At 36.4% G+C, this 52,904-nt stretch overlaps 1 protein-coding gene across 1 annotated transcript; it reads right to left on the bottom strand.

Moving 5' to 3' along the window:
* Window positions 1-5,556: 5,556 nt before the first annotated feature.
* CALB1 (calbindin 1) lies at window positions 5,557-28,632 on the bottom strand. Its single transcript, XM_027064263.2, has 11 exons — window positions 28,322-28,632; window positions 27,714-27,790; window positions 23,452-23,526; window positions 14,526-14,609; window positions 14,355-14,411; window positions 11,092-11,169; window positions 8,800-8,855; window positions 8,677-8,716; window positions 8,495-8,548; window positions 7,576-7,647; window positions 5,557-7,245 (listed from the first exon to the last, which is right to left on the bottom strand). Exons 1-11 carry the CDS (start codon window positions 28,398-28,400, stop codon window positions 7,132-7,134), a joined length of 786 nt encoding a protein of 261 aa, XP_026920064.1. The 5' UTR covers window positions 28,401-28,632; the 3' UTR covers window positions 5,557-7,131.
* Between the last annotated feature and the right edge of the window lie 24,272 nt (window positions 28,633-52,904).

Here is a 52,904-nt window from a genome sequence, read left to right as displayed (position 1 = left end):
ACACGGACACTCTTACTACGTTCACAGTTAATTGTGCATATAAATTATATTAAATTGTGTACATAAATGGGTAATGTTATAGTTTTGGAATAAGTGGCCTTGACATTCTCATTTATACTGGGCCTTTTAGGATGTCACATGTCTTCACGCTCTCACAATGCAGGTACCCAGTTTGCGTTTTACCTTTAATGCTAACCCTCATTTTCCTCTTGTCTGCCTACATCTTTGTTTTCAAATTATCAGTACCTCTTATGGTGTAGGAAAAAATAAAAAGGTGCCAGTAGTTATATAAATGAACTTGTATAAGTTTCATCACTTCTTCTTTTCCTTGTTATAAAGTTCAGGATTATAATACCTGTTTGGCGGGGTTCTTATGAGGATCAAGTGAAAGAAAATACTGTAAAACGTAAAATAAACAAATGAATGGTGGGCCCTCCTGTCATTTGACCCTTTCATTTTTAAGACTTGTTTATCGTAGAAAACATGAGAATACAAACGAATAGGAAGCATTAAAAACTAACTTTCTAGGGGCGCCTGAGTGGCTCAGTCGGTTAAGCGTCAGACTTTGGCTCGGGTCATGATCTCACGGTTTGTGAGTTCCGGCCCCTGTCGGGCTCTGGGCTGACATCTCAGAGCCTGGAGTCCGCCTCAGATTATGTGTCTCTCTTTGTCCGCCCCTCCACTGCTTGCAATCTGTCTCTTGCATTGTCTCAAAAATGAATAAACATTAAAAAAAAAAATTAAAAAAAAACTAACTTTCTAAAGAAAATACCTGTTAATACTTTGGTATATTTGTTTTTGGTCTTTTGCCTTTTAATTTAATTTTATATTTTATGGAAGTAATTTGTTTATATAATTTGCACAGAAAGAGAACTACCACAGTCCATAGTAAGCTCCTCAGCTTTTTAAACTTTTTTTCCTGTAATATACACTCTTTCCCTCCACTAAATCTACCAAGAAAACCATATTTCTAATTTTGCTTAAATTAGTATTCAGTGTTTACATTTTGTATAACTTCATAACTATCGTTTTTTTCCAGTGTTTTTTCAACTTTCCTCTTTTTTTTTTAATAGTTGAGAGTGTATGATAAATCAGGTACTGTTTTTTTAGACAAATCTGATTTTTTTGTATTTCATGGTTTATATATATCATACTTGATTTGATTCTTTATTCTCAGAATTGGTTATTTTTATTTCCAGTATAGTATAGAAAACTATGATGAGCATCTTTGTGCATGAAAAACCTTTCAGAATTTGGAATTTTTTCCTCCTGACAGATTTCTGGAAGTCATATTATTAATCAAAGGTTATGGAGCTTTTAAAGACCCTGGACACACATTTTAAAATTGTTATTCCTAAGATTTGTATGGGTTAAGAGCACCCTGAGCTGTGTGTGATTGTGCCAGTTTCCACAAGTACCTGCCAACATGCGGTGGTCTGATTTTCAAACTATTTCCTCATTTCATAAGTAAAGGATAAAGCTTCTCTTCAAGTATGTGTTTATTTGTTAGTGATATTGAATACTTTTCTACACAATTGAATGTCCCGTTTGTGTTTTTTACCTGTTGGTATCTTCACTGGGTATCATAAAAACTTTGTTTTGTCCAAGTTTTTAGACACATTTGTTTTCTATTAATCATCTCTTAGAGTTTGCTTCTTTATTATATTCTATTGCAAATGATGAGTGAGGAAGAAGAGCTTGCAGGCATGGAAGAGAAGGCCAGAAAAGAGAGATTACGAGGGTATCAATTCATTGAAATTTCTTGCTAGGAAAGAAACGTTTTCAGGAAGCCTGCAAGACACATTATTGATGAGTAGTCACTGTATGTAATGACATACCACCTTGGGGCTGTAACCACATCAATGTTTCATCTTAAGAATTATTAGTTTGTCACTCTACTTAGTACCTTTTCAAAGGGTCCTGCTTCCAACACACTAACGGAAGAGTTAATACTCAGTACATTAAAATAAGGATTGTTGGTAATAATATCACCGATCTTATCATTAATATATGAAAACACCTTCAGGAAACGTGTCATGTATGGAATAACAGTTGTCATATTGTTTATGGAAAAAACTAAAGCAGCAAGAATTTAAGTGACTTTGAACAATAGAATTTTAGAGCCGGAAAACCTTAGAAGATACTTCTTAACCCCTTCATTTTATATCTGAGGGAACTGAGAACTCAGGGAAGTTATGATATGCCTAAGGTCACTCCATCAGTCAAGGTCGTTTTCTTCCCAATTAGACCATTTCTTGGGATCCTAATTTAAAACCAAGAGGCAATAACAGGGTCTTTATGACTTACAGTTCTATTGCAAAAGCCTTCAAGGGGAAAAAGCTTATAAAATTTTTTCTTCTTGATCAATTTTATTATTTTGTTCATTGAACATAAAACTATTAGGCTTTCGTGAATTCATTCTCAACTTCAATCCCTTTAACTTGAATTTTCTTCTAAAGTCTTCTTTTTTTTAATGTTTGTTTATTTTTGAGAGAGAGGGAGAGAGAGACAGAGCAGGTGAGGGGTAGATAGAGAGGGAGACACAGAATCCGAAGCAGGCTCCAGGCTCTGAGCTGTCAGCACAGAACCATACGCGGGGCTCAAACTCATGAACTGTGAGATCGTGATCTGAGCCGAAGTCAGGCGCTTAACCGACTGAGCTACCCGGGCGCCCCTCTTCTAAAGTCTTCTATTTCTCAACTGTGAGGTAAAATAATCCTTGTGTTTGGAGACAGGATAAATGGCACTTAGCATAAAATCAACTAATTCTGGCAGAGGAGATCTTGCCTGCTCTGCCTCACACTCTGCCCTCTACCCAGGCTCTGCCACAGCAGCTTTCCTTCTGTTCCTAGGGGTTCTTCGACCTATAACCTTTGCACTAGCTGCTCCTTTGTCCTAGGAATGTGCTTCTCTAAATCCCTGCTCACGCACCATTAATTTCTTGAACCTTTTTGTTTGATGTATGATTTCTTAAGGTACACAAACCGAATTATCGCAAAATGAATACACGTGTGTCAACACAACCCAGGTGAAAAACAACATCATCAGGAGTCCGGAAGCCTTGCTTGTGTCTCTCATCATGACTTAACCTGCTGTAAAACGGGTCACTCTCTTGACTTCTACCACCATAGCTAAGCTACTTTTGAAGCTTATATAAAGTAGAATCCTATGCCTTGTATTACCCTGTTTCTGGTTTTTATCTGTGTCTCAATTCTTTATGCATTCTCATTGCTACATAACAATGTGGTATGAATACACCACAATTCATATGTTAGTCCTGCTATTGGTGGGCATTGGGGTTTCTAGTTTGGGGTTAGGCCAAATACGACGCAACTGTAAGCATTCTTTTGGTGACAATGCAGACCTTTCTCTGTTAGATTGATAAAACCTAGCAGTGAAATTGCTGGGATATAAGGCGTGTATACATTCACACTTACTAGACACTGCCACAGTGATTTCCAAAATATCCCAGTTTAACCTCCCACCCGGCAGTAAGATTTTCCACTGTGCCATGCCCTCACCAATACTTAGCATTTAAGATCTCTTTATTTTTTTTTTTAAGTTTATTTCTTTATTTTGAGAGACAAAAAGAGTGCGATCGGGGGAGGGGCAGAGAGAGAGAATCCCAAGCAGCCTCCGCAGAGTCAGAGCAGACCCCGACATGGGGCTCGACCTCACAAACCCCAAAATCATGCCCTGAACCGGAACCGAGAGCTGGACGCTCAACCGACGGAGCCAGCAAAGCGCCCCTCAGCATCCCTTTAATTTTAACCTTTCTGATAAGTGTGTGGCAGTATCTCATTTGTTTTAATTTGCATTTCTCATTACTAATAAAGTTGGATCCTTTTATTTATTTTGGCTGTTTAGAGAGCTTTTTTATTTGTAAAGCCTGTTCAACTTTCTTACACATTTTTTCTATCGGGTTATGCTTTTAAAATTAATTTTTGGAGTAACGTTTATATATCTCTGGATAAGTACCTTTGTCAATTATATGTGCTACAAATTGTTGGAGGAGGTCATCGGGAGGACGTGACCGCTGGTTGACCCGAGAGCTGCACCTGGGCAGTCAGAGGGTTCTCATCCCCTTGGAATGTTGGTTCCACGTACCCACTGTTTCCTGGCTCGAGTGGTTTTCAAGCATGAAGCCTCGAGTCAGCAACGTGTTGTTGAAACTACCTGGACTCTCTGTTCGTGCTCTTTCTCCCTCAAAAATGAATAAACGTTAAAAAAAAAAAAAAGATTCCGGTGGGTGAGTATGAAGATTTATCCGTCCTGGGGTTATTCAAGACAAGCCTCCTGAGTAAGTTCCCTTGTTTATTACTCTGCCACCTATAATTTGGAATCCTGTTTCTTTCTTCAGTCTCTCCCTGCCCTCCGTGTATGGGGAGGAATTTCAGATTTCACCTGGAAAGCTCCCAAGGTTTTGAGCCAACCCAAATATCTTCTCACACTCTGATGTTGGATTTTTTTACTTTCTTAACAGTGACTTTTTTTTTGAGGGGGGGGGGCAAACCTTAAGGTTAATAGGATCCAATTACTCAATGTTTTTTCATAATTGGTTGTTAAGGAATCTTTGCATGCATGAGGGATGGAAGGTACTCTAACACATCGTCGTCTGTATACCTTTTGCACATGGGTTGATAATGTACCTGGAATGAATTTTGTTTGTAATCTGAGGGAGGTGTGCATAAGCTACCTTACATCTGCCCTGTCAGATTCCTTTACTCTCTTCTGTTTTCTGCTCCAGGAGGCAGGCCCATCACTTAGAAGGAAGTGTGACTGATTTAGCTGAGCTATAAGAATTTCTTTCCCTGATAGAGCTCAGGAGTTCAAGTTCACCATGATAGGCCAAGTGCTAGATTCATGACCACTATTCCTATGGGCTTTCTAGGAAGTGACCCCAGATATCAGACTTTTATCGCTGTTGTTTTCCTTTTAAAAAAATTATATGTATTTATTTTTGAGAGAGAGGAAGAGAGAGAGTGTGAGTAGGGGAGGGGCAGAGAGAGAGGGGGACACAGAATCCAAAGCAGGCTCCAGGCTCTGAGCTGTCAGCACAGAGCCTGATGTGGGTCTCGAACTCACAAACAGTGAGATCATGACCTGAGCTGAAGTCTGACGCTTAACCGATTGAGCCACCCAGGCACCCCTTATTTTCTTTTTCAATACTACAATGGTAAAAGTGCCAAGCCTGCCCTCATTTTGGTATATACTTTGTAATTAACAGCTATTTTCATCTGTCATGAACAGATGAATGTAAGAAATTCTGTATATTCCTATTCCTTTGGAAAAAATCTTTCACAAAGAACTATTTGATTATGTCAGTTGGGCAAAAAACTTCAAATATTTGGATTTTTTGGGATTTCTTTGTTTGTAAATCTTATTGTTGGAGGCTTCTCTTCATAAGACATACAATGATTCACTGACGCAGGCAGATCTACATTTATTTAGATTTCTTAGGCCATAATAACTTGAGCATCCTACATTTCCACCTGGATTGATTACCAGTTACATGTCCACTGACTTTTTGAGGAAGAAGCAAAAATACAAGCAGTGAGTTATTTTCCTCTTTATTCTTAGTCGTTAAATTCAACCTAAGGTCAGTGCTTCCATTTACACACTAGAAGCAAAGCCAATCTAATACATCATTTTGATAAATTTTATTTTTTGACATCTATTTTCTGTTCATCCTTGAGGGAAAGAGATACCTCACTTTTATTTTGTCGTGATTTCTATGAATTGAGAAAAGTAGTGCTGAATTTATAGAATTGGGGACATTTAAACTGATCTAGAACCATTAATTCTTTGGCGGTAACTTTGTAAATTTCATAAAGACACATAACTCTTAGCTCTCTGCTTCACAATCAAAGAATCCGAAGTCACCAACCATTACATGTCAGGTGTAACCAGTATAGGATATTCTAGCTACAAATATATGAAACTGACTTGGATGTAGGTCAAAAGAACGTTTTAGAATCTCCCTTGCTAAGTATGATAAATGATTACATTAGTATTTCTCTTCAGATGTTATTTTTAACTCATTTGAAACTATTTGCAGATAGAAATAGAACTATTTTGAATGCTGATCTCAATATGAAATATATAGGATTCACAGAATACACAAAATTTTTGATGATATAACATTCAACAATCAGGGTGCTATGAATTTAACATTAAAAGTTAATTATGTAGTAAAAAATAGAGTTGTTATAGCTAGAAAAAAATATTTTCAGAGGCAGCAGATACCCTTGGTGGAAATGGACAGTCCTACATGGAAAGAAAATCCAGGAAGTATGCAAAGTAGACACCAGGATACTCGGCGTATATAATTTAATCAGAGATCACACAATATGACATAAAAACAGCAGTTGACTAGAATAATTATAATTTGCAACACGTGAAAACAGTTTAGAAAATGGATTAAGGTCATACTCTCTGACAGTAGGCTTGTTGGAAATACAGATGTAGAATCAGACAGATTTATGTTTCATCTGGTGCTACTCTTCCTTGTCATCAAATTAACTTGAACCAATAGCTTGGTATGGATTCAAGCAGTAGACGTGTTGTTGATTAATTAACTAAGTCTTGTCTAGTGAGACTGTTAACCTCATAGAGCCACAAATAACTAACTATTGATTGATATTTTGGTATTTTAGATGCAAAAGCACATTCCTCCTAATAATTGGAAATACAGCTTAAGACTATGTTGTGGGACAGACCTATGATTGTCTGAAGCGGTAACTTGTTAGGTATAATTCTCCTATTCAGTGACAAATGTGCATTTACACATCAGAGACTAGAATTTTAGAGATTAATCCTAGTGGAATTTTTAGGGAAATCATGTCCAACTATATTTGTGACAGCAAGAATGTGTTCAGTTATTTTTTGTTCCCAGTTGGGTGTATTGACTGGCCTGAGCCTAAGACGTTCTTTTCCAATCATGTAGTTACAAAAACTGTACATTACAAACGGTGTAGAAACAAGCTGAAAAGAAAGTGCCACACATCCTGGGTAATTAGCTATATGCAGTTAAATTTACAGATACAAAAGAAAATACAGCCTACTCCCTTATAGTGCACAGTTATTTTTTAGATACAATGTATCGCTAGTAAGTGGTCATGGTCATTAACTCTAGTTGTCTCCAGCACAGAGAATGAGAGCAAGATCCGTTCGGTACAGCTTTCCTCCATCTGATAAAGCCATTATGCTCTTCTTGTATGTTGGAATATTATTAATATCCAGGTCCTGTATAGAACATAGATGGCATTGTTATCCAGTTAAATATGGAAGTTAATTAACCACTGTCAAGTGATAAAACATAGGATGAAAACTGCTTGCTACATCAATCCATTAAGAGCTGGATTGAAATCTTACACTAAAGTGAATAATCACAAGGTTGTTTTAAAATATATTTATCACAGTTACGCTGATTTAGGCCAGTGCCAAACCAGGTTAAGAATTGAATTCTACTGCTGTTGCTGTATAAATCTTTAAAGTAGACTTCCAAAAATGGATGTGTGGTGGATGGATCCTTATAGTCTGCCTAAAAAGTAAGTGGCATGGTAACAAAATTACCTGTTTATTCTTCTCACACAGATCCTTCAGTAGAGCATCCAGTTCATTTTCATCTATGTACCCATTGCCGTCCTGAGGGAGCAGAAAAAAACCAGTTTACAACCAACTGAACAATAATGGGGGATGTAATAAACAGAAACAATCGAAATCCTCAGAAATCTCACTGGCAGATATTCCAATGTCTTCATGTCCGACCCTCAAGATGCTTAATTGCTCCCGAGGTCCAAAATACATGTGAATTGCCTCTCATTCAACACCTTACATTCATAAAACGCTTTGAACTTTTCAAAGCACTTTCAGATTTAATATTTCATCTTATGTTAACAATATCACCTCCTGTTGAAGTAATTAAGTGGTCATAAATACGTTCATGTGAATGAGGACCCTGAGGCCTGGGGAAGCTATGTGACTAGCCTGATGTCACAGCAGGTAGTGGCAGAGCTATGCTAGAGCCCAAGAGGTCAGATTTGGTCCAGAAGTAGAGAAATTAGAAGAAAATAAAGGACGCCAACTATTGACATTACTAACAAACTTTCCTCACGTGCATGATGTTACCATCTATCACATGGTGGGGAGGATTTTGCTGGATGTTTTCAACTAACTTAATCCTCATTCCACCCTGTAAAGTGGGTATTATTATCTCCTGTTTACAAATGAGGAAACTGAGGTTCAGAGGAGTTTGGTGTCTTATTTAAAGCCGCAAAATAGATAAATTACAGCATGAGATTGGAATCAAGATTCGTCTGATTGGGACATACCATAATACATTTCCTGTGACAAGAATGAATTGGCTGAGTAATTTTAATAGCTCCTTTTACTTTTAATATGGACCTTTAGTTTGAGAGATTTTTTTTCACTGAAGTGAGCATTTTCCAAACTCTCCTAAACAATCAAATTATAGATAAAAATGAACTTTTACCTGATCATATAACTCAAAAGCTTTATTGAACTCTTTCCCACACATTTTGACTCCCTGGGTGATAGAGAAGAGAGAAAAGGTTAAAATGCTACTATTGTATTTCATTGTGTTTCCCTTGGCAAATCCCCCACAGTCTAACTTTCCAAGGAAAATAATATTTACAGTAGGGAAAAGAGAAATACCTGAAATTTCAGAAGAAAATTCTCCTGTACTGGTAGTAACCTTTTGAGAGAGAAATATTAATAGATGAGATTTTCCGGACAAGGATCAACTTATTATAATATCCATGTATTTCCTAAACTCACCTGGCCATCTCAGTTAATTCCAGCTTCCCATCATTATTTGAATCAAATAATTTCAGCTGAAAGACAGAATATTATTGTGGTAGCCATTGAAGAATGATTTATTGCAGGAAGGAGAAGAAAATTAAAAGTAAAGCACTGTGAGTTATCAATTACTTATACAGGCAGCAAAATTCTAGAAACTAGCTTTTATTAAGCTTTGAGTGTAAATTTTTAGTTCTGTAAGTTGGGTCAATTGCCAGAGTATCTCAGGACAATGTAGAATAGTCAAACAGAGCAATAGTGATCTTAGCTAGATTCTAGAATACCATCATTTATTTTTCTTGCAAGTATGTGTATGTATCAAGATGTGAGAGAGAATGTGTCTGGCAATATATAGCACACCCTCAAACTCTCCAAAGAATGATATGAGAATAAATATTTGTTTCCTTCTTTTAGAGCATAAACTTACAGAGAGAAGCAATAGACTTCTATTGAAGAAGAATGAATACATTCTTAGAGAATAGAGTTTTTGCATCATTCTCAATTGTTTTATTTACCCTCGGATACTAACTACCTCCTCATTGCACTTACATGTACATCATACACCAAGACACGTCCAGGTATATAAATACACTCCTACCCTTATTCAGGAAACATTCATGTTTTTAGAAAGTAGCAACTACTGCTGTACTATATTACATGGAAGGATTATAGATGAAATGTGTTAAAATATATAAAGTTTGCACATTACACATGTGAAAAAGCAACACTATTTTGTTTTTAAAGAAAGGGATGTTATCAGGGTCATAATGGATATAGGTTTAGTGAAGTCTCTTTAGGGAGAAAAAGAAGAGTCTATGGTTTCAGATGTTCTAACATGCCTTGTAGGAGGCAGATTTTTTTTCAGGGTCTGATACTGACACATTTTACACTCTATTGACCATGAGTCCTAATATTGTCAAACTGTCTACCAAGACATTGGACTTGATCACACAATTTAGTGTCCATAGGGGAATATTTCTCAACATATATATTTAAATTTTAATTAGTTCTTGATTAATTTGCCTCTCAGATTTGAACTGGTTTATGACATTGAATCAGATACGCCAGGCCAATCCAACAGGGGGGAAACTCCCATCTGAGTGGTTTTTAAAAGACTGCTTCAAATTTCCACCTGGAAGGAGTCTTTACTTTAAATAGACATCCCATAAGACTGGCACAAAACAGAAAACTGATAAATGTAGGTTATTGTCCATTTCCACAAGTTATTCAGATCTGTCCACTGTGACACATTTGTATGCTAATGCTATGACAAGTAGATAGAAAAGGATACTTCCTTGCAATGAAAATTTTTAAATTTTAAATTTTGAAATTAAAGATTAGTCTCACTCCATAATCTCACTGTATAGTGAATAAGACAACAGTAAAGTTCTAGTGTTTTTCTTTTCCCTACATCAAAGTAGGTGGATGGGCTGAAAGTAAGCCTCCGTTACATCAAATATAATCAAACCTTTTATAAGATGACTTTCCAGGGTAACTAAAAAGTCTAACCCCTTTATCAACCTAATATAACATAATTTTTATAATATACATGTATATTTTATGGGTTTTTATTTTAAACCTGTAAGAATTTACTGTACATTTACAGTACTTAAAGCACATATATGTACTGATATGGATAATTTAAAATTTTGCCTGAATTTCAAAAACTAATTAAAATGTTTCCAAAATAGTGGTCCATAGTTTAATCAGTTTGGTAAAGAATTTTCTTCATAGTCTTAATTCTGTGAGTCAAAATGAAGAAACTACCCATTTGAAATTAATGACCTTCATGGGCTGGATTATTCTACCTAGAACTTCATAAATGTGTTCATTCCTAAATCATTAAGGGCTTATGTGTTAAGCAAGTTTCTTGGCTCTATTAGCAATATTCTATAAGAGGTCTTGGTTATACTATTTATCATAGCATCAGGCTCAGGGTACATTTGGAATGCCTCACTCAAAGTTTGGTGATATAGTTACACTGGCTTTGTAAGAAAAATGATGTTTTATAGATAAAAATTACCCAGTTCCACAAGAAAAGAAATACTCGTGTTGATTACTTATGTTAAAGCCAATGATAAGAGCTCTCACTCAGCCTCACAAGGTGTAAACATCCTGAAGTATTTCACTTTTCAAGTGAAATGATACCTGTGTGCAAGTGATGCCCATACCATGGTTTATTTCATGTATCCTCCATAGCCTTGGGAATTAACAAGAACATAGTAATATTTCACAGGCCCTGGGCTACAGTCTCTCCAAGATCAGTCTTACCATCAGGTCTGTATACTCAGCTAGTTTTGTATCATCAACAGTCTTGTTTGCTTTTTCCAGCAGGTCCTTTAGAAAGTTCTGTTAAGACAAAGAACGCTCAGATAAATGTCATCAGTAAACTACAGTCTGCTTTCATTTCAGGCTGCCCTGAAACGGAACATCCCAAGAATGCAAAGAAGGCCTCTTTTTGAGGGTAGAACTGGGCGAGGAGAAGACCTTAGAAGGGACATTATTCTACACGGTTCAAGTGGCATTCCAATGATGCCGCTGCCTTTGACAGGTACATCTGCCTTATGTGTTATAGTCTGTGTTGCACTGCTTTTGTGACTTCAGTTAAATGAGTATCTGGGTTGTGCACCGTGTAGGAATCTGAGTACAAGCTTGTACACCAACCAGCCCAATGGATGCATTTCTACATAATGTTATCTTCACAAAGGCGCGTATGAATTTTCTAAGAAACACAAGGGCCCCTCTCTATGCCTTTGTAATGTGAGTCAAAATTCTTAGTGAGCCAGATGGAGAACTACCTCTAATTTCTAGTGGATTTTCTTCCCTTGCAAGCTGTATTTTCACATCAGCTTTTGACTACTAGGAAGCTTGTTTCACTGAAGGGCCAGTCAGTTAACTTTTAGGCTTGATGCTGTCCCAAGCACCTTGGAGAGAATGCTTCAGCTGGCTGTTCAGACTAAAACAGCTGGCCACAGATGATATTATCTAATCCTTGAAGGATATATGAATCATATTAAAATAGAGATTATTGTGGGAAGGATGAAAAAAGATGATTATTAATTTGACAGTTGGATTTTAGGAGTGAGTTTACTTTAAAAAAAAAAAGAAATAAAAAGCTTTATGAAAGCCACATAAAAGTGTTAGCACTCAGGCATATGATAATCATTTTGTCTAGTGCTGTTCATTTGCAACTTCTTTATTATTTTCAGAAAATGAATTAAAGCAGTTATGGAAAACTGAGCAAATACTATGCTTGGATATTATTGAAGGATTGGGTATCTTTGGTTCTGTAGTGGTTTTTCTGTTTCCCAAATGTACCAGTTCTGCTGGGCTGATTTAACTTCATTCTTTCTGAGAAAGGAGACCTTTTTCTTTGTTTGATTAAATTTATTTTCATTTCAAGCATTGCACTTCAAAGCCAAAGTGAAGCATGGAAAATTCAAAGTTATCTATTGGGGGTGAATTTTATTTTTGAGCCTTATGAGCCTTTTGTCAGAGATTAATTGGGTTAAAAAGCCTCATCAGAGACTAAAATGGTGGTCACAAAAATAGCCTGGGAGAAACCTCGGGACGCTGAGATTCAAAGTCGTGTCTGAGAGCAAGTGATGTTTTACTCTATTATGGATCTTAAAATTAGCTTTCTTGAAAGATCCATTAAAAAAGAATGCCAACTTATCTTTAAAATTCCCCAGAGAGGAGGACTTCTATTTAGAATCTCTTTCTGAGAATAAAATGTAGAACAAAGAAGGTCAGTATTGGAAATGAGCTAAGGTTTTCATTATGAACTTAAAAACGATTATTTTTTTGGTCCTGTAGAATAAAAACACAAGTTTAACTGTCACCTTGTGAGCTCTAGGTTGTTGTGTTGGAAGTTTGTGTAAAAGACCTTGTTTTCACATTTAAAATGTTTATATTTCCAAGAAGCTGCTGTTGTGTGTTTTAGCAATTTTACAGTGGTACAAACATCCTAGTTCCATCTCTAAAACTGAATGTGAATGGGGCCTCTGGGTGGCTCAGTCAGTTAAGCGTCTCTTGATTTTGGCTCAGGTCATGGTCTCACGGTTTGTGAGTTCGAGCCCCATGTCGGGCTCTGTGCTGTCCTTGTGGAACCTGCTTGGAATTCTCTCTCTCTGCCCCTCCTCCCATCTCAGAATAAACAAAAATAAAAAACTTAAAAAAAAAGAACTGTATGTGACTTAAACCGTGTTAAACCATGATGAGGAAATGGTATTTGATATTCCTATCTCCACACAGGACGACAGGAGAGGTAGCTCTTGATGCCTGAAGCTTGGAAGTATGTGGTGTTGTGGGGGAGAAAAAACATCATTAACATTGTCAGATCGTCTAGATTCTTTTCATAAGCAGCTAGGTAACTTTGAAAAATTATCCAATCTCTGTAAATTTCACCTTCTCTGCGTGGTGGGAATGATAATACCTGCCTTGCAAGTTTTCTGTGAGGATTAAATGTCAAAATTCATTTCAAGTGCCTAGTACTCTACCAGCCACATAGTACTGAGCACCACATAGGTGCTCAGTAAGTATCAATTTGCCTCCCTTTTAGTTATTCTATTTCCTGCAGATAGACAAAATAGGGTCTTCTGGACTGAGAAGTCTTGGAGACAATTTGAGGAAATGAGAGAAAGATGTTGCCATACTTCTGAAAGACTAGTAAATTACTGAGTTCGTGAATAATGTATTTTATTGTGCCTTGTGAATGTCACAAAATCTTTCATGCACAGAATTTTACTTGAGCTTCACGATAAATCTGAGAGGAAGGTATTATTACCCCCATTTGAAAGATGAAAAATCAGACAAAATAACTTGATTTCTAGACCACTTTGCCTTCTCCTTTGTATCTTCTTCCTCCCCCACCAGCTCCTCTGTACGTTTGTGAGAGGTAAGTTCCTAAATTCACTTTCAAAGTTGCAACTTTTCAGAAGTGGGATCGTGCGAGGACTCTATCGTTCTTGTTGAGAGGCAGAAGGTGGTATGGAATGTCGAGGGAACTTGGAGGCAGAGGAGTCTGGGTTTAAACACTGCAGCCCCGTGTCTTCATTCAGTGTCGCCTTAGCGCATCACTAAACTTCTCTTTATCTCTTTCCTCAGGAGCGTAGTACTAACTTCAGAACTCAGGTGGAGATTAGGTAAAAGAATGTGCAATACTCGTTTCTCTTTCTCTTGAGAGAGAAATCTCTTTATATTAGTTGTTTAATTCGTAAAATAAAATGGCAAATTTCAATGAAAATGAGTGTCTTCTTTGGCTTAGTATCCTGTTATATCTTGTCTATCTAGTATAACAATTTGTTTGCACCACAGAAAGTGCTAATTTCTTTTGCATTGCTGAATAGAACTGAAGACGTACTTGAAGTCTCTTGTTTCATCTGGTACTTCATTAACAATGTGGAAGAGTGGGGGAAAGTGTGCCGTTGCTCAACAGTTAGTTGCTTTCGTGGGAGGCTTTTTAAAATGTTACAGAGTTCATAACTGTATTTAAAAGGAAAAAGAAAGCCTAGCACACGTATTTATTTGCTTACCTTAAGCTCCTCCGTTTCTATGAAGCCACTGTGATCAGTATCATACTTTCTCCATGTCTGTAAGTAATTTGGGATAAGGAAAACCAAACACATTAAAAAAAAAAAAGCCACCATTTTCCTGCGTTAAGTAGCTTTCTGAAGACCTCCCTCATTGACAGGGCTCTGTTTTACCTTCATGAATTCCTCACAGGACTTCAGCTGCTGGCATCGGAAGAGCAGCAGGAAGTTCTCTTCTGTCGGTAACACGTGAGCCAACTGAAAAAGTTGTGAAAAGTTGTTGTAAAGAAAGCAAGCCTCTGTCATTACTTCCTGCTTAGTTCTTTTTGAACATATTTATTCGAAGCAGTTTTATTGCTTAGAAAGCCGGGAGAGGAAAAACGTTAGGAATGACCTTCCCTTGCTGATACTTTGTTCCTACACAGAGCCGGTGTCTTTTCCAATGCTTGGGTGGCCTTGCCTGGCTGGCTGGCTGGCTGGTCCACGTGCGCCCAGAAAGCTCAGATAGGACTGGTTGGACCACTCCTCATCTGAGCAGATTCATCCTGGCCTTCACCTCTTCTGTGCCACAGAGCAGTCTTGTTCCTCTCAGGGCGCATATAATGTGGGGCACATACATGTCAATGTGGGGACGTACGTGTCATGTAGAAGGAAAGAAACTATGAGAAATGTGAATGTAGTGGAAAGGAAGAAAGGGAAGCAATGAATTCCCAGGTCTGAGGAGAAAGCCTAGAGATGCGAGGAAGATACACTAAAGATACTTGTAAGGCAGTGGAAAGAGAGGTGGGAAGACAACTCAAGATGAACAGTGGAACTAAACAGAAAGAGGGAAAATCTGTTCTTAAACTGTTGGTTTCATCCAAGAGGGTGCCCACTGTTGGAATCCAGGGCCCGGGTTTATGATCTCCATTTCAACACTATGACCTGTCTCCTTAGATCTCATTTCATAACTTCAGTTCTCTTGCTCCCCTCCTTTTTCTTTTTTTTTTTGGAAGATAAAAGGGCTCCAGATCCCATTTTAAGATGAACGTAATCTATCTATTGCATGCAGGGAGGGTGGGAGCTGGATTGATGGCCTCACTGCAGGCATGGGTTCTATTCTTGGCTCAGCTGCTAATTAGCTGTGGTCCCCAGCAACTCCCTCAGCCACCTCTGGAACTTAGTACTCTCATCACTACAATAAGGAATTGAAGTAGAAACCAACATCTCTTAAATGTACTGGGTTCAAAAGGACTTTGAGAATCTTGTAGAATCACTACATCTTCACCATTAAAGAATGAACCTACACAAACTATATTTCATCTAATTTCCAGAAGTTGATGATTCACTTGAAATTCAGGCATGGACGCTCATCCCTGGATTTTAGCCCAAGAACCTGTGGTATGGATCAACTTAAGCTCAGTATAAGTTCCAAAATTTCTACTAAATTATAGGAAAGACTAGCTCCCCACCCCCTCCTTTAAAAAGTTTCATCCACTGAGGGGTATTAAAAAATAAAATTTATAGAAAACATATCATTCCAACTTCTATGCAAGTAACCTCTGCTTTTTTATGCCCATATAATATGTCCTTTCACTTGTTTTTGGGTCTTTAAAATGATACCTCAAACCAGATCCATTCAGTTTGTAGACACTACATATGGAAGTGAAACTAAGAACAGACCCAAATATCTTATTAGAATATTAATATGACTCAGTCAGAAAACGTTTCTTATTTTGAAACAAAGGTCACTAGTATAGTTGTATATTAACATAAACATTCATTTAGGGAATAGGAAATAGCAAATAGCAATTCTTCTATTTATTGGTATGTAACTTGTCAGATACCACTTTGTAGGTTGTCGGACCATCCATTTCAGGAGGGCAGAGGCCACTCTTTGTCTTCATCTGCTGAATGCCCAGTGTGTGCTCAGCCATGCTTTATGCCTGACATAAATGCTTGTGGATTGGTTGATAATTTCACTTCATTAAAAATGCCTACTTAACATGACTTATAGTATTCGTTTTTACGGTCTCCATTGTAATTTTCTATATTGCTTGTATTTTAATAACTCAGTATTTTGAACACAAAATAATTTTTCTGAAAAAATTACACTTATTAAAATCCTCCAAATTCATGAAAACAGAAAAAAAATAAAAGAGTGAACTAGCAAGCGATTACAAAATGTAAAATAAGGGAGAATTTTAACCATCTTTGTTTTGAAAATTAAAGTTCATATAACTTGCATTAAGTTTAGACGTCTCTAGAATGTCAAATATAGAGACGGTAAAAATTGTTCTCCATATCTAGTATAAATGTATGTTTCTTTTGCCATGACATTTTGGTCCTACTTGGTTTCATTATTTAAAAAAATATAGATTGAAACTACATATGACATATTCAACCTATTAGTTTGAACTATTAATGTTAAACTGAATATAGAGCCATCCCATTTTATAGACATTAAAAAGGAGTCTTAAACATGTAAATGATTATAATAAGACATTACTATAAGCTAGCCATTAAAAGAGACACAATGAGGTGAGCCTGGGTAGCTCGATCAGTTAAGAGTCCGACTTCGGCTCAGGTCATGATCTTAAGGTGCATGGTTTGAACCCTACATCAGGCTCTATGCTGACAGCTCAGAGCCTGGAGTCTGTTTTGGATTCTGTGTCTTCCTCTTTCTCTGTCCCTCCCCCACTTGTTCTCTCTCTCTCTCTCTCTCTTTCTCTCTCTCTCTCTCTCTCTCAAAAATAAACATTAAAAAAGTTATAAAACAGATTGACACCGGAATAAATGTGAATAGGATGTAGGTATAGTGAACACAAAGAAATCATCTTTTTTTAAAGGTGTGTTTCACAATGTAATGGTCCTGCTATTGATGTTTCCATCAACATACTGTGCATCAATGTTCAAATTTCAGAGCTGGGTGCAGTAGCTCTCCAACTCTGGTGTCTAAGAGCGTATCTACAAAGTGTGAGAGGTCTTTTATTGAAGGTGTCAAGTAAGGCTGCTTTATTCTCAGATTTGCTAAGTCTCTGCGGTCTGTGCAAGTATTCGGTACTGCCTGTTCCAAGGTTTTTGCTAATTTCTTAATTCTTGGGCTACCTGCCTGCTTTTTTATGAACTCTCAAAACTCTGTTGTGGGTTGGAAAAGAGAGCAAAGAATAATTGAAGGGGAACGAATAGAAGGCAGACAGTTGTGACCAGAAACCCTCAGAGCTTCAGTTGTGAGAACTGGTTACTTGTCACTGAGAGTTGGGAAGGAAAAGTGTGTTTGCCTGTCTCTCCTAGATATAAATGCAGACTATATATGAGGATAGTGTCCGTGTCTTATTTACTGTTTCTCTGCCTAGAACCTGCAAACATTTCAGTAAATATCTTACTAAACCTATGGGTGAAGGCAATTGACTATGGTCTACTGTCAGCAAAGGCTGTATATAAATAGAGATTTCCTTTAGAGATAATTCAAACAACTTATTATTGAATTATGGATAGAGATCGGGATGGATATTGTGGTATTCCACCCAGAGCTCCCTTTAGGTCCTGACAGTGTTACTTTGAGAGAGCCTTTGGGGGTGACTTTGGGAGATTATCTAGGCCGAAGAGAACTGCCTTCCCAAGGAGACAGTGTCCCAAGAGTGATCCACGTGGAGATAAAAAACAAAACAAGGGGCGCCTGGGTGGCGCAGTCGGTTAAGCGTCCGACTTCAGCCAGGTCACGATCTCGCGGTCCGTGAGTTCAAGCCCCGCGTCAGGCTCTGGGCTGATGGCTCGGAGCCTGGAGCCTGTTTCCGATTCTGTGTCTCCCTCTCTCTCTGCCCCTCCCCCGTTCATGCTCTGTCTCTCTCTGTCCCAAAAATAAATTAAAAACGTTGAAAAAAAATTTAAAAAACAAAACAAAAACCACAGCCCTGTCCCACAACTTGGGACTGGCCATCCCAGCTTTAGAGCCCACTGTAGCATCAGCTAAAGCCTCCGTTGAGACTATATCACAGCCCCTAGTTTCTCTCTGTCCAGTCCTGTTCTTTTCATTTCCTTTCAATAGGTATTGGTCCCAAGAGCATTTCTGAATAAACTTCCTTAAACTGCTAATTTTCAACTTAGATCTGCTTCCCAGAGAACTGAACATGTCACAGGGTTTTTTTTTTTTTTTACATCTTTCTTTTATTCCTAGGTATTATGTAGAACTCCTGCCTTACATTTTGAAGTAGGTTGAAAGTCCTTGCTATAGCTCATGTAGCTGTGATTCAGAACCTATTAGGCACTGCACTGGATGCTGGGGATTCATAGTCACTGCTGGTAAGAACCTTATAGGGAGGCAGATAATTTGAAACATTTTCCCTACAATTTGAGAAAAGTCGATATAGTGATAAAGGTAAGTATTAGGTGCAAGGAGAGCACATACGAAGGGCAATTTTTACTAGAAACCTAATGCCCGAGCTAAATAAGTCAAAGCACATATGAGGCATAATTCTTAACTCTTGAAGACATTCATGGTACATGTTAACCTCCTTCAGCACATATTAACAAAGCATTCACTTCTTTCATTTGGGAACCGGAGAAGTATTTTTCCTAGGCAATTAAGTGACTCCAGGAAATTTGGAAGGCAAATAATCTCATATAAATTTAAGACAAGTTGAGTTTAACAATTAGAATATGAAAAATTATATAAGAAGTGGGAAAAAGGGTTGGCATTCAGAAGAATGGTGTAGATTTTTAGTTTTTTTTTTTTTAAATATATTCTAGCAAATGTATTTATTGAGCTTTTACAGTGTGCCAGGGTTGATCCATTTGTTTGACATGCTTTATCAAATTTGATGTTGGTCCTCCTATACCATCCCTGTTTACAGACAAGGAAACAGAGGCAGAATGGATAAATGAACTGCTATCAGACAGTTTATAGTTTGAGCCAGGTTTGAAATCAGATAGTCTGACTTTCTTCACTTTTAGGTCCTCGTCTGTAACCTTCATCACCCTCCATTAAAATCTTCAATCAAAAACGTTTTCCTAATCATTTAAAAACACGTAGCCAGAGGGAAGTTTTTAATCTGATTTCATTGTCCATCATTTCCCCAAATTCTGAGGTGGAAAAGTAGTCTGCCATGAAAAATTACATTCACTAGAGCTCAACTCATATGCTCAAATCCCACTGTGGAAGAAAAGAGGGAAAGTCTACAGAAGTGTCTGCTTCCCTCGGAGGGTTGTTACAGTTTTAGGATTAAAATAGCTTTTAGATCTATTTTTTTCAGTGGACGTACTGACCTGGACAAATAGATAGAATAAAACTGGAGAGGATGGTATATTCTCACATGTTGCCCAAGGGATCAGGTGAAAAGCTTACGTATTTGATATCTATCTAAGGGAAATATCTTATGCTTACTAGAAATTTCTTCTCTGGTGCTCACGTTATCTGCTGAATCATTCAGCCTTCCTGTTTTAATTATTTTAATCAGCCTTCTCTGAAATAGAGCTATTAGTCTGAATAAATTTAGAACAGTTTTTTGACTGTCATGGTATTTGTTAAGTTTTCTCAGAATTTCAGTGCTGCTGTTTTCAGTTCGTATTAGGAATCTCTTTATATTTGTGTGAATTTTAAAATCTATTTAAAGACATGAAATTTAAAAGTCCAGAGGAAAGATATCTATATATTACCCTTCATTTTAAATATTTCTAGATAGCAAAAGTATGTTGTTGGCAAGGTCAGTGCACTTCAGGACAGAACTTTGAAAATTAATCACTATATTTTCTGATCTTTTGAGCAACGTATTTCACTTAAAGCCAAATCACTTTAGCCCATTTCCAACAGGAAAGCAGACTACCACATGAATATCATTTGGCTTACCTTGATTAGATTTTGATGAGCCCATGAATACACCTATTAAATATATAGGCAAATCTACTTTCTTTTCCATTTGAACACCAAAGTTACAGTATCTTGACACGAGTAGGTAGATTATCACATATTTTGGAAAACATGGGGTTTCCCTTTCCCAGCTAGGATTTGTGTGTTTGTGTCCCATATTATATATAGGATTTCTTAGCAAGTGATATACGTCAAGTTGAAAAAAGAAAAGATGAACTCCATTTTATACAACTTCCTAGTGACACTAGAGGGCATGTTATAAATTCAGGCATCCCCTACCCTTCCCATCCCGGTTTTCTACATGTAATCTGCAACTTTCAACTTCTTTTTTCCAATGATTTTCAGAACCTCTCTTTACTCTCTTCACTCCTACTTAACCACCCTAGACCGAATCAACGTGCCTATGAACTCCTGCATTGAGTACTCTTTCTGTTCTCCATTCTATAATTCTCTTCTTTTCAACTAATTACCACTCCACCCCTCTTCTTACACCATGGCTGATAACTCAGATTAATGAAAAGAATTCTGAAATCCGAGTCCAATCTAGGCTTCTCTGCAGGTGTTGTCCTTCCTGCCAGTGGGACCTTGGACACATCATTTAACCTTTCTGGATTTCAGTTTCTTCATCCTTAAAATGAGGATTTTTGGCTAGTTATTCCCAGGAGTCCCATTCAGCAAAAAATTCTGTGTCCTGGAATGTTAAGTGAGACACATAAGAATTTATTAGAAGGTTTTCTCTTAATCTGCTTCAGCTGATCTGAAAGTTTTGTCCAAATCATGTTTCAAGTGCTTTGGTCTGGTAACTTCTCTATACTTTGTGCATCCTGTTCAATTGGGCTAAACATAAAGCCTTGCCATAAGAAACCAACCTACTGATGATTGAAACTATTTTCTTTTCATGCAGAAAATTCACAGATCATTTATTAATTAAAAAAAAAAAGGCCAACCAGTTTAGAAGAAATTGGCTGGTTTCTGGCTATTCCCCCATTTCTTATTTTTTCCTTAACATTAGTCAAATTCTTTTGAAGTCTCAGGTTCCCCAACTATAAAAATAAACCTTCATATTGTATTTAGGCTTACTTTATTTTGTTGTGAGGATCAAATGAGAGAATGTATTTATTTAGAAATTGTATATTGTCATACTAATGTAAATTTTATTATTGTGACTGCTATAAAAGTTCCTCAATTCTTTATTTCAACCTTCCTTAACTTTATCCTCTTCTGTTAACTATCTTTTCTCACACATGCAACCTTTACTTTCTACAACAGTTTCTTATCTCAAACTTCTAGAGAAATTTCTTTCCTCATACCTCCAGGACAATGCATCTGCTAGTGACCCCTGGACACTCATTCAAATAGGACTTCAAATTATAATTGTTAAGTGATTGTATCATAAATAGTAAAACCTGGATTTTAGTCCTTTAAAAAGTATAAAATGCATGTGAATTGGATCCATGCTTTTTTATAATACTGTTTAATCTACTATAACTGAAGAAATTAAGTAAAATAAGTAGCTGCGACCATTGGAGTCTTTCAAGGTGAAATATGTTAAATATAAAATGATGGTCCTTCCTCTACTGGAATGATAAAGTGTACCAAACTCTGAGATAGGCACATCTATAATTTCACTGATTTTATTTATTTATTTATTTATTTATTTATTTATTTATTTTTAAATTTAAATTTAAGTAAATAAATTTTATTTTATTTTTTTAATATATGAAATTTATTGTCAAATTGGTTTCCATACAACACCCAGTAATTTCACTGATTTTAGATTTTCCAACTAGTTTTAAATAGATTTGCCTCATATCATTTATGTTCATTTAAATGTTATTTTCTTGTCCTCAATGATTTCATACCTTGATTAGTTGGCCTCTATGTCAATCTGTAAGTCCCAGTACTGTTAATTTATCTATTTATATAGTAATGAGTTACACATAGGCAAAGGGGAATGTGTATACTCCAGGGAAATATTTTAATTACAAAGATAATAATAGTATGTCCTTCCTTAACTCCGTTTGTAGTAGCTGCTTGAAAATAAGTATTTCACATTGACATGAAAGATGTCCTATATGATCAAGTATTTGAAAACCAGGTTAATTCTCTGAATCAAAGGTAAATTATAACTACATGTTGTTGGCAGCCAGAGTACATCACAACCTAATCTATTAAGAATATTATAATAATATTATTATACTTTTGATATGGCATATTTTAAAATATGACCTTATTAATTTTTCTGGACAAAGCTGTCCACTCAATTTCTCTAAGAGGTTGCAGAGATAGAGTAGCTGGGATACCAGAGTTTCAAAAAGTACAAGTAAGTGAAGCAACAGCTCTTGCACAAATCTGAGAATGCGGAAGAATTGAGGCATAATCAAAGTTTTGCTTCCCTGATTCACAAAAAATATTTGTCCCCCACAGAAATAGTCATTGTCAGAAGATAAGATTTGACACCCACAGCTATACTTTTAGAGACTCAAGGGAAATCCTTACCTATAACACATCATAAAATATTCACTAACTTTGTTTACCTCTTGTGTTTTTATTAAGGTCAATTGCCAATCTAGAATAGAATTTCAGGAACCAGGATGCAGCTTTTGCCATCGTCATAGGGAATACAAATATGTCACTTTATATTTTAATAGAAAATTCTACACTATTAAATAAAAATACCATTAAACAATGCACTTGGTGTTTTATCCAAGTGAAACAGGGTAACATAATGGCATAGGTACTCATACAGAAGTCTGGGACCTGGGCTTCTAACTGTATCGATGCCAGCAAATATGCACATGACCGAAGGCAAATCATTTCACCTCTCCATGTCTTGGTTTCATAATGTATTAAATTTAGGCTCTGGATTAGGCAAACTCTAGGTTCTCTTTCATTTGTGAGCATTTAAACTTTTTTTTTTTAATTTTTTAGAGAGAGTATGAGTGGGGAAGGGGGAAGGGGGAGAGGGAAAGAGAGAATCTCAAGTGGGCTCCATGCTGAGTGTGGCGCTTGATCCCACAACTGTGAGATCATGACCTGAGCCAAAATCAAGAGTCAGACACTTAATCAACTGAGGCACCCAGGTGCCCCACATTTCTGACGTTTTTTATTTCATAGTTTTGAACAGAAAAGAACATGTTACTTAGGCAAAATAACCCTCTCCAAATTGGTCTTGCCACATCATGTTTGAGTTGGTCGCAACTACAATAAGCTCACTTATTAAAAGTAGATCCGAAACATGCATAAGTTTCTTACCTCTACAATTCCTATTTTTCCATCCTCTCTCTGCCCATATTGATCCACAAAGGTTTTCATCTCCGGTGATAACTCCTAAAATTATATAAAAGTAGGTAAGAAGTTTATTTAAATAAAATACCAATTATGCTTGTGATGGTGTTAACGATATATGCAAAAAAAAAAAAACACCTGGAATTGAAACCATTTATAATTATGCATACCAATTAACTATTCTCATGAAAATTAAAGGCATAGCTGATACACAGTATTTACTGGTTTCCAATGAAAGGGTTACGATGATCACTTCTGATTCAATCACTGAGTTATTATCTTCTATTACTAGTTTTGAGAATATGCTATACTTTGAAAATATAGTCAGATTTATTCAGTTCATAACTGTTAGTGAATTCAAATATAATGATCACTGTTGATGTACTTTAAACATTGCTTGCTTCAAGAAACGTTCTTTTATATTGCTCCAACTAATTGCCCTATAACATTTCCCTTATTTTAACATGTTTTATCCATGGAAAGTAATAATAGGTATTTTCAGTTTGGACAAGCAAAAAATGTGAATGTTGAAGAGTGACTCACATTGTCACTCTTCAGTGTTTCCAGTGTCTTCTGTGTTTCCAACATAGAAGTGGCATTTATTGATTAAATAAATTGAAAAATTAAATAAAAAAAATAAGTCAGATAAAAAAATGACTTGACCAATTTGTACTTTCATTAGAGACAGACAATACTGATGACCTTATTATAAACCATTGGTTATATGTTTTGGATCTTTGCCTCCAAGAATAACTTAGGGAGCATTTTCCAGGGTTTCCTTGTTTCCATTTTTTTCTGAGATGTTTTCTCTCCCATGTATTTTAGTATGAGAACACATGTTTAATAGTGACAAAGTGAATGCTTGGCTCTCATTTGAATTATTTTTTTCTAATCTATTGCTTACATAATCTCTTCACATATTGACAGATTAGAGGGCCGTGAACTGTAAACTAGTGATCTGAATATAGAACTAGTATTCAGGAAGTTGCATTTATACCCTTGGGTCTCCAACATAGCCCATTTTAAATAGCCCTGTTGCATTAACTGAAGCCTATTTAAAATAGGTCAGCCTTTACTAATGTCCTATTCTATGTCCTTGGGAAAGTATATTAAACTCTCAGTTTTTGTTGTAACTAACAAAATGGTGGTATTATCTATCACATGAGTTTGCTTTAGGGATAGATAGGTTAATACAGTTTAAGAGTTATATTTAGGCTAAATATTATTACTATTAGTTGTTATAGAATCCTTTTTGAATTAAAGTGAATATCTTTAGTAGAACTGAGGTAGTAAATAGTAATCAAGCAACTTAATTATAATGTAGTCTTTAAAACAAAATTCTTCTGTGGATTAATTGTAACTTGCATTTATTAAATTTTATTACAGCAACAACTGTAAGAAAATGAAAGCATTTACCTCTTGGCAACAATGGGACTGTCAGTTATATTTTATGCACATACCTTAAGCAAAAACCAAAGCATTTGATTTTAAATCTTAAAATTGTATAGTACCACTAGTTTATCTAGCAGACTTTTTATTTTAATGTTTATTTATTTTTGAGAGAGAGAGAGACGGGGTGGGGGGGGGGTGGAAGGAGAGAGAGAGAGACAGCATGAGCAGTGAAGGGGCAGAGAAAGAGGAAGACACAGAATCCAAAGCAGGCTCCAGGCTCTGAGCTGTCAGCACAGAGCCTGATGCAGGGCTCAAACCCACGAACTGTGAGATCATGACCTGAGCTGAAGTTAGACGCTTAACCAATTGAGCCACCCAGGTGCCTCAGCTAGCAGACTTGGCGTTTAGTTTGTGAACTTCTTGGGTTGTAACTATGTCAAAAATCTATGTTTTAAACAGTGCAAAATGTAATGATGATGACAATAAAATAAAGCTTTATAAAAATTAATGCAAATTTAAAGACTAAATACTGTGTTTAGTGTAAAATGTAGTTTTCCAACATATTTTGGGTTGTTGTATTTCATTAATGTTATATTCACTTATAGTTAATATTAGTGAAATTTTTAAAATTTCACATTATTAATCTGAGAAACCAAACAATGTTTCTATTAATACAATGAAATTTGTTATTCTGTGGCCAGAAATGAAAAGAAACCTGGTTTTTAAGGTTGGTTGTTATGTCCTAAAAAAAGAGAAGAAATATGTAAAGGCTTACTACAATGGGGTCAATAGTATAGTGAAATATTTGTCTAGTACATGAACCTTTCAAGCTAGATCTCAATTTAGATTTTAACTATGTAAAGCCTGTATATATATATAAAACCCAGAAAAAATGCAATAATCAAAATATTAAGCAACTTGATATAATCTTGTACCTGTGCTCAAGTCTGTTATATTTGGATTAATATCTAATATATAGAATTTCTAATATTCTATTAGAGACTGGACAGTAGAAAAAACTTTAAAATCTTTAGAACTCCAGCATGAAGTTATTTATTTACCAAAAAAGTGCAAATATTTAAATGAGAAGAGGAAAAGAAACATCTGAAAAACTATAGTTTCTAAGTATTTGAATTTCTAAATTGAAAATAAATCACAATGTTAAAATCATATCTAGAAAAATTAAAATACAATCATTTAGCTGCTGGGGGCATCTTACAATGCTTTAATTCAAAATTTTATGGCTAGTAACATTTTCCAATCAGATATTTTAAACATATATTTTTAAATGAGAGAAGGAATTGTTTTTGCTTTATTAGTCAAAGATATATAGAGCTGTGATAATATTACAGGAATCTATATGTGGTAATATATATAAGGAGGGGAGGGTGTGGAGAGAGTATATAAAACATTTTCTATTTTATTTGATCTCATTCTATTATAATTTCAGGTTCATATAATATTAAATTGGGGTAAAACAATTCCCAGTGTGTTGATTTCGTTCATGCTTTAGCAATTGATAGTTCTGCAATACATTATAATACATTTTAGAGTCCTCTGTTAGTCTTTTGAATATGTTGTATAGAGCTGTGTATCACACAATTTTCAATTTAGATAGGAAAAAAAGGTAATTCTATTAGTTATTTATATATTTATAAGATATGTAAATAAGCATATATATATATATATATATATATCAGTGCTTAAGGTGTTGATCTGCTAAAGAATCACATACACCTATGGTTTCCTCTAAAGACATAAAAGATGTATCTAATCTGTAATGTAAAATCTCTTTCTAACCAGTAGTTAAAAGCCAAAGATCATTAACATCTAACTAGCCCAAATCCAACAGTCTTTGGAAATGTAGTCTTACATAAACTCCAGTACATTAGTAAAATTCTTATCCTATTTTCCTCTGCATAATCATCTCCTCTGTATTCTCAAGCTGGGTATATTTTAGTTTTATGCTGACAACATCTTTTCTTAACAGGTAAATTTATGCCCAAAAGTAAGTCATTCATAATTAGTAAGAACTGTCATTTACTTAATTACCTATTGCTTAAATCACAAATATAGCTTGTTTTCAAGACCCCATTAATTGTTTCCCATCAGAATATAACTTTGCTTTTTAAAAATACATGAGATTCTTAAAATTGTTTTACTTGTTACATCTCTGACTTTTGGGTTTCTCCCTCTCAACACAAATCAATACCTTTCTTGTTAAATTCTTGCTCATTATTAGGTTGCAAGTTGTTCAACTTTGCCCCAGTGAGAAAGATCAAGACAGAACATTTTTTTATCTGTCCAACCACGTCAACAATAAGTGGCAATAGAAAAAGAGATCCATAATCTGCAGATCTGTTTCCTGACCACCAAGGGGCAGAAATGTGTTTTTACCCCCCACCTCTCATGGAGTTAAGGAGAAGTTAAAAATGACCTAATAGAACTCAATCGAAGAGGTGGTGATCTGCTAAAAGAGCTCATGCACCCACATTTTCCTTTTAAGCATTATTAAAGCACGTACAAGTATAGAGTCTATATTTTAAAAGCTCTGATTTCAGATGTAAGGTTGTTGTTGTTGTTGTTTTTTTTCCCCCTTTAGGGGATTTCTTTTTCTCTCCCTCCAACACCCTCCACCCCCTAAGCCTGATCTCATCTTCCCCCCTACACAATTGGGAAAGGCGCTTTTTCTCTCCTTTCTCAGTCAATAAATCTACATCCCCCCTGTCTACATTCCCTGGAAACCACTTGATCTCGGTGGCTCATTATGAAAACTCTAGAATATTTATATATCAAAGGTTGAAGGTCTTTTTCCTCCGTTGCAAACTTAAACCTACCAATCCAGCCTTCTTCCGTGCTTGCTGGAGCTCCTGAATCAAGTTCTGCAGCTCCTTTCCTTCCAGATAGCCACTTCCTGCAAAGACAAAGAGGCACCCAGGTATCAGACATCTCATTCTGAGTTTCATCCCCTTTCAATTTCCATGACAGCTATTGTCTGGCCACCCGCAAGGCTCTCTCTTGCCTCTACATTGATTAACCCTGAAAGGGCGGCAGCCCTGCCCTCTGAGTGTCAAAGTTTAGACCCACTAAAGGCAAAGAAGGATGGTAAGGATGTTAAGTGTAGCCATAGAAACTTTGGGGTGCAGCGTCCCCCAATCTCTTCTCGCTCTCTCACTTTTCCTCCTCGTCCCCTCCCCCTCCCCCCCCCTTTTCTACTATTAACGTTCTTGGAGAGAAAAAAAAGTTTAAGATTTTGGGATAACAGAAAAAAAATATATAAACTTTCAAGTTGATGGTTTGGCAGCCAGCAGGAAAGACAAGATTAGAGAGGTGGGAGAAGTAAAGAAACGAGGGATAATAGGATCAGGAGGCTTAGGGGAGGGGGAAAGGTGGAAAAGGGCAGGAACAAGGGGTCTTCAAACAGTTAAAAAGAGAAGATAATCACCATCTGCGTCGAAATGAAGCCAGATCTCGAAAAACTGTGAGGCTGTGATCAGGGATGATTGCAGGTGGGATTCTGCCATTGTACAGCCGAGTATGTGTCTGCGTGTATGCGTGTGTGTGTGTGTGCGTGTGTGCGTGTGAGTGTGTGTGTGTGTCCGTGCGAGTATGGGGTAAGCAAGAACCTCAGTGTGTGTGTGTGAAAGAGATCTGGGCTGCGGAGGAAGACGGGGGCAGGCGCTGTCGGGAGCTGTCCTCGGTGCTGCTCGGCTCAGGCGTTCCTCCGGAGTTCTCTCTCAACACCCCGCACCCAGTTCTGAGTATTTATCCTGACGGCCCGAGCTGGGCCACGCCTTCTCCTGCCTCCCATTCCTCATTCCCGCCTCTTGCTCACACAAACCTTCTTCCCCTCCCTTCCAGTTTTCTCCTCTCCTCCCAGAAAAGCTAGCTGGAGCAGGAGTTTGGGAGTGTAGGAAGCAGCAGGTGGTGGGAGATCCTTAGCTCAGAGACTGGAGGCTGAAAACAGACACATTTGCCCCCACATTCTCCTAATCCATAAAGTATGTTTATTCCTGAATGTTACAGTGAAATAACAGAGAGGGGTTTTGATTTTCAGATGCAAAAGGAAAGCTGATAAAGAATACAAGCATATAAATGATGCGTGTGTGTGTGTGTGTGTGAATAAGAGAGAGAGAGAGAGAGAGAAGAGAGAGATTTCTCCAAGACATTTTAGCATTTGTTTAAACAAAGTCAGGTGAAAGCTTGGCAAGTATTAAATTACTTTGATTAATGTGTACGATTAATTTATTAATATCAACCACCCTATTTTTTTGCTGGAGAGTCATCATAGGCAGGTTTCTTAAAATGGTTTTTATGAGCAAGACTTGCCAACATGATAAAGTAGGATTATGTGGGTTTTTTTAGCTTGAAGTAGACTTATAATTGGAAAGTGATAGATTTAAGTTATACAAATGTTAGAGAAAGTATGGTTTACTTAAAACAACCAAGAATCTGGTCCAAGTTCATACTTAGGTGAGTTAGTGACCTGGCCAAGGCCCTATTCAGAGGCCTTAACACATATACCTCTTCTCTCTATGTGAAGCAATCCTCGTTGAAGAGTTTTTCAGGAACTGGAAGTGACCATCAGAGTTGGAAAAAACTACCTAACTGAATACATGTTATGTAACAAATGTAGATAATTTATTACTTACATAAATGCTTCTGAAGTGTTTAGTTTTGAATCTTTTGAGACCTTGAAGTCCTCTGAAGGTATATCTTAAGGGGTTTATAATGGTAGAAAAGCAAAATGAAAGAACAAGAGAAAATCCAAATATAGCAAATATAGACTTCAAGTGAATTAAAATGAATTCACCAAGCTCTATTTTTTAATTTTGTAATTATGAGAACCCTTAAATTTGTTTCTCAGATTATGACTCTACCCAGTAGTAGACTCATGGAATTTTTTTTGTGTGTATCTGTTTCCCAGAGACCCATCATTTGAAAGCTGGTCTCTTTCAATAATCTTCTCAGTACAGTTCTCTCTTCTGTAATACTTTGTAGTACACAAATTATTTGAATTTCAGTTACCTTACCTGATTTTCACTTTTAGTGACTGAGACTGTTATGCAGAGCAATACTATTATTCTTATTTTACACAAGAGGCAAATAACTGTTCGTGGAGTAAATAGACATTCATTAAATGTTTAGTTGTTTGTATTTGTATTCATCCAGAGAATATTTATTGATACTTACTACATAAAGTACTCTGCTAGACACTGAAAAGTAATGAGATAAAAAGACATAGTGGCTGCCTTCCTGAAACTTAGACTTATAGGGATACAGTCACATGCACACAGATGACGGTACATATGAATATAATAGAAGTATTATGCATAAGTTAATGTCTGCATAAGCCTCCTTGTTTTTCTGCCTGTGAGAGTTGAAGCTTAATTTATCTAAATTTTCTTAGATAACAAGCACAGAGAAAACTTTGTTCCATGATGGGCACTTCTGGTTATAAGGCGAACCAGTCATGGGAGTGAAAGACCAATTAGCTGGTGCAAGCTCATCATAACTCCTGGAAAACGAATTCTAACAAATGTCCTGTTTGCCACTGGATTAGCGGCAGGGTCTTTGTATGAAAAATATGGTATGTGAACTTGGAAGGAAATACTAGAGGGTAAACTTTGAAAAGAGGGTGAGAAAGTATTTGCTATGGAATGATTTGAAGAGGCACCCTGACCCTTTCTGGTCCTAAGACTAACAATGTCTAGGGTCTGGGTACAGTTCTGAGACAAAAAGGACAATTAGGCAGTAAAAGAACATGAGTTAAACAAGACAGTGAAAAGAAAACTAACATTTCTATGCTTTTCACTAATTACATCTAATTTCCTTCCTGAAACCCACTTCTCACCCCCCATGACATGCCCACGGGCACACACACACTCACACACAGCCTAGTATAAATTCTTAAATAGCTCCACCACAACTTTTTTTTTAAGACTTTCATTTTAATTTGCTAAAATATTACATGGCTTAAAAAAAAGATGTATGAAGACATCCAGATGGCCAACCGACACATGAAAAAAGGCTCAACATCACTCATCATCAGGGAAATACAAATCAAAACCACGATGAGATACCACCTCACACCTGTCAGAATGGTTAACGTTAACAACTCAGGCAACAACAGATGTTGGCGAGGATGTGGAGAAAGAAGATCTCTTTTGCATTGTTGGTGGGAATACAAACCGGTGAAAACAAAAAGCTAAAAAAAAGATGTATATGAGAAAGCCATCTCTTTGCCATTTCATTTCTCTGAAGTTATGATCACTTTAGAATTTCCATGTGGCAATGTTTAGGTGTGGTGATTTCATGGTGGCAGGGTAAGAAAGGAATGGGTATCTTTCTTGTAGCTGTATTCAAATAGCAAGCACACTTTTTAGTTTTTATGTTCACGTGCAGTGGCTTTTAAGGGAACTAATGTAGATTATGGAGATCTAAAGCCCACTTTTAAATCACCATTTAGTACTGCCACTACCCTGTAGTAATCCATATTAAATGCCCTGTGCTTATACAAACATGCCAATACACACACATGGGTTTATTATTGTTGACACTATTTGGTTTCACAGAAAAGAGGCTATATTCTGTATATTACTCTGTAAATTTTATGATTAATTCAAGGAAATCCCTCTAATGTTAACATTAGCATCTAATTCCTACTTTTTTTTAATAAGTAATTTTTTTCATTAGCCATCATTATAGACATTTAGACTATTTCTGTGTTTTTTTTTTTAGTAGGACAAATAATGCCGCAACAAACACCTTTATCCATTTATCTTAGATATGTGTGTTTGTAATTGCAACAGGACAGAGTCCCCAAAGGGAACATTATTGAAGAAGTATGCATATTTAATTTTTTTTTAGGAGAGAGAGCGAGAGAGAGCGAGAGAGCAGGAGCATGTGGGATGTGAAAGAGGGGGAGAGGGAGACTCTTAATCAAGCTCCATGCTCAGTGTGGAGCTCAACACTGGCCTTGATCTCATGACCTGAGCAGAAATCAAAATCACCAACTAAGCCACCCAGGCACCCTGCATATTTCAAATTTCGATTCACACTTCAAGATCATTCCTCCCAGTTTGTAGCAACTCCTACTCAAATGAACCAAGTCTGAGGACTTATACTCACTAGTTATAAATGTTACTGCTTTTAAACTTTGTGTTAGTCTAATGGGTAAAAAAAATAGGTATTATTTCCCTTAATTTGCATTCACTATTTTTAAAATTTACTTTCTGTTTTTCTAAGGGATAAAAACTCCTCTCGCATGCAGGTGTGCTCTGTCTTTATATACAGAATTTTTTTAGTAGCAGAAATATAATCCCATAGACAATATTTTTCCTTTGGACTATTATTGATCTATTGTCCCAGACTCTCACCTTCAAAGAATATCTTTTTTCAGACTATTTTCAGACATTTCTTGATTAAATTAGATTTTATGTTTCCAGTTAAGAAGTGTATATTCTATATAGATTTGAAGTAACTTGAGAAATACTTTCCACTACTGTTTCCAAATTCTTTGGCTCCTTAATTGAGGTAGGAAGGATCTTCTAAAATGCATGGGAATCCTTTCATTTCTAGGATTTTTGAATTACAAATGATTTTAGTAGCAAGAAAGATTTTTTTTGTAAGATTGGAGTTTCTAAAAACAACATTGCTAACAAAGCATTTTTATGACTTGCTTTATAGTCCTCATTGCCCAACATTAAGGTGAATGGGTTCGTGATCCAGTATTGTCATAAAAGTAGAAGCAATTTATTTGCAAAAAAAATTCTCCAGGGTAATTAAACTGCATTTCCCATTTCATGTTACTGAATTACCTCATCTCCATTCATATTCAGGCTACTGCATATCCAATTCACTATGCAGATTAGAAGACTCAGAACCTCCCAGGTTTAATGAATGCTTATTTAGCTTCCATTCAGAAAAGAAAACTCCCAGAAATCTTTTAGTGTGGCTCTAGTTGCAAGGGGGAATATAGTGCATCGTCTTTCTTTGCATTCCAGCCCCTCCTACAAGTGTCCTTAATAAATGAATTAAGCCTTCTAGGGGAGTGCTCATGGTTTTACCTACTTATGTTCTCTGAAAGATACCTTCTCAGAATCATCTTGCTATTTGATATGATTTTCCTAAGGATTGGAGGATTTGCATAGATTTAGTCACAGAAAACTCTGTACTTTGGATCAGGTAGGCAACAATGGGAAAGAATTATATTTCATTCTGGGTGCCCCAGGTTCTAGAAAAATAAGTGACAAAATGTAGCTCACATAGGGGACAGTAGAAAGTCTTGGAAACAATGATATGTGGCAAATTGTGGAATGAAATGGCAAAGTTTGGCTTGGAGACGAAATTGCCTGTATTTGCAAGTCTTACATAAGGAAGAGGGGACAGGCTTTACCAAAAGGCACCAGAGGTGGCTTTTCATGCAGTTTCAACAGACTTCTCTTTTGAGTTGAGCTCTTCCACAAAGATGGGCACTGCATGGGTTGTACAATTCCCCCACAAGAGCACTTACTCGTTCAGACATATTTATTTAAAAGAAAAAAAATTTAATGTTTATTTTTGAGAGAGAGAGAAAGAGAGAGAGAGACAGAGTTTGAGTGGGGGAGGGGCAGAGAGAGAGGGAGACACACAATCCTATGGAGGCTTCAGGCTCTGAACTGTTAGTACAGAGCCTGACACAGGGCTTGAACTCACAAACCGTGAGATCATGACCTGAGGCAAAGTCAGATGCTTAACCAACTGAGCCACCCAGGCACCCCTGTTCAGACATATTTATTGACGTCAATATATGATTCATCATGCTACAATGGTGAAGAAGACAGAGTATCTGTCTTGATGGGGCGTTACAGTTTAGCAGGAAGGAATGTGGAGGTCAAGGCTGAATGGCAGGCTGTGAAAAGTGTTGTTGAGGGAATACTTGTACTGGGGGGATTTGACTTTATAACTCCTGTCATCTCTCCCAACTCTTCCCTCCTATAATTTTGTGATTCTGCTTGGCCTGTTATTTTTGTGAATAGTGTGCATTTGCAAAATAGATATCTAGTAAGGAGTATTGGCTGTGACCTTCAGCGGAACTGATTTTCTTAGTGATTAACTGGTCTACTTAGGATAATTCTAAAGTCTGTGGCTTCATTAAACTCATGATTTAACCTTTTGAGCTACAAATACTAGTAAATATTGTCACAAATATTTTCATTTACATTAACAGTATTTTCATTTCTTTGGACACAGAATCCCTTGATTTATTGAAAGAAAGACATATAAAACACGGGAGACAGATTTTATCAAGTTTTTTGTTTTTCTTTAGATATCTAAAGTCTTCAGGCTTCTGCTGTTGATAACTTTCATCAATTCTAAACTCAATATTTTTTCACATTTTAATATCTCTGCTAATTAATATCTCTGTTAGTCTGCTAGTATCCCACAATTGGGAAGCTGAGACCTGATAATCGGGTGTCTTAAATCAATGGTATTTCAAACTCGATGAAATTTATTAACTTCCTTCAGACAATTTTAGTGTGTACCTATTTACATGAAACATAGAACTTAAATCCCTCAGCCTAAAATCCAAACACCTATACGGTATACTTTGAGCCTTATTTCCAATTCCATTCCTGTAACACTCAACTCCCCAGCCACAAAAATCTATGTATTTGGAGTGTATCTTTGCTTATGTTACTCTTTTGATGAAAGGGAAATTTGCCTTTTCCCTTCTTCAGTATTTTTCTGTTGGGGCAGCTCCCCACAGGTATAGCTCTTGTTGGGTTGGTCTTTACTGGTCTCTCACCAAGAGATAATGCTTCTGTCTGTAAAGTAACTTTGAGTAGCTTACTGTTCTCTATCTTCTCTGCCTGGCCTCTCAACTGGATTAAGCAGTTATTTATAAAGTGGTTTAAAAGGCCCAGATAAAAGGAACTATATTCAGAAACTATATTTGGCTACTAACAGGCAGGAAATTTATCACATCTTGATTTTAATCTGAATTAATACCTGACTAGAAGAAAGCTATTATATGTTAATATCTTTGAATTTATAATTGTACTTTTTCTCCAATAGACCTTTGTAACATTTAAAAGTATGCAAGGTGGAAAGTTCTCAATACATGCAATGAATTTAACAGATGTCCTAGGAAATTGAAAATGGATAACTAGTTAATCAATGAAATGAGTATGTACTGTTCAAGAATTTCAAAGTCATTAACAATGTCTGATGTCTGACTTTCTTCTAGAATAAGTTTATTTCCAGTATACTTGCTCTATTATATTGTGTGCCCCATCTGTACCAAATCATTTTTAGTTCTTTGGGAGTCTTTTTTTCTCTAGGGTATTTGCATATGTGCTTCCCTCCTCCTCCAGTTCTTCCTCATTCGCCCCCTCCCCCTTCTTCTCCTCCTCCTCTATCTCCTCCCTTTTTCCCTCTCCTTTCCCCTTCCTTCTCCCACTCCTTACCTTTGCCTTCCCCTCTCATTGCACTCCTTAGAATCTCCAGAACAATTTGAATACATCTGGTGACAGCAGACATTTTTGCCTTGTTCCTTTTCTTCGGGGAAAAGCATTCAGTATTTTTCCGTCAAGTATGACATCAGCTATAGATTTTTTTTCACAGATATCTCTTATCAGTTAAAGTTAATTTCTATTCCTTATATGATGAGTTTTTACAATCATGAATTGGTATTGGATAAAGAAGATGTGGTGTGTGTGGGTGTGTGGGTGTGTGACAGAATATTACTTAGCCATATGAAAGAGATCTTGCCATGCTACAACATGGATGGACCTAGAAATATAATGCTAAGTGAAATAAGTTAGACAGAGAAAGACATATATACCATTTGATTTCACTTGTATGTGGAATCTAAAAAAAGCAAATGAAGAAGCAAACAAAAAAATCAGGAACAGATCCATAAATATGGAGAACAAACTGATGATTATCAGAGGGGAGGAGGAAGAGCAAAATGGGGAGTGGCAGGTGCAATCTTCCAGTTATGGAATGAACAAGTCATAGGCATGAAAGGTACAGCATAGGGAATATGGTCAATAGTATTGTAACAGTATTATGTAGTGACAGATGGTAGTTACATTTATTGTGAGCAGAGCATAATATATAAAGCTATGGAATCACCATGTTGTCCACCTGAAACTAATGTAACCTTGTGTGTCAACTATACTGCAATAAAAAAAATTATAAGGGAAAAAATCATGAATTGGATCATGAATCGGGATGACCCACATAAACACACAAACCACAAATATGGTTCTTAGTCCTTTGTTTATTAATATGGTATTTATGTTAATTGATTTTTTTTGGATGTTAAATCAACCTTACATTCTGAGGGTCAAATCAGCTTGGTCATGTTGTATAATCTTTTACTATATTGTTCAATTCAGTTTGCTAATATTTTGTTAATTAAAAAAATTAATACTTTATATTTTTGTGAATATTTTTGCATCTATATTCATGAACAATATCGGTCTGTTGTTTTCTTTTTTTTAAGTTTATTTATTTATTTTGAGAGAGAGAGAAAGTTTGAGCAGGGGAGGGGCAGAGAGAGAGAGAGAGAGGGAAAGAGAGAATCCTAAGCAGACTCCACACTGTCAGCAGTGTGGAGCCTGATGTGGGCCTCGATTCCACGAACTGTGAGATTATGATCTGAGCGTGGTCATGAGTCTAACCAAGCCTAACCAAGAGTTGGGTGCTCAACCGACTGAGCCACCCAGGCACCCCTGTAGTTTTCTTTTTTTATGATGTCTTTATTTGCTTTAGGTATCAGAGTACTTCTAACCTTATAGGATGATTGGGGAAGTATTCTTTCCTCTGTTTTGAAAGGGTTTGTAAAGGATTGGTATTATTTTTTATTTATATATTTGAAAGAGGGACACCTGGTGTGGCTCAACTGGTTAAGCATTGGACTGTAAATTTCGGTTCAGATCATGATCTCACATTCAGTAAGATGTCATGGTTAGTGACAGCATAGAGCCTGCTTGGAATTCTCTCTCTCTCTCTCTCTCTCTCTCTCTCTCTCTCTCTTTCTACCACTCCCCTGCTGGTGTGCTTGCTCTCTCTCTCTCAACATAAATAAACCTAAAAAAGTAAAAATAAGTAAATATTTTCTAGAATTCACCTATAAAGCCTTTAAGACTGAAATTTTATTTTGGGAATATTTTTCATTACTAATTCAACTTCATTACTTACTATAGGTTTATTCATATTTTCGACTCTTTCTTGATAATGTTTTTTGTGATTTGTGTCTTTCTAGGAATTTATCTATTTCATCTAAGTTGTTTAATTTCTTGGCATAAAATTGTTCATAATATCTTATTAGAATGCTTTTAATTTAGGTAGGAATGCTAGTAATGTTCCCTTTTCATTCTTTGTTTTTGGCAATGCGCATTTTCTTCCTTATTTTCTAGATTACTCTAGGTAAGGGTTGGCCAATTTAGTTGATATTTTCAAGGGACCAACTTTGGAATTCATTGATATTTCTCTATTGGTTTTCATTTTCTAGTTCATTTGTTCCTGATTTAATCTTTATGATTTTCTTCCTGCCTGCTTTGAGTTTAATTTTCTTTTTCCAGTTGTTATGGTAGAAGTTTATCTTGAGATTTTTTTCTAATTAGGTGTTGGTGTTTGCAGCTATAGATATCCCTCTAAATACTGCTTTAGGTGCATCCCAAAGGTTTTGATATGTTGTGCTTTTGTTTTCATTCAATTCAAAATATTTTAAGATTTCATCTTTGATACTTTTATGCTATGCATTATTTAGAAGTGCATTGTTTAATTTACAAATATTGTCAGCTTTATTTTGTTTCTTTCTGTTTTTGATACCTAATTTAAATCTATTATGGACATAAAATATATATTACATAAATTCAGTTTTTTACATCTATTGAGACTTGTTTTATGGCCCATCAGATGAACTTTCCTAAATAATATTTCATATACATTTGAAAAAAAATGTGTATTTCACAGTCATTGAATGGTCTGCTTTAACATTATAAGTTCGGTCAAATTGGTAGATATTGTTGTTCATATATTCTATATATTGGTTGAATTTCTATGTAGATGTTCCTTCAATTATTGAGAGTAGGTTGTTGACATATTCCACTATGGTTCAGTTATCTCTTTTTCCTTTTAACTTTGTCAGATTTTGCTTCATATATTTAGACAATCTGTTTTTATGTGTAGTCTTATGATTGTCATGTATTACTGATATGTTGATGATTTTATCATTATAAAATTTCCTTCTTCATCTCATAATATTTCTTATTTTTAAATCAATTTTATGTTAATATGTCACTCCACTCTTACGGTTACTGTTGCATATTATATATGTGTTTTCTATACATTAACTTTCAACCTATCTGTAGTTTTTGAATCTAAAGAATGGTTCTTCTAGCCAGCATGTTCTTGGGTTTTGCTTTATTATCCCATCTCACAACTTTTTCTTTTTCTCCAGTGTATGGTGAGTTAAAAAAAAGTCAACCTCTTTTTATTATTATTTTACTATTCACTAAGTGATAACATATTTCTTATTAGGAACTATAGGAGAATAGGAAAAACATAGGCTTTGTGGTTGGAAGACTAGTTTAAAACCTGATTTTGCTACTGGTTAATTTTGTGACCTTGGTTAAGAGTAGTTCTAAAATATGTAAAAATGATGATATCTATTCTACGTATGGTATTGTGAGATTTCAAAAGGAGCCATTGGTAAAGAGCCTGGTAGGGTACTGGCTAGATCAAGTAGTTAACAATTAATGCAGTTATAATAAACATCTATTAAGGTTAACATATTAAAGTTCTCAATTATATTCAAGATTCTTATCTTAAGATGCATTAATCCCAATCCATTACAACTGACTGGAGAAACCATTCCCATGTCCTTTATGATAGCAAAACTCCATGGCAATTTTATTGGTGCATGATTATTAGATTGTTATTGTTAATTTCCATCCATGAGTCACAATTCATTAACTAGAGGTGCTGTTTTAAATGACATTTTGACTTTTGCATTGCAAACAATGCCAGCATGAAGCAAACCATGAAGGTGAGAGCAATTGATCATGGTAAGAGCTCTTTATATTTCTGAGGTACTTTGTGATTATTAAAGCTGAGCGTAGTCTTAGTGACTTTGAGGATATCCCCTTCCAATTAACCATGACACAAAATCAAGAAATCTCCTGGGGAAAAATGCTCTCATGGAAGATTAAAAAAAAAGGAGTATTTTAAGGTCTCCACAAAAATGAGAGTAAAAAAAGAGAATTGGTAATGAAACAAAACAAAAGCAAACAAAAAGGATCCACCTTACACAAAACAAATTTTATTCTAGTGCCTTTGTGAGTGTATCTACTGGAAACAGAACATTAAGAATGTTCTCTAGCAGGGGGGGAAATTTAAAAATTGAATTCTTGTTTGTTTCTTGGAATAATAGAGCTTTGGTATAGTAAGAGCTAAATCAGACTGAGAGATTTTACACTATACTCTTAATTTCCTCTAGGAAAATGCTGTTACATTTTTTTCCCCCTGAAACATTATGTATGTGCCCAGGGAGAGCAGTGATGATCAGTTAAACAAATATCTTGATAGGTAGATAAGAAGCAATTAGAATGTACTTAGAGATACTACTCTCAGCACTATGGTGTTTGGTGCCATGAAAATGCAAATTAACTAAAGCAACAATAGTCATAACGTTAATGATGATGAGCATTGTTAAAAAAATTATTTGAAGATGAGTAGACAGAACTTTGTCTAGAAGTAGGCACTAAGTATATATATCCATGTATATGTATGAAAGCATATGTAGTTAAACAGCCTTTCTTCTCTTTATGAAATATATTTATGCTAATGAAGTTGAATTTAAAATGATTTTTCCATAGAGGTGCCTGGGTGGCTCAGTTGATTAAGTGGCAGACTCTTGATTTTGGCTCAGGTCATGATCTCATGATTCATGAGATTGAGTCTTACATCGGGCTCCATGCTGCTGACCGTGCAGAGCCTGCTTGGGATTCTCTCTCTCTCTTTCTCTCTCTCTGCCCCTCCCCCCTCAAAAAATAGAAATGATTTTTCATAAAGCAAATCCTATTTTGTAATCTATCCCTTTCATATAATTGGAAATGTGTTTTCTCTGGAAGATAATGAAGCTGAGAAGCAAATACTGGTCTGGAATTTGTTAATAAAGGTTTTATTCAACAGCAATTTTTCGACAATCATTATGTGCCCTCCACTGTAGAAGCTGAGGAGGCAATGCTAAATCAGAAGCTCTCTATTTTCAAGGGTTTTATTCTTAAGTTAGAGACACAGAAAAGTAAACAAGGAATCTCAACACAATGTAATATATGTTATGAAAAGATAATGTTAAGTACTATGAGAGGATGCAGAGGGTACCCAATTCAGTCAGCTGAGGCAGAAAAAGATTCCTGGAGGAGATGGTATATAAACGTAAGAAAGAGTTTTCTAGGCAAGAGTAGAATTGAAGGTAAATACAAGGGGCCTAGTGATGGTGCTGGATGTAAGGGGATGGTGGTGTTGGTGATGGTAGAGGGTGTTCTACGCAGAAGGAACAATATGTAGAAAAGCATAGAGGTGAGAGAGAGCGTAGAGTGCTTGCAGCCCGGCACATTTTAAGTATTACCTTTAGAGGGTTTAACATGGGCGAGTGGAGAGATGTTGATGGTAAAAGATGAAGCCAGAAACATATGCAGGGGCTAGAATATGAATAAATCTGAAACCTATGGAATGAGAATTGCTGTTTTGTGGTGGGCTGGTAAGCTGCTCTATGGATAAAATGATCTGTTTTATATTGTTTGTCCATTTCTGTAATGTAAATACTCCCACTACAGCCAATTTCGTGCTACCACTGGTTTAACCATTACCTTTCAAGATTCCTCAACATTTAAGTGTTGGCTCTTGAGAGCCAGTAAAAGCCAACTCTGTCCAACACACAGCAGCTAGAGACTAAATCTTGATTGGTGATCTGATACTAGGATGGAGACTTTACAGAGAGAGGGAGTCAGTTTCACTTGCTATTGTAATTCATCAGTAGTTTATTAGTAAACTTTTGTAGGTTTTAACTGGACCTCACCTTCCCAACCCCACTGTGTACCTATACACTCACAAAATCGGGAGCTTATTTTACTATGTGACATTTTGAGTTCTGTGGGGGGATGAAACTAAGAATCATAGAATTTGAAGGGATCTTTGAAATTGGTGGGCACAGCTCTTTCAGAGTTCAGGAAACTGAATCTCAGGTTACTGTTAATAGTTGCAGAGCCAGGTGTATAGCCTATGTATCTTTTTCAGTCCTGCTCAGCTCAGCCACATGCCATTTTTCAGCATCCTCTGAACCCTAAATTTTCTCCACACTGTCCATAGCTAAAGTTTAGTTCTTTACTCCTTTTCTAAATATTTATGACTCAACTGAAGTAAAATGTCATACTTTACTGGTGTCAGAGTCCTCTTACTTCAACATTTTAGGTTTTTCAAGTTAAGCTGTTTCCTAAATTTGAATTTTTAAAAAAAAAACCGGATTTTTGTGTGTGCAGGTTTTTAATAAATATACATGTTCAGTTTAGTTAGTAATTTTTTTTAGTTTTTTTTCTGTTTGTTTTTTAATCATTTTAGGGCATGCACAAAGAGGGGGAGGGAGTGGCAGAAGGTAGCAGGGGAGAGAGAGAATCTTAAGCAGGCTCCATGCTCAGCACAGAGTCTGTCGCAGAGCTTGATCCCATGACCTTAGGATCATGACCTAAGAGCAAATCAAGAGTCAGACATTCAACCAACTGGGCCACACAGGCGTTCCTCAATTAGTAATTCTTAAAACAATGTTAACTGTCTTGCTTTAACTGTCAAACACAATTCAGAAAACTCGAATGGAGAAAAGTTCATTGTATATAGTCACAATTTTACTTTTGCCATTGTTCTATCTTCTTTTCTGACGTTCCACGTTTCCTTCATTCCTTCCCTTTATGTTTCAAAAACTTCATTTAGCTCTTCTTTTAGAGTATGTCTGTAGGTGACAAATTTTCTTAGTTTTCCTTCATTTGAGAATGTCATCTTCTTAATTTTTAAAAAATATTTCACTGGGCATAGAATCTAGAATTGATAGTTCTTTTCTTTCAGTGCTTGAAAGATGTTTTTCCTACTTCCTTTGGCTTCTATGGTTTCTGATGAGAAATGAACTCTTATTTCAATAGTTTTTCCACTACAGTTAAGGTGTTGTTGGACTGCTTTTAATTTTTTTCTTGGTCTGTAGTTGTCACAAATTTGAGTATACTGTGTCTTGGCATGGATTAATTTGGGTTTATTTAGTTTGTTGTTTTGTTTAGCTTCTTGAATCTGTAGGTTTTATATTTTTTACCAAATTTGGGTATTTTAGGGCATTTTTAAATTACTTTCCCAGGCCTGACCTCTTTCTCCTATCTTTCTAGGTCTCCAATGGCATAAATATTATGATTTGTTATAGTGTCTTTTGTTATAGTCTCACAGGACCTCAAAGCTCTATTTGACTTTTTCAGTCTATTTTCCACCCGTTTTTCAATTTAGGTAATTTTTCCCCCAAGCCCCAAGTTCATGGATTCTTTCCTCTGTCCTCTCCATTCTGCTATTGTACCTATTACTGAATTAAAAACATTAATGATTAGTTTTAATTTTAAATTTTTATTTAATTCTATTTTATACCTCCTATATATTTACCAATACTTTCTTTTTAAAAAAATTTTTTTATTCTTTATTTATTTTTGAGAGAGAGACAGAGTGTGAACAGGGGAGGAGCAGAGAGAGAGGGAGACACAGAATCCAAAGCAGGCTCCAGGCCCTGAGCTGTCAGCATAGAGCCCAACGCGGGGCTTGAACTCATGAACAGTGAGATCATGACCTGCGCTGAAGTCTGACACTCAACCGACTGAGCCACCCAGGTGCCTCACCAATACTTTCTATTTTTCCACCTAAACAGTATGTTATTGCCAATTTGAACATTTTTATGTGGCTGCTTTAAAATCCTTGTCAGATAATTCTGCCATCTGGGTCATCTCTGTGTTGGTGCCTGTTAGTTGTCTTTTCTCATTCATTTTGATATTTTTTTTGGTTCTTGGTATGATGAGGGATTTTCAGCTGTATTCTAAAGATCTTGAGCATTTTGTAATGAGGCTATAAATCTTATTTAAATCTTATGATGTGGTAAGCCTCTTCTGACAATGTGCCTGTAGACAAAGTGAGGTACATGTAGTCTAATTGCTAGCATATGAGGGTGGAAATTCACATTCTCTATTCAGCATCCACGGACAGCCTGGGGTACAGCTGAAGTTCCTCATTCTTGCTGGGTATGAGTGTGAATTCAAGCTCCCTTCTACACCTGTAAACGTATGTGGCCGCCACTGCCAATATGGGGAGTGCTGGTCACTGCCATGCAGGAATGAAAGTTCTCTCTCCACTCTAACTACCCTCTTGAGCATCACCCAAATCAGGGGGTACCTTATTATAGCCAGGAGAGCGTGAAAGTCATCTTACCTAGCCTTTCCTGGCAAAGGGTGTGTGTGGTCATTCTCTGTGATGTTTGGTTGCAATATGGTGGTTATTTTCTAAAGTTTAATGCTTTTCTTTTTTTTTTTAAGTTTATTTATTTTTGAGAGAGAGAAAGAGAAACAGAGCACAAGTGGCAAAGAGTGGGGAGTGGCAGAGAGAGATGGAGATACAGAATCCGAAGCAGGTTCCAGGCTCCGAGCTGTCAGCACAGAGCCCAACGTGAGCTAAAACTCATGAATTGCAAGATCGTGACCTGAGCCAAAGTCGGGTGACCCAGGCGCCCCTAAAAATTTACTGTTTTCTCTAGGCAGTCCCTTATTGATCCTTTGGTAGAGAGAGATCTTTTCTTGTTTGTTTGTTTTTCCTGCTTTCATTGACATTTCTGGGTTGTTGGCTTCTTCAGCACTTAAAATGACCTACACTACCTGCCTGTCTTCTTGCCTTTTATTTAAAATTTATCTTAGAAGGCCAAATGGTTGGAAAATTTGGGAATTTTTAAAGTTTGAGAATAAGATTAAAAGTGAAGACTCTCCAGAAATGAAATCTTTGTAGGGAGATATTCTGTATCATGGACCATTGAATATGAAATGCAAGAACCAAAAAAGGGGTTGAACTAACTGGCATTTAAGGTCACCTCCAATTCTAAAATTCTATGACATTCTGAAACTAGCACTTGGAGATTCTTACCCAATGAAAGTGATTGTGGCATTGAAGCACCACTACTTGAATATCTATTCCATGATTCTTTCATAAGAAGTTCTCTTATCTGCACAGTCCCTATAAGAATAGCAGAGGGAGGGTGGGGGTGGGGTGAGAGGGAGATGGAAAGGGAAGAACATTCATCATAAACATAGAATACATATATTTGACTAATTTTTTAGAACTCAAGAGAATGGGCTATGTCATCATGTTTACATTGTGTTCAGCTTACTGACTGGTCATAATAAAAATATTTCTAATATTTAGCCCAAATAAATTTTGTATGTATTAGATAATCCCCAGGACAAAAGAAGGCATTGGCTTTTATGTAAAATAAATGTGTTTATTAACTTAAAACAAAAGTATTTTGAGTTAAGAACATTTGGATCTCAATTAATGAAATATGAAAGTTTTGCTTACATGTACATAACATAATTCCATTAATGTACTTGTCAGTATCCAAGAGGTCGTAATTATCCCTTGAGAAAATAGTCATTTTAGTAACTAACACATTGGAGCTAGAGGGATCTTTAACAAGGAGTAACAGGTCTGAAATGAATACTAGAAATTCTGAACTGTGTAATTCCAAATGCTTCTATTATGGAGATGGGTCAATTACATGTGATTCAAAAACAAACGCATTATATAACTGGCATCTCAATAAAGTGTTGCATGGAAAAAACCAGTAACTAAAGTACAGAGCCTGAAAAGGTTAACTAGTTCATCACTTGACCCCCGTGAACTTGAACTAGGTTTGTATTGCCATGGGGGATGATAAGGAAACTAGTTAGTATAATTAGAATGTGCTAGTGCAAATTTATTATTCAGCTGTGGAATTACTACCAAGAGATTAATTTACTATGTCATCACCTACACATATTTTCAGCTAGCCACTTTGAGGGCTCCGGCAATGCTAAAGACAAATTTGGCATTTTCATTAACATTAGTGGGTGTGAAGTGTAAATAGTGAAGAATTATTTCCTTTTGCATTTATCAAAAATTGCGAAATTAGAGCTCTTGCAAAACAACTGAAATAGGTTTCTTTTTATGTGCTGAGAAATATTGCTGGAGGATTCTTGTTAATAATTAGAAGACTAGATTTTTCAATATTCCTTTATATCCAAACAATGAACCTTATATAGTTATTAGTAATGTTTTACGCAGGCAGAGATTAAGTGACCAGAAGTCATAGCCTGGTTTGAATTTTGTTGGTTAATGAGGGTCTTAATAATATAAAATTTAGGATTCAGTGAGACAGGATTGACAAGTGAAGAGAATTAGAATGAACAGGGTTTATCTACCTATTTAATCTGTATATACACATGAACTATATATATATATATACACATATATATGTAGTTATATATATATGTACATATATATGTATGCATATATATATTCAAAAATATATGTCCACATAAAATCTACCTATATATGTATACTCATAAATATACATGCATACATATGGGTGTGAACTATTAGAATATAAATTGAGGCATTAACATTTTTTAAGAGTTGACCAGACCCTTTACAGGGTCTGGAATTGGGATAGCCTTTTGATTATTCAAGCTCCCTCTCTCTGTCTTGGGTCTTTTCCACAGCCTATACTCATTCCTGGAAATTGTCAGGTTCTCCCAGATCAACAATGGGTTGTCCAATATCTTAAATGTCTTGTTCCACTGACAAGGCTGGGCTCAGCATGGATATCAGCATCCCATACTAGGTGCTAGGGGCAGACTGGAGTATCAATAAAGTAAATGTGGCTGGAATAATGCCTTCAAAGTCAGGGTTATAGATGGCCTTTCTCATTCTTGACTTTCTAAGAATTACTCTACTTTCTCTATAGATTTTCAGAGTACCATGTGTTCAGGGAGGTCCCCTACGTGGAGACAAGCCCCCCTGCAGGCTAGAATAATCCAAAAGGGTGAGTACCTTGAACCCCCTGAGTGAATGCCATGAAGTTGCTACCAGAGGGCAGGGTGTGTGGTGATATTGCCCATTTTCTCTGCTTCCTGCCCAGTCGGAGGAATGCCATCAACCCCCACCCCCCATATCCAATAGCCATGCCAACCATGCCTGAATAATTTTCCTGGCTTTTTTCTGGAGCTTAACAGCTATATCGGCAAACTTTGCAAGAGTATATTCTCTCATCATGGACTTTTTCTGAATTGGAGGCTGGCCTACAGGCTGAGGTTGTTGTTACTGGGCTTTAGCTTTCCTTTGTGTTAGTGGTTGGATGGCAGGGGATGTTTTGTCCGTTTCGCTGTCAATCACAACATCCCCTTCTGTGCTCTCCTCTCTTCCCTTCCCCAGGGATTCCATCTCTTAGTGTCCCATTCAGGCCTTGTCATAGTACTCGGACCTTAATTCAAGGCAGCTTGTACCCTGCTAGCTTTGCAAAATGATACAGGAAGGTCTCCGGTTTCTTTCCTGTTCTCCCATGCATCTGCCGGCTTTGAAGCTAGCAGAGTGGTGGGTATCTGCCTGTCCCCTCTCACCTCAGCTCTCCAGCTTTCTAACTCAAGTTTCAGCCTTTAGTTGGGTATCTCTGGCCACCAAAATGCCCACTGTGGCAACCATTCATTTCCCTTTGACACAATGCCTGAAACAAGTTCATTAGACTGGCTGGCATTTTCAGGGTGGCCCCCTACTCACGCAGTGGTCCGCAAGCATCTAGCATACAGCCTGCTCCTCGCCACATGGATGTTGATGGCCAACTTGGGATATGCCTGCAGATATCTCTTTCCCAAGACCCATTTCTTTGTATTTTGGCTGGCTTGCCAATTGTTGGTTTAAAACCTTGGGAACTTCCCAGGTGAAATCTGGGCCCCCATAAATGGAGAGGAAGGGAGACCAAAGAGAGAGATAGGGCACTCCAGATTGGTAGGTGACAGGTTTTAATGAGCTAGGGAACTTAAATAGGAGGTTTATCTTTGGTGGCTGCAAGACAAATAGATCTTTTCACTTGCCTGCCAGAATCTTAACAGTGTCTATGAAGGACTTACCCGGGTTCAGTCATGTCACCATCTAGATGGTCTCAACAACACATTGCTTTTTCAAGTCTGCATCCTTAAAAATACTTCTGAATGTGGGAAGAGTGGGCAGGATATACATTCCAAGGATGGGGGTGGGGGTGAGGGGCCTCTCATTGCCTGGGTACAGCTCACAGGTCAACCGGCAGTCAAGGTTTCTTAGGGACCTCCTCCAACAGCCTGCCAATCTGAATTTGGAAAGAAAGGGCTAAGTGAAATGTTGCCTTCTTTTTTTCAATCAGGCACCATAGACAAAAATCTGGGAGAACTGACTTGGTAAGAATTCTCACCATTTGCTTCTGCCAGTTTTCTCAGGATCCTGTCTGTAGGCTCTGGAGTATGTGGGATGTACTAGCAAGTCTCATCCTAATTACCAGAAACTGTAGAGGAGGAAAAAGAATTTTCCCTTCACATTTTATGGTGAGTCTTTGGCTGAGACTCCCTTTCCTCTAGGGTACCTCATAAATGGGTAAGCTTATCTAGGTTAAAATTTCTTTTTTTTTTTAAACACATTTGTTATTATTATTATTATTATTTTTTTTTTTTTTTTGGAAAGAGAGAGGGAGTGCAAGTGGAGGAGGGGCAGAGAGAGGAGAGACAGAATCCCAAGCAGGCTCCATGCTGCCAGCACAGAGCCCGACTCGGGGCTTGAACTCATGAAACATGAGATCATGACCTGAGGTGCAATCAAGAGTCCGATGCTTAACAGACTGAGCCACCCTGGCGCTCCTAGGTTAAAAGTTCTTTACTGTAGTCACTGTAATTCAAGATCATCTTTGGTAAGGTTAACTTGTTTGCTCAGCCTTAAAATTTTATTCATCTAAGGCCTCACACTGATCCCAGTCCAGCCTAAATTGGTCCCAGTGTGGTTTCCAAGTTGGGCCCAGTCTGACTCCAGGTCCAGTCTAGTTTTCCAGTTGGACCAAGTCCATCTCTAGACCCAGTGTGGTTTCCAAGTTGGAACCATTCTGTCCTTGGACGCAGTCTGACTTGTAAATTGGCCCAGTCTGACTCCAGTCAGTTTCTGGACTAGTCTGCAAAAAGAAATGCTCAAAATCTGAATGTTCATAATGCAAAAGCTGTGGAGCTAGCGTCTGAGTGGGACCTACCCATGATCTCCAGAGACAGTGAGAAAGCAGCAAGCTCAAGGGGTTTGACGGGTACCTACAACTGGTTGCTTGTTGCTCCTGGGGACCTGCGGGCGTTTCCTTTGGTTTCCTCTTCTGACACCAGACCTGTTAAAAGATAAACTAAGGGTATTAAAAATTTTAAGAGTTTCTTCGAACAAAAATTGATTTGAATCAAGCAGCATCCAATCTAGCAGATAGAAAGGAACTCTGAGTTGCTATAAAAAATGAAAGATTTTTATAGGCAGAAGGAAGTGGGAATAAGGAAGTGACATAAATAAATATCAGGTTGGTTATTGTAAGGTTACTCTCCTTCAGAGGATGGCAGAAATCTATCAGGCAGATTTGCTAACTAATGCCGATCAGGCAATTCCTGAGTGACTAGTTTAAGATTACATTTATGGGAGAGCTGGAACTATAAGGACGTTAAGTCTTGGTTTGATGACATGGACTTAGCATAAGTACTCCACTGGGGACTAGTTGTCTTGTTTTTAACAGTATGATACATATGTAACTTTATATATACATAAAACTTTGACCCAAAGCTTTCTTCTTGTTAATTTCTCACATTTGTTTCAGTGAAAGCACTATTTTCTTATCTTGTTATTACTTTAGTCTTACATGTTGAAATAACTTTGTTCCTCCTTGTAAAGTTTTGCCATAAAATAAATGTGTATTTTTAGATTTTTTTTTATTTCCTGTTTTCATTGCTGTGAATTTTATTTAAAAAGCCCTTATTAGAGGAATCCCTGGATAACAGTCTGAATTCTCTTTATTCCAAATAACAGCATGAATTCAAATTTAGATTAGATGAATCTTATTGCTAACTCTTCTAGGGACCCATCCATCAAATTAGAGACAAAATCAACTCTTTTGACTTAGCTCTAAAAGTTAATTTTAAAACTTGATGAAGTAAAAATTTGAAACTTCTACTTCTTTCATATATCTTTAAATTTGGAATTCAAAGTCATTTTTATTTAATACAAACCCCTAAATTCAAGCAACCTGTGCCACTGGCATAGAACAAGGTCTCTGAAAAATAAAGGGTCATACAGTAATACCAATAGGAGTAATGCTGATGTAAAGAGAAAGGAGTGAAAACAGAAATTCAACTTCAATATTTCCTAGAGTGATATAGCATTGTGAGTTTTCATCAACTCTCCAACCCATGTTCCCCAAACCACAAGTTTATTGTTTATCAGCTATCACTGTGAAAATGTGTTTTCCAAGGTGGAAAAATTTAAGTCTGATCTATGAATTCTAATTTTGGTTATTATCACATTAGTGGTATGGTCTTAGGTAATCATTTTATCCCTCTGTCTCAGTTCTCTTGCCTATAAATTGAAGAAGTAAGAACGGCCCATCTTTTAATGGGTTAATGCAGACTAAGAATTAAAAAAAAACTTTTTTCACTGTTTATTTTTGAGAGAGAGAGCACTTGAGCAGGGAAGGGCAGAGAGAGAGGGAGACAGAGCTTCCCAAGCAGGCTCTGTGCTGCCAGTGCAAAGTCAGATGTGGGACTCAAACCCATGAACCGTGAGATCAGGATCTGAGCTGAAGTCGGACCTACTGAGCCCCCCAGGAGCCCCCAGACAAAGACTTGTTAAATTTATAGGAATTGATGGTCCTTGAACCATAACTGAATCCTTCCAGGAGATAGAAAGTCTAGTCTGTAGTTAAAACACCTCTTTGTTCTATTTTGACCTTTTCCTATCCTTATTCTAGCATTTAATGACCTTCACTTAAAATGAAACTTTCCTTACAAGTAGAATTTAGATCTTTTTCCTTCTGTTCTTGCTCTGCTGGAGAAAAGAAATACATAGACTTTAAAATTAGAGTGTCTCACATCATTGCTTAGAAAAGATTAAATGGTTTAAAGTGTTATTAATACTTGGTGATATTTTACTATCATGGTATGGTTAGGGCAAAGGACATTTATGTAGATAACTCAAAGCAAGCAATTTTAGCTAAGAAAAAGTACATTTAGTGAAATAGTATCTTTGAGTTTTAATCACGTTTGTTTATATATCTTCTAATCTGCAAAATGTAATTTTCAATGCTCCCTATCTTCATTAGTGCAAATTAGCAAGTGAATTTCTCCAGACTGTGATTTCTTATTAATGGGAAAAAAATTGAAATTACATTGCTTACTGGGACATAAAGTACTGCAACCAATGGGAACCCAGGTTAACAGAGAATACAGTACTGTTATTCAAGAAATTCAAAACAAACCAATGTACTATGAGTAGTAATCAGGGCAATGGAAAACTTGTTACCCAAAACAAGATGCAGTATGTATTATGCCAGTAGTGTATTAATAGATCCCTAAAAGAAGTAACTGACTGAAATCCTAGAGGGGTGTTAATCCCAGGAGAGAACCAGGTTAAGCCATTTTACCTTCTCTCCTTTTCTTCCATCAAGTTACGGTGACGTTGGAGCAGAAAACTATTTTTGCTTTTTAAAAAACTCTTGAGAGGGACAGATTTTATTTAGGATGCCATAATTTCTCCCAGTTTCTAATTTAGTTCCCTCTTGTTAATTTAGCAAAAATAGAGACAGCAATAAAGTGCCCAGTATTTTATACCCTTTCTTGCTGAGGAAGCTGAGTCTGAGGCAGACAAAGCAATTTTCCCCAGGCTACTCTGAAGTTAAGTCAACTACCTGATATATGTGAAATTGGAAGTTTTATTTTTTTAATATTTTGTTCTGTTTTTGTCACTATAGAGAATTTAAAAGATTATTAGCCCGGTGCATGGAAGAGATGGGTTTTTATTTCTAAATCTTAGATTGGTTTCTTGCCAACCAAAGAACGTGTGGCTCCTAACAATTTTATTCTGAGACAATTAGACAGAGTTAACCAATGTGAGAAATTTGACAGTGGAAACTTACTCAAGAACCCTTGGCTTTTAAAATCAAGTAACTGTTAGCTGATTTTTTTTCCATCAAATTAGTTGCTTTTTCCACTACTTAATGAAAATGATAGATAGGCACTTTGGTTATTGAATAGACTGAGGTGTTAGGAATATTGTTTCTTTAACCTGGGGTTGTATCTACAAATTAATTTACTAAATAGAAATCATCAACTGAGAGTTTGTTTATGGAACTAAATTGTTCATTACACAAAGTGAATTCACAGAGTCCCATGTCTTCCAGATAAAACTATTCCACTCAACATTTCTGCTTTTGGAGAACCTGTTGTAAATATAGTGTTTAAAATAGATATTTTTTATATTTTTTCACAAAAATCCCCTTTATTAGCTTATTAAGATGAAACCTGAGATTTATTTAAAGGATAATTATATAACTCTGAATTTTCAAAGACTGTAAACATCATTTATGTAGCAGACAGTGCTGTTTTTACTAACTATTGTGTTTGAGGAGGTAAATATACGTTTGGAACATAAAAATATTTTTACACTGCTAGGCATAGAACATTTATTTAAAGGATTCTAACAGGTGTGATGTGATAATCTTACTGTGTTTTTGATTTGTATTTCCCTGATGATTAGTGATGTTGAGCATCTTTTCATGTACCTGTTGGCTATTTGTACGTTTTCTTTGGAAAAATATCTATTCAAGTATTTTTCCCATTTTTAAATCAGATTTTTTTGTTATTTAGTTGTAGGAGTTCTTTATATATTTTGAATGTTAACCCCTCATTGGATGTATGGTTTGCAATATTTTCTCCCATTCTGTAAGTTACTTTCTCATCATGTTAATTTTTTTTTCTTTTGCTGTGCAGAAACATTGTCTTTTATTTCTTTTTTTCTTATTGAGGTATAATTAACATTACTTTCATATGTATAACATATGAGCTCTGTATAATATTCAATATTTATGCATGTTGTGAAAGGATCTCAATAAGTCTAGTAATACCTGTCATCATACGTAGTTACAAAACTTTTTTTGTGATGAGAACTTGTAAGATTTACTCTCTTGAGGCACCTGGGTGGCTCAGTCAGTTAAGCGTCAGACTCTTGATTTTGGCTCAGGTCATAATCTCATTGTTTGTGAGGTCAGGCCCCACGTTTGGCTTGCACTGACAGCACTGAGCCTGATTGGGATTCCCTCCCTTCCTCTCTCTCTGTCCCTCCCCTGATCTCTCTCTCTCTCTCTCAAAATAAATATGCAAAAAAAAAAAAAAAAAGCCAAAAAAGATTTACTCTCTTAGCAACTTTCAAATGTGCAATACATCATTATTCACTGTAGTCACTATAGTGTACATTACATTTCTGTTATTTATTTTATAAAACTGGAAGTTTATACCTTTTGACCCCCTTTACAGATTGCCTACACCCCAACCCCTGTCTTTGGCAACCACCAATCTGTTCTCTGTGTCTATGGCTCAGATTTTTTTTATTCCATTTATAAGTGAGATCATACTGCGTTTGTTTCCTTTCTTTGTCTGACTTATTTCACTTAACATGATGCTCTCAGGGTGCATCCATGTTGTCACAACAGCAAAATTTCCTTCTTTTTGTCTGAATAATATTCCATTGTTTTTGTGTGTAGATATATATCACAGCTTGTTTATCCATTCATCCATTGATGGACACTTAGGTTGTTTCCAGATCTTGGCTATTTTAAATAATGCTGCAGTGAAAATGAGAGGACACATGCCTTTTAGAGTTCATCTTGTATTTTCTTCAGATAA

This window comes from Acinonyx jubatus, chromosome F2, assembly GCF_027475565.1.
Source record: "Acinonyx jubatus isolate Ajub_Pintada_27869175 chromosome F2, VMU_Ajub_asm_v1.0, whole genome shotgun sequence".
Taxonomy (NCBI): Eukaryota; Metazoa; Chordata; class Mammalia; order Carnivora; family Felidae; genus Acinonyx; species Acinonyx jubatus.
Note: the sequence above shows the minus strand (reverse complement) of the source record. Positions and strands in the feature narration are given on the sequence as shown.

Excerpts from the sequence above, each read along its gene's own strand:
- CALB1 (XM_027064263.2), bottom strand. The coding sequence starts at position 28,400 with ATGGCAGAATCCCACCTGCAATCATCCCTGATCACAGCCTCACAGTTT. Across the intron at positions 27,791-28,321 it reads GCTTCATTTCGACGCAGATG|GAAGTGGCTATCTGGAAGGA; the intron begins GTGATTATCTTC and ends TTGTCTTTGCAG. Across the intron at positions 8,549-8,676 it reads ATTTTCTTCTGAAATTTCAG|GGAGTCAAAATGTGTGGGAA; the intron begins GTATTTCTCTTT and ends TCTATCACCCAG.